General features: G+C 40.7%; 1 protein-coding gene, 1 long non-coding RNA gene and 1 pseudogene across 3 annotated transcripts; 2 read left to right on the plus strand and 1 right to left on the minus strand.

Annotated features, from left to right (window-relative positions):
* Positions 1–1,002: 1,002 nt before the first annotated feature.
* LOC143690738 (putative tetratricopeptide repeat protein 41) lies at positions 1,003–40,279 on the minus strand (annotated as a pseudogene). Its single transcript, XR_013179165.1, has 4 exons — positions 39,766–40,279; positions 18,935–19,095; positions 15,718–16,158; positions 1,003–1,772 (listed from the first exon to the last, which is right to left on the minus strand). The product of XR_013179165.1 is annotated as a putative tetratricopeptide repeat protein 41 (transcript).
* Positions 35,266–37,531, plus strand: LOC143642883 (uncharacterized). Its single transcript, XR_013155965.1, has 3 exons — positions 35,266–35,539; positions 36,347–36,591; positions 37,227–37,531. It is a non-coding gene; the product is annotated as an uncharacterized LOC143642883 (long non-coding RNA).
* On the plus strand, positions 40,167–56,113 carry HSP90B1 (heat shock protein 90 beta family member 1). The gene is made up of 18 exons (XM_077111837.1): positions 40,167–40,326; positions 40,826–40,928; positions 41,639–41,780; positions 42,282–42,398; positions 43,752–44,083; positions 47,271–47,382; positions 47,596–47,715; positions 48,532–48,648; positions 50,655–50,792; positions 50,887–50,964; positions 51,088–51,153; positions 51,775–52,044; positions 52,301–52,546; positions 53,061–53,197; positions 54,611–54,689; positions 54,773–54,928; positions 55,265–55,390; positions 55,825–56,113. The coding sequence occupies exons 1-18, from the start codon at positions 40,278–40,280 to the stop codon at positions 55,852–55,854; spliced, it is 2,418 nt and encodes an 805-aa protein (XP_076967952.1). The 5' UTR covers positions 40,167–40,277; the 3' UTR covers positions 55,855–56,113.
* Positions 56,114–72,089: the final 15,976 nt, after the last annotated feature.

Here is a 72,089-nt window from a genome sequence, read left to right on the forward strand (position 1 = left end):
CTAGATGGAATACTAATTTCAAAGGAAAGAAGCATGATGGATGCATGTAGCTAAAGGAGACCAGCTTGACTCAAATAATTAATAGGACATTTGAAAAAAAACATGTCAAAAGTTAGCCTTTTACAAAAAAATAATAATAATAATCACAATAGCTCAAGGATTATATAGCCCTGGGTTTCTGGACCTTTTATATCATTGTGGGATGGGTTCGTCTCTCATGCCCATGAATTCTTCTATTAGGGTTCCCAGAACTCCTAGCTAAGACTCCTATTTGCAGCCTGATTCTGAAGCATGGAAACCTATTTTCTGATGAGAATACTGTGAGCAGTGCTTCATTTGGGGGCATACAGTGCAGAAAAGGAGTGCAGCAGGTACCCAGGATTTAAAGTCACATCATGACCCTTTATTCCCTGAACCTCGAGAGTGTTATCATTCTCAGGAAAATGGAGAAAGTGAGTGAGTTGCAACAGAGCAAGTGAACAGAAGAGCTGACATTAAATTTAAGAACATCCTCATTCCGAGGTCTGCAGTCCCCCTTCACACCATGTAATTTTAAAACATGGTGGGAATAGAAGAAAACTAGTAAAAAAAGAATTTATCTGCAAAAAAAGAAAGTAAAAAGGAATACAGTAAACTTAAAATGAGATTTGCACATAGCTTAGAATCTCCCCAGAGGCTGTGATTTAAAGATCTTCCAAGTCCTTAGACCCAGAGTTCTCTGTACAAGTAATTGTCATCCAGGGTGCTGCTTCTAGGTCAGCAGGTGTCTGTGATTGCCACAGTTTCCCTAACTCAGATTCAGTCCTTTTTAGAAGGGGAAAAGAATTTGATCTCACAATTGGGGCAGAGACTGGTAGTTCCCACTCAATAGCCATTTTCTCTTTTTGTTAGTGACAGAATCCACCTTTAGTTAAAGCTATATCATTATACAATCATCTTCAAGAAACATGGCTACTGGAACACGGCTCTACATTTTCAGGCAGTTCCCTCCAGCCTCTCCACTACATCTTGAATAACAAGGTGATAAGGAAGCAAAGCACCCAGCTGAAACCTCTATTTCCCAGCCTCCCTTGTATCTAGGTGTGGGTGAGTCACTAAGTTTGGGTTAAAGAGACATAAGAGGAAACGTTCGTGTGAAACTTCTGGAAAAGCTCCTTTTCTTCCATAAAGAATCCCATACCTCCTCCCCCAATATCCTTTCTTCCTCCAGTCTTCCTTCCCATTGCTTAAAATGCAAAGGCTGGTGCTCCAGCAGCCAAGAGCACCAGATGGAGCTGAGCCGCAGATGACTTCATGGAGCCAACAGAGCAGCCCTGGATTACCTGCCTACAGAAGCACATCACATGAGAGAGCAAACCCTGGAGTGTTAAGCCATTTAAGTCAGGTCTCCACACAACTCCTAATTTAATCAACCATTTTCATACATATTTATAGATTCATTTCTACTCAAGAAACCCTACTACAAGCTCTCCATTGCCTGTGACTCTCCCTTCCCATTACTCAGTAGGTATTTGCACAGATCAAAGACTTACTGAGAAGCTTCCACTCCACAGCATTTTGCAGGGACTGGTGCGGGAAGTACAGAAGGCCAGTGGGCTTCTCCTGGATCCACTGCTTGGTGGCACTGCGGAAGGCAGCCCAGTGCAGCGTGGTCACTTTGTAGTGAGTCCTGTAGCCAAGCATGTCCAAAAGCTGCAGTATCTCATCCTCAGCCAAGCCACAATGGGAGATGCTCAACAAGCACAGTGCGTCGGCCACCCAGCCATCCAGCCCTAGGCAGACAACATCACGACGATGATGATAAAAATAATAGCTAACAAGTGCCAGATATCATTCTAAATGTTTTGCATGATTAACCAACTTATGGGTAAATACTAGAACGGCCCCTATCTTGCAAATGAAGCAAGTACCCAGAGTCTTACGGCTATTAAGTGTAGGACTGGGATCTGAACCCAGACAGAGCCCACACCCATAACCATTAAGTTTCATGTGTATTTTCACAACACATCCAGAAATATGGTCACAAACTGACAAGCTTGCCAACTATTACACTAATCATTTCTGCAGAAAACTTTCTGCAGAAAAGGTTTCCAAACACCAAATTTACATTTATGGGTGTGAGAGGTTTTGCCATATGATTGTCCTCCCATCACATGATCAAACACACCACTTGAGCCAACTCATCATTTCTCCTCTGTGCCTTCACCTTTTCTACCGTAGGTGGATTTCTCACGGGCTTTCTCACCAAACAACTCTAAACAGACCCTGAAGACTCCTGAGAGAAGGAACAGCATGGTTTACTCTTCAGAGTTGATTTCCTGTGCTAGGACTGGGGAAGGAGCCCAAAGCACCTGCAACCTTTAAGCAAAGGCAGCTGTTCAACCGCAGCCATACAAGCCTCCTCTGATGCTCACCCGTGGCTGGGCATCCTGAACCTGAGTGGGGTCAGGCGGTCAGTGCTGGGAGGGGGAGTCAGCTGGGAGAAGGAGCTCTGCCTACTCCTAGAGAGGTGGGGTAGCAGAGCCATGGGCCACTTGGTCTGAGTGGTTCTTCCAGGGCAAAGAGACCCTGTTTCCACCTCCTGAGAGGTAGCGGGAAAGACATACTAAATTTGAAGTCAATTTTCTTCGTAAAGATACAAATTTAGGGGACTTCCGGAGAAGATGGCGGCTTAGTAAGACGCACGGATCTTAGTTTCTTCTCCAGGACAGCTACTAGGGGAGTAGAAACGATACAGAACAGCGCCCAAAGCCACAACAGAGATAAAAAAGACAGCGTACCCCATCCTGGAACGGCTGGCTGGCTGAGAGAAGCAGCTCGGGTGAGATCGCGGAGGCGCGCGGGCTTCACCGGGCGGGGCGGCAAGCGGCCGGAGTCACTCCCTTCCCCCTTCCCGGGCCGGCTGGGAGAATTGGACAGGCGGTCCCCTGAAACCGCCGCGGCTGGCGCCCACACCACGCGCGGCCCCCCGGACCAACTGAGAGAATTGGATCAGAAATCCCCAGGTCGCGGAGAACGGTGACGGGTGGGGGAGGCCCCTTCCAAACCCGTGACTCCCTGGGAACGTGCACTCTCCCGGGCGGGCCGCTGCCGCTGGCGCCCTCCCGCCACGCTTGTCACCCGGGCAACTAGGAAATTTGAACGGGCGCTTTCCCAGGCTGCGGCGGCCAGCAACCCTCCCCGTGTTCGGACCCCGGGCCGGCTCGAACTCTTCCAAGATGCTTCGGCTAGCAAACCTCCCGGACGGCGAGAGTTTTCCAAAGTTAAAGGTCCCACAGCACCTTTTACTGGTGGGACCCGCAGACAAACGTGTGCCACGAGCGCCACCTACTGGGCAGGATAAGAAAAACAGAACCCAGAGATTTCACAGAAAAATCTTCCAAACTTTTGGATCCAATACCCAGGGAAATCTGTCTAAATGCGCAGACGCCAACAGAAGATAACGGATCACGCTCAAATAATTGAAAATATGGCCCAGTCAAAGGAACAAACCAATAGTTCAAATGAGATACAGGAGCTGAGACAACTAATGCTGAATATACGAACAGAAATGGAAAACCTCTTCAAAAACGAAATCGATAAATTGAGGGAGGACATGAAGAAGACATGGGCTGAACATAAAGAAGAAATAGAAAAACTGAAAAAACAAATCACAGAACTTATGGAAGTGAAGGACAAAGTAGAAAAGATAGAAAAAACAATGGATACCTACAATGATAGATTCAAAGAGACAGAAGATAGAATTAGTGATTTGGAGGATGGAACATCTGAATTCCAAAAACAAACAGAAACTATCGGGAAAAGAATGGAAAAATTTTAACAGGGTATCAGGGAACTCAAGGACAATATGAACCGCACAAATATACGTGTTGTGGGTGTCCCAGAAGGAGAAGAGAAGGGAAAAGGAGGAGAAAAACTAATGGAAGAAATTTTCACTGAAAATTTCCCAACTCTTATGAAAGACCTAAAATTACAGATCCAAGAAGTGCAGCGCACCCCAAAGAGATTAGACCCAAATAGGCATTCTCCAAGACACTTACTAGTTAGAATGTCAGAGGTCAAAGAGAAAGAGAGGATATTGAAAGCAGCAAGAGAAAAACAATCCATCACATACAAGGGAAACCCAATAAGACTATGTGTAGATTTCTCAGCAGAAACCATGGAGGCTAGAAGACAGTGGGATGATATATTTAAATTACTAAAAGAGAAAAACTGCCGACCAAGACTCCTATATCCAGCAAAATTGTCCTTCAAAAATGAGGGAGAAATTAAAACATTCTCAGACATAAAGTCACTGAGAGAATTTGTGACCAAGAGACCAGCTCTGCAAGAAATACTAAAGGGAGCACTAGAGTCAGAAACAAAAAGACAGAAGAGAGAGGTATGGAGAAGAGTGTAGAAAGAAGGAAAGTCAGATATGATATATATAATACAAAAGGCAAAATGGTAGAGGAAAATATTATCCAAACAATAATAACACTAAATGTTAATGGACTGAATTCCCCAATCAAAAGACATAGAATGGCAGAATGGATTAAAAAACAGGATCCTTCTATATGCTGTCTACAGGAAACACATCTTAGACCCAAAGATAAACATAGGTTGAAAGTGAAAGGCTGGGAAAAGATATTTCATGCAAATAACAACCAGAAAATAGCAGGAGTGGCTATACTAATATCCAACAAGTTAGACTTCAAATGTAAAACAGTTAAAAGAGACAAAGAAGGACACTATATACAAATAAAAGGAACAATTAAACAAGAAGACATAACAATCATAAATATTTATGCACCGAACCAGAATGCCCCAAAATACGTGAGGAATACACTGCAAACACTGAAAAAGGAAATAGACACAAATACCATAATAGTTGGAGACTTCAATTCACCACTCTCATCAATGGACAGAACATCTAGACAGAGGATCAATAAAGAAATAGAGAATCTGAATATTACTATAAAGGAGCTAGACTTAACAGACATTTATAGGACATTAAATCCCAAACAGCAGGATACACCTTTTTCTCAAGTGCTCATGGATCATTCTCAAAGATAGACCATATGCTGGGTCACAAAGCAAGTCTTAACAAATTTAAAAAGATTGAAATCATACACAACACTTTCTCGGATCATAAAGGAATGAAGTTGGAAATCAGTAATAGGCGGAATGCCAGAAAATTCACAAATATGTGGAGGCTCAACAACACACTCTTAAACAACGAGTGGGTCAAAAAAGAAATTGCAAGAGAAATTAGTAAATACCTAGAGGCGAATGAAAACGAAAACACAACATATCAAAACCTATGGGACGCAGCAAAGGCAGTGCTAAGAGGGAAATTTATTGCCCTAAATGCCTATATCAGAAAAGAAGAAAAGGCAAAAATGCAGGAATTAACTGTCCACTTGGAAGAACTGGAGAAAGAACAGCAAACTAATCCCAAAGCAAGCAAAAGGAAAGAAATAACAAAGATCAGAGCAGAAATAAATGAAACTGAAAACATGAAAACAATAGAGAAAATCAATAAGACCAGAAGTTGGTTCTATGAGAAAATCAATAAGATTGATGGGCCCTTATCAAGATTGACAAAAAGAAGAAGAGAGAGGATGCAAATAAATAAAATCAGAAATGGAAGAGGAGACATAACTACTGACCTCACAGAAATAAAGGAGGTAATAACAGGATACTATGAACAACTTTACGCTAATAAATACAACAATTTAGATGAAATGGACGGGTTCCTGGAAAGGCATGAACAACCAATTTTGACTCAAGAAGACATAGATGACCTCAACAAACCAATCACAAGTAAAGAAATTGAATTAGTCATTCAAAAGCTTCCTAAAAAGAAAAGTCCGGGACCAGATGGCTTCACATGTGAATTCTAGCAAACGTTCCAGAAAGAATTAGTACCAATTCTCCTCAAACTCTTCAAAAAAATCGAAGTGGAGGGAAAACTACCTAATTCATTCTATGAAGCCAACATCACCCTCATACCAAAACCAGGCAAAGATATTACAAAAAAAGAAAACTACAGACCAATCTCTCTAATGAATATAGATGCAAAAATCCTCAATAAAATTCCAGCAAATCGAATCCAACAACACATTAAAAGAATTATACATCATGACCAAGTAGGATTCATCCCAGGTATGCAAGGATGGTTCAACATAAGAAAATCAATTAATGTAATACACCATATCAACAAATCAAAGCAGAAAAATCACATGATCATCTCAATTGATGCAGAGAAGGCATTTGACAAGATTCAACATCCTTTCCTGTTGAAAACACTTCAAAAGATAGGAATACAAGGGAACTTACTTAAAATGATAGAGGGAATATATGAAAAACCCACAGCTAATATCATCCTCAATGGGGAAAAATTGAAAACTTTCCCCCTAAGATCAGGAACAAGACAAGGATGTCCACTATCACCACTATTATTCAACATTGTGTTGGAGGTTCTAGCCAGAGCAATTAGACAAGAAAAAGAAATACAAGGCATCAAAATTGGAAAGGAAGAAGTAAAACTATCACTGTTTGCAGACGATATGATACTATACGTCCAAAACCCGGAAAAATCCACAACAAAACTACTAGAGCTAATAAACGAGTACAGCAAAGTAGCAGGTTACAAGATCAACATTCAAAAATCTGTAGCATTTCTCTACACGAGTAATGAACAAGCTGAGGGGGAAATCAAGAAACGAATCCCATTTACAACTGCAACTAAAAGAATAAAATACCTAGGAATAAATTTAACTAAAGAGACAAAAAACCTATACAAAGAAAACTACAAAAAACTGTTAAAAGAAATCACAGAAGACCTAAATAGATGGAAGGGCATACCGTGTTCATGGATTGGAAGACTAAATATAGTTAAGATGTCAATCCTACCTAAATTGATTTAAAGATTCAATGCAATACCAATCAAAATCCCAACAACTTATTTTTCAGAAATAGAAAAACCAATAAGCAAATTTATCTGGAAGGGCAGGGTGCCCCGAATTGCTAAAAACATCTTGAGGGAAAAAAACGAAGCTGGAGGTCTCGCACTGCCTGACTTTAAGGCATATTATGAAGCCACAGTGGTCAAAACAGCATGGTATTGGCATAAAGATAGATATATCGACCAATGGAATCAAATAGAGTGCTCAGATATAGACCCTCTCATCTATGGACATTTGATCTTTGATAAGGCAGTCAAGCCAACTCACCTGGGACAGAACAGTCTCTTCAATAAATGGTGCCTAGAGAACTGGATATCCATATGCAAAAGAATGAAAGAAGACCCATCTCTCACACCCTATACAAAAGTTAACTCAAAGTGGATCAAAGATCTAAACATTAGGTCTAAGACCATAAAACAGTTAGAGGAAAATGTTGGGAGATATCTTATGGATCTTACAACTGGAGGCGGTTTTATGGACCTTAAACCTAAAGCAAGAACACTGAAGAAGGAAATAAATAAATAGTAGCTCCTCAAAATTAAACACTTTTGTGCATCAAAGAACTTCATCAAGAAAGTAGAAAGACAGCCTACACAATGGGAGACAATATTTGGAAATGACATATCAGATAAAGGTCTAGTATCCAGAATTTATAAAGAGATTGTTCATCTCAACAACAAAAAGACAGCCAACCCAATTACAAAATGGGAAAAAGACTTGAACAGACACCTACCAGAAGAGGAAATATGGATGGCCAAGAGGCACATGAAGAGATGCTCAATGTCCCTGGCCATTAGAGAAATGCAAATCAAAACCACAATGAGATATCATCTCACACCCACCAGAATGGCCATTATCAACAAAACAGAAAATGACAAGTGCTGGAGAGGATGCGGAGAAAGAGGCACACTTATCCACTGTTGGTGGGAATGTCAAATGGTGCAACCACTGTGGAAGGCAGTTTGGCGGTTCCTCAAAAAGCTGAATATAGAATTGCCATACGACCCAGCAATACCATTGCTGGGAATATACTCAAAGGACTTAAGGGCAAAGACACAAACGGACATTTGCACACCAATGTTCATAGCAGCGTTATTTACAATTGCAAAGAGATGGAAACAGCCGAAATCTCCATCAACAGAGGAGTGGCTAAACAAACTGTGGTATATACATACGATGGAATACTATGCAACTTTAAGACAGGATAAACTTATGAAGCATGTAATAACATGGATGGACCTAGAGAACATTATGCTGAGTGAGTCTAGCCAAAAACTAAAGGACAAATACTGTATGGTTCCACTGATGTGAACAGACATTCGAGAATAAATTTGGAATATGTCATTGGTAACAGAGTCCAGCAGGAGGTAGAAACAGGGTAAGATAATGGGCAATTGGAGTTGAAGGGATACAGACTGTGCAACAGGACTAGATACAAAAACTCAAAAATGGACAGCACAATAATACCTAATTGTAAAGTAATCTTGTTAAAACACTGAATGAAGCTGCATCTGAGCTATAGGTTTTTGTTTTGTTTTGTTTTGTTTTGTTTTGACTTTACTATTATTACTTTTATTTTTGTCTCTATATTAACATTCTATATCTTTTTCGGTTATGTTGCTAGTTTTTCTAAACCGATGCAAATGTACTAAGAAATGATGATCATGCATCTATGTGATGATGTTAAGAATTACTGATTGCATATGTAGAATGGTATGATTTCTAAATGTTGGGTTAATTTCTTTTTTTCCATTAATTAAAAAAAAAAAAAGAGAGAAGGGGTAATTGGAGCTGAAGGGATACAGACTGTACAACGGGACTGGATATAAAAACTCAGAAATGGACAGCACAATACTACCCAATTGTAATGCAATTATGTTAAAACACTGAATGAAGCTGCATGTGAGGTATAGGTTTTTTGTTTTTTTTTTTTTCTTTCTATTAATGTTTTAATTCTTATTCTGTTGTCTTTTTATTTTTTTATTTCTTTTTCTAAATTGATGCAAATGTACTAAGAAATGATGAATATGCAACTATGTGATGTTATTAAGAATTACTGATTGCACATGTAGAATGGAATGATTTCTAATTGTTTTGTTAATTCTTTTTTTAATTAATAAAAAAAAGATACAAATTTATTAGAGCAAAAACGAGGCAGGGTATAATGTTGAATTACTAATGAATGTGGCTTTCATTCTAAGTATTTTCTGCTTTTCACTTCCCATCTCCACCCACTGCACCCCAGCCCCATTTTAAATTCACCCCCCTTAAGAAAAGGCTGTTATTTCCTTTTCTTCCACAAAAAATTCCATACCCCCTCCCCCAATACCTCCCATCCTTGCTGACATTTAGTTCTGGCATAATACCTTTGTTATATTCAGTGGAAGCATATTATAATGTTACTGTGGACTATAGACCCTAGTTTGCACTGATTGAACTTCTCCCTGTAAGCCAGCCATTTCCAACCCCCTACAATGCTGGCATCATTTGTTCTCCCTCATGCAAAAACATTCTTATATTTGAACATTTAATCACCACCACTGTCCACTTTACACATCCCTAAGTTATTTCAGTCTTTGCTCTATCTTCCCTTCTGGTGTCTTACGTGCCCCCAGCGCTTCTCCCTCAACCGTGCTCACACTCAGCTTCATCCAGTGACTTACTGTGCTACCATCAGGTAGCAATCACGCTATCCACTTCTGAATCTTTACAATCATTCTGGTTGCACATTCTGTACTCATTCAGCACCAAATGCCCAATCTCTACCCTCTTTCTATCTCCAGATAGAATGGAGTGTCTCCAACTTTAACTCTCAAAGTTCACTCATTAATGTTAGCTCGTATTAGTGAGACCATAGAGTATCTATCCTTTTGTTTCTGGCTAGTTTCACTCAGCATAATGTCCTCAAAGCTTATCCGCATTGTTATATGCTTCATGACTTTATTCTGTCTTACAGCTGCATAATACTCCACTGTATGCATATACCACAGCTTGTTTAGCCCAATACCTCCCAGAGTAATTTGGGGAGAGAATAACAAAGTATTTGCAAAGTCCCCTTGGGGGACTGGAGAGAAAGGAGGAAATATTAAACTTCCCCATCTGGGGAATTCCTGATATTCTCACAAGCAGTGGGAACAACCAATTCAATAGGCTGAGCCCTCGATCTTGGGACTTGCCCCTATTAAACTTATTCCCGCAAAGGATAGGCTAAGCCTACTTATAATTATGCCTAAGAATTACGCTCAGAGAGCATTTTTTGTTGTTCAGATGTGGCCTCTCTAAGCCAACTTGGCAGGTGAATCATTGCCTTCCCCATCCTACACGGGACATGACTCCCATGGGTGTAAACCTCCCTGGCAAAGTGGGATTCTTATCCCCCAGGGATGAGCTGAGACCTGACATCATGGGGTTGAGAAAGCCTTTGTGCTGGTTAGAAAATATTACGTACCCCAGAAAAGCCATATTTTAATCCTGATTCACTCCTGTGAGAGCAGCCATTTCTTTTTTTTTATTGAGATCTGTAATTTTTAATTTTTTGAACATTCGTAAGTTTTTATCATTCTGTTCTACATATATAATCAGTAATTCAAAGTATCATCACATAGTTGCATATTCATCATCACGATCATTTCTTGGAACATTTGCATCTCTTCAGAAAAAGAAATAAAAAGAAAACAGAAAAAAAGTCATACATATCAATACCCTCCACCCCTCCCCCTCATCGATCACAAGCATTTCACTCTAAATTTGTTTTAACACTTGTTCCCCCTATTATTCATCTTTATTCCATATCTTTTACTCGTCCGTTGACAAGGTAGGTAGATAAAAGAAGCATCAGACACAAGGTTTTCACAATCAAACAGTCACACCGTGAAAGCTATATCATTATACAATCATCTGTAGCCATTTCTTTTAGTGCTAATTCAATACTGTATGTTGGAAATTTTTTTATTAGGTTATATTCACAGAGATGTGACATACCCAATTGTGAGTGTGACCTTTGATTAGATGGAAATGTGACTCCACCCTCTCCAGGTGGTTCTTGATTAGTTTACTGGAATCCTCTAAAAGAGGAAACATTTTGGAGAGAGCCAGAAACAAAAACTCAAAGCTCACAGAGGGAGAGTCGACAGAGAGAGAGAGTGAGCCAACAGACACTTCAGAGCAGAGCTCACACAAATGCCGACATTTGGAGAACAGAGACAAAGTGTTTGGAGATGCGTGGAGCCCAGCAAATACTGCCATGAGATGGTGAGACAGTCAGAACCTGGGGAGAGCCAAGGGAAGCCAAGCGATGAAAGCCAGCCCCAGAGACGCAAAGTGAGGGACCCCACAGGAACAGAGGCTGGAAGCAACAGAGCCCAGGAGCAAGGGACCAGTGTGCCTTCTCAGCTGAAAGAGATGTTCCAGATGCGTCAGCCTTTCTTGAACTAAGGTCTCTTTTCCTGGATGCCTTAGTTTGGACATTTCCATAGGCTTAGAATTGTCAACTTGTAACTTATTAAATTCCCCTTTTAAAAGCCAGTTCTGGTATGTCACATTCCAGCAGTCTGCAAACTGGCATAGCCTTCTTCACCAAAAAGGAGAGAAAAGAAATGTGACAAAATAAAGTTTCAATGGCTGAGAGAATTCAAACAGCGTCAAGAGGTAATCCTGGAGGTTATTCTTACACATTATACATAAACCCCCTTTTTAGTTTATGGTGTACTGAAGTGCCTGGAGGAAAGTACCTGAAACTGTTGAGCTGTGTTCCAGTAGCCATATTTCCTGAAGATGATTGTTTAATAATATAGCTTTTACAATGTGACTGTGTGATTGTGAAAACCTTGTGTCTGATGCTCCTTTTATCCAGGGTACAGACAGATGAGTAAAAAAAATAAGAAAAAATAAATAAATAAGTAATGGGGGTATTTATTTATATAAATATTTTTTATTTGTATATTTATATAAAAATAAGGGGTAAAAAAATTGGGTAGATTGTAATACTAGTGGACAGTGAGAGGGAGGGGTAACAGGTATGGGATGCATGAGCTTTTTTCTTTTTTCTTTTTATTTCTTTTTCTGGAGTGATGCAAATGTTCTAAAAATGATCATGGCAATGAATATATAACTATGTGATGATATTGTGAGTCACTGATCATATACTTTGGATGGACTATATATGTGTATGAAGATAGCTCAATAAAAAAATTTTAAAAAGGGCCAGGGTGGTTCAGCAGGCAAAGAACATTTGCCTGCCATACCAGAGGACCTGGGTTCGATTCCCGGTGCCTGCCCATGTAAAAAAAAAAAAAGAAAAAAGGGTGTTATAGCAGAAATGCAGAGAGAAAAATCCAAGTTTCGAAATAGACTTTTGAAGAGCAAAGCAGAGACAACAGCTTGAGCAAGCAAATTTTGAGTCTCAAAAGCCTGCCTTGAACCAGGGTGTTTTGCAGAAAATACTTATAAGAAAATGGGAGCCTAGATTGTAAGCCCTTACAGCAACCACACCGAGTCTGCAGTTATAAGTGTATTTCCAGACTCTGGACATGGCGCTATTCTGTATGTCAGCTGGTATTTCCCTGGAACTTTAGTAGCTCTGTGACCCCTAAGACCCACAAAAGGAGGGCTGCAGCCTGAACGTTAGCACAGCTCTCTACGGTAACAGGTAAAGTGACCAGAAAAGAGATCACGCCTCAACCAGAGACAAGAACAAAGCAGTCTGGTGGGACGAAGGTAACGCGAATACAGGGCAGAAGATGATGTGTCTGCTCCAGACCTTCACCTGTAAATGCGAATACAGGGCAGAAGACGATGTGTCTGCTCCAGACCTTCACCTGTAAATGCGAATACAGGGCAGAAGACGATGTGTCTACTCCAGACCTTCACCTGTAAATGCGAATACAGGGCAGAAGACGATGTGTCTACTCCAGACCTTCACCTGTAAATGCGAATACAGGGTCGAAGACGATGTGTCTACTCCAGACCTTCACCTGAGAATGCGAATACAGGGCAGAAGACGATGTGTCTACTCCAGACCTTCACCCGTAAATGCGAATACAGGGCAGAAGACGATGTGTCTGCTCCAGACCTTCACCTGTAAATGCGAATACAGGGCAGAAGACGATGTGTCTGCTCCAGACCTTCACCTGTAAATGCGAATACAGGGCAGAAGACGATGTGTCTGCTCCAGACCTTCACCTGTGAATGCGAATACAGGGTCGAAGACGATGTGTCTACTCCAGACCTTCACCTGTAAATGCGAATACAGGGCAAAAGACGATGAGTCTACTCCAGACCTTCACCCGTAAATGCGAATACAGGGTCGAAGACGATGTGCCTACTCCAGACCTTCACCCGTAAATGCGAATACAGGGCAGAAGACGATGTGTCTACTCCAGACCTTCACCTGTAAATGCGAATACAGGGCAAAAGACGATGAGTCTACTCCAGACCTTCACCTGTAAATGCGAATACAGGGCAGAAGACGATGTGTCTACTCCAGACCTTCACCTGTAAATGCGAATACAGGGTCGAAGACGAAGTGTCTACTCCAGACCTTCACCTGTAAATGTGAATACAGGGTTGAAGACGATGTGTCTACTCCAGACCTTCACCTGTAAATGCGAATACAGGGTCGAAGACGATGTGTCTACTCCAGACCTTCACCCGTAAATGCGAATACAGGGTCGAAGACGATGTGTCTACTCCAGACCTTCACCTACCGTGTGAGTCCAAAGGCAGAGAGGGTTATTATGTCTAGAACCTAAAATTTCTAGAATACATAATTACTAAATCAATGTCTGCATAGCTCAGTTAAACAGCCCAAACGCCTGGAGTCCAGAAAAGGAATGAGGCCTTGTAATTCTGTACAGCTTAATATAATATCAAGATACCACTCAGACTACGGTGGACTGATAATTAAAAACTACTGGTAGAGTCCCTAAGGGTCTGAAGGGAAAAAAAAAAATATATATATATATATATGTATATATATGTATGGAACTATTAAACCTTCCCCTCTAGGAAACCCCAGTACCCTCTCAACCACTGGGGACTCCCAAGAAAACAGGCCAAGCCCTGGATTTTAAGGCTGCCCTTAGGAAACTTATTTCTGCAGTCCAGAAGCTAGGACTACCTATGACATGTCCTAAGAGTTGCTTCCAGGAAACCTCTTTTGTTGCTCAGATGTGGCCTCTCTCTCACTAGGTCCAACTTGGCAAGGGAAATCATTGCCCTCCCCACTACGTGGGGTGACATCCAGGGGTGATAGTCTCCCTGACAACATGGGGTGTGACTCTCAGGGATGAGTCTAGCCTGGCACTATGGGATTGACAATGCATTCCAGACCAAAAGGGGGAAAAGAAGTGTAATAAGGCATCAGTGGCTAAGAGAGATCAAATGGAGTCAAGAGCTATTCTGGAGGCTACTCTCAAGCAAGCTTCAGTTAAATAGTGTTAATTACCATGGTTTGCTAAACCCCAACCAACATCACACCTGTTCGCTCTTAAGAACATATAGGGTTCTAACTGAGAGTCTATACAAGTTTCATGCACTAAGTTTGCTTTCTGGAACCTATAATTTCCAGAGGGTTCCTAGGCCAAATAAATCCTGAAACCCAGAGGGATCAGCATCTCCAAGTGTATCAACTAATTACATCCCCCATCCTTTAGTGTCAACACCCCTTCTCGATATGAAAAAGTCAGAATGGGTATTGCCTAAAGATCCCTATAGAGTGGGAGAAGGACCAACAGAGAAGAAGGAATTAAAAGAGAAAATAGGATTTAACAAACAAGTATAACTGCTGAATCACTATATGATATTTCTTTTAGCCTCCAGTGTTTTGGAGCAGCTAGAAGGAAAAATCTGAATTAGTGGAATGGTAACCCATAACAAACTCTGAAATCTGTTCTGTAACTACTTGTGGAAGTGATCTTTGAAAATTACTGTTTTTCTTTCTTTTCTTTGTATATATGGTATATTTCACAATAAAAAAAGTCCGCCTTGAGGATCAAAAGACAAATTGCTGGGTGGGCCACAGTGGCTCAGTGGCAGAGTTCTCACCTGTCATGCCAGAGACCTGGGTTTGATTCCCGGTACCTGCCTGTGCAGATCAAACAAACCCCAGACAGACAGACACACAGGCATCCTCACAGAGCCCAGAAACAGGGGGTCACCAAGGTCTGAGGCCCATCTGGGGCAAGTCTATCTCGGTGGAGGACAGCAGGAGCAGACGACAACCCAGCCCCAAGGCCCCAGGCTCTTCACTCAACCCTCCATGTCACTGGAGGGACACAAATCCTCAGTGGACCGAAAGAATCCTGAACTGACTGAAAACAAACTAAATAGACAGGATTAACTTGAATTCACTAGATTAGGTTTCGGCCTTCAGGAGGACTTAAGGCTCAAAAGGGAGACTGTGCTGTATTAGAAAATAATAAAGGCCCACTTGTGAAGACCCCCGAGAAATATGACTGAAATTATTTTTAGCATAAATATGTTCCATGCAATATATGGAACAAACTTATACTAAAAAGTATTTGTAGTTGATCTGTAATTCAAATAATCTTAATATAAGTACGCCCCATGGAGTGTTCGGGACATACTGACACTAAAAGATTATTTATCATTTATCTGTTATGCATTGTAAGTGGGAGTCCTGCCTTTTATCCGACAGCCCTACCTCCCGCCCCTCCTGCTGGCCCCAGGCAGGGACCCTGCTAGGTTTTCTCCCCATTCCTCACCCCGTAGACTCACACGCAGCCTGTCGGCTCCAGCCCGGGCCTACCTTCTCCAGAAGCCACTGTGCCTGAAGTTGCCTTTCTTTGTTTAGAAGTTCAGCTATAGTCTTCTATCCAGCGTTTCAGAATCAGTTCCCAGAGCTCCTGAATAGAGACCACCTCCAAGTACTCCTTCATACACTGAAACTCATTTCTGTAGATTCTATGTTCCTTAAATTCATTGGCTAGGATTGTGAGTTTCAAAGGATTCAGGTTTGTCTTCTTCCCCAAAGCTTGTTTGCTTTATTGGAAGGGGTCTTTGCTGGGAATGAAGAGATGCTGTCTGAAGATGTTTAGCTTTGCTTCTTCATCTACTGTGCTAATGAGCTCCACTGTCCTCACGTCTGAGCAGGCAGACAGCGATCTGTAGGACAGGCTGGAAGAGGGGGTGCTCATGAAAATCTGCAGTGAGGAGAGAGTGAGAGCGGCAGCCAGGAAAAATCTTTTGCCTGGTGAAGAGAGTCAAAGATGGTTTTTTTAAAACGTATTGTGGTAACATATATATCTAACACAAAATATCCATTTTAACCAGTTTTAAATGTACGACGCAGCATTACATTCACAATGTTGTGCTGCCACCACACCACCCAGTCCCCAACCTTTTCCATCACCCCAAAGAGAAACTCTGAGCCCACTGAGCACTAAGTCCCCATTCCCAGCCCACCCTGGCCCCTGGTCACCTCTCATCTACTTTCTGTGTCTACGAATTTACTTATCCTAGATACTTCAAGATTCAAAGACTAAAACTTTAAAGACTTTAAAACTACTTTGACAATGGTTCCACAATGGCTCCCCACACATTGGTAGGCGAGACACAGGGAGCAGGTGTACCATAGGTGGGTGTCAGGGTCACTGACAGTAACTTCTGAGACCGAGCAACATGGTGAAAAGAAACCACCAAGGGACGCTCGATGGAGCCCTACCCGAGTGCCTCCCCACCCTTTATAAACGCAATGGTACAGTGTGGACACCACAGAGAGTCCTCCAGACAAGTCATTTAATGAAGCCCACACTCTGAAGAATGTACTGCAAGTGACAGCCAAGGGAAACCTGAGCGTAACACTGAGCAATTCCACAGAAAAAGAAGACTTTCTACACTGAAGAGCTGTCACTTGGAGAAGCACTATCATAAGGTAAACGGGTGCACGCTGGAATAAGGTGGCCAATGCCTATAAAAGCACTGAAACAGCCTCTGCAGCTCTCTGCCTGGCCGCTTACCCTGCCATGCTGCTGAGCACATCTTCCCTCTCCGTTATCCACCCTCTAGAAAGGCAGAGGCCCAAAGCTTCGCCCCTCTCATCCCAACAGGCCGCCCGACCGCGGGCCAGCCCCTCCAGCCCCTCCAGCCCCTCCAGCCCCTCCAGCCCCTCCCTCCAGCCCTCCAGCCCCTCCCTCCAGCCCCTCCAGCCCCTCCCTCCAGCCCCTCCAGCCCCTCCCTCCGCCCCTCCAGCCCCTCCAGCCCCTCCCTCCAGCCCTCCAGCCCCTCCCTCCAGCCCCTCCAGCCCCTCCCTCCAGCCCCTCCAGCCCCTCCCTCCGCCCCTCCAGCCCCTCCAGCCCCTCCCTCCAGCCCCTCCAGCCCCTCCCTCCAGCCCTCCAGCCCCTCCCTCCAGCCCCTCCAGCCCCTCCTTCCAGCTCCTCCAGCCCTTCCGGCCCCTCCCTCCAGCCCCTCCTTCCAGCCCCTCCAGCCCCTCCACCCTCCGGCCCCTCCCTCCAGCCCCTCCAGCCCCTCCCTCCAGCCCCTCCAGCCCCTCCTTCCAGCTCCTCCAGCCCTTCCGGCCCCTCCCTCCAGCCCCTCCTTCCAGCCCCTCCAGCCCCTCCACCCTCCGGCCCCTCCCTCCAGCCCCTCCAGCCCCTCCCTCCAGCCCCTCCCTCCAGCCCCTCCAGCCCCTCCAGCCCCTCCCTCCAGCCCCTCCAGCCCCTCCAGCCCCTCCAGCCCCTCCCTCCAGCCCCTCCAGCCCCTCCCTCCAGCCCCTCCAGCCCCTCCAGCCCCTCCCTCCAGCCCCTCCAGCCCCTCCAGCCCCTCCCTCCAGCCCCTCCAGCCCCTCCAGCCCCTCCCTCCAGCCCTCCAGCCCCTCCCTCCAGCCCCTCCAGCCCCTCCAGCCCCTCCAGCCCCTCCCTCCGGCCCCTCCACCCTCCAGCCCCTCCCTCCAGCCCCTCCAGCCCATAGGGCTCCACCCAGCCCTTCCTCCGGGAGGCCCTGCAGGTCACAGCCCGGCAGCAGAGGGTCTCGTGACACCAGGCTATCCTTGACAGCACCCACCGTGACTGCAATTTTATACTTACTTGTGTGATGGTTTCATTAATATCTGGTTAGTAGCTAGTCTAAAAGCTCCATGTTTTTGTTGGGACCATGTCTGTCTTTGCTCACAGGCCTCAGCCATAAATAGTTGTTTGACCATACAATGGTTGCCATATATTAAATTAGAAAGCAGGTTACAAAAAACAATATGGTTTATAACCTTATTTACATAAATACATTAATATAAAGAGACACCTAAAGGAAAAAGAGGGCTCTTCACCAAGATTTTTACAGTGGTGAGACTACAAGTGATATTTACGTTTTTCTATCTTCTTTATCATATTTTCTATAAAGACCAAGTATTGGTTACACAATTTGTTGTTAACTATATTTTAACTTTTGGGGGAAATGCTCCACTAAGCAGTGGCTGATGCTGAGAAGTAGTAGAGTCCCACGGAGCCAGTATCACCTCAAACCGGAGAACGAGACCCAGCCAGCGAGTGGGAGTTGGAACTGTCAGAGCAGCGGGGTGACGCAGACCAAACTACACAACATGAAGAGTAGGGCAGGGGCTCAATAAAGGCCCAATCAAAATAGAAAACAGAGGCGGAACTGGGCAGAGGTAAAGGGCACAGTTTCTGGAATGTCTGAATTCCAACGCCACCGCTTTCTACCTTCAGGCCTGAGACACGTTACCTGTTAGCTGCGTGTAAGTAACGGTGACGATGGCAGTCTCTCCCTCAGAGGGCTGTGGTGAGGATTAAATGGGTTCACATTTTCTTTAAGTTTCTACGATCGCACCTGGCCCATAGTAATTGCTATATAAATATTTGTTCAATGAAATGTAAAGCGATACCTATAAGCAGCGTTGGCTGTAACCAGAATTATGCAATGCAATGGAAAAGTGTTGTACGCATCTCAAACTATGGGCTTTTCGTTTTATAACATGGCAGTTTTACTTAGGCATTACTTTCAAGTGATATTACCTTCTGTCCTGAAATCCCATAGATGCCAGTCAAGTCTTCAATTCCATCTAGCACAAGTATACACGGCTTTAAGCTGACAGAAGCAATGAACACCTCGACAAGAAACGAGAAGACTAAGACACTGGAGTCTTCACTAAGAACATCAGTTTCGAACTGAGTACCTACAGCATAGAAATTTGTTCAAATTGAGTGAAAATGTTTCCATCATTGCTAAAACACATAAAAAGACTAGACTGGGAACAGCAAGCTATATGGAGGAAGACGCATTTGTGTGTGATTATCATCCTCATAACAGTCAACCCCAAAAGGGGTAGTGATATTTACCACCAGATGTCTCCAATACATTTTTAGGGTTTTGTACAAAAGACATTTTTGTACAGTCTAAAGCATGACTGTTACTTTCCACAAGGCAAAAGAGGTCTTATTACGGAGTTGGGCAACAAGGACGAGAAGTCAGGTCCTGTGATGTTTGAAGTTCCTGCAGCTCCATAACCCCTGGTGCCTGTCCAGAGGCCAGAGCCGCTGGGGTCCTGCGTTTCCCCCAGTCTGCACACCCACAGCCTCTCCCTTCCCACCGCCATGTCCCCTTGCTCTCTGCTCACCTTAAGCCTAACATAATTCTCTACCCAAAATATTGGGCCCCAGATCTTGGATTCTGGGAATTACCAGGGAAAACCAAGTTAAGACCCAAAGGATTTGAGAGGACCAACTTTCAGACTGAGTGACCTTACAGCAGCCATCCAAAGTCGCTATCAACCACAAAACAGCCTAAAAACTCTCTACTGCCTACAACTCTCTTGTTTTATCTTCATAAAAGAAATATTTTCCATAGAAATTTAGGCATATTAGGCTCTAGGAAGGCACGTGGTGAATAATTTTAAAGGTTGAAGGCTCCAATACATGAGGATTCTATTAGAGTCACTGGAGAGTTATTATATTCAACAAATGTTATTGGGTACCCATGACGTGCAAGGGTCTCTGCTAACTACTGAGAACAGATGTCATGACGTGTAAAATAAAGTCAAGGACCTTAGGGAAGCCACGTGAGTTCTGTACACAAATAATCACATTCTAAGGCAGAATATAGGTCTGAAGGCTCCCTACAGCAGAAATTTGTGATGAGCCTTGGAGAATGCAAAGGTAGAGAGGAGGGCATGGGTACATCAGAAGAGGAAAAGCATAATGAAAAGACATGGAAGGAGGAAAGAACAGTGAATATTCAAGCAGAAGTTGTGTGGAGCAGGGCTCCTCCCAGGGGCCCGGGACTCTAGACATCTTACAGCACAGACAGTCACACACATTCAGGCTTTGCCCCACCTACCTGACAACCACATAAGGGAAAAGGAAAGACTTTATAATTACAGAGCCTTAGAAACCAATTCCATTTACATATAAGTGCCACACAATTTTTGCATGGTTTTAAAATACATTGAATTTTCTAGGGATAAAATTATCATGAGATTGATTCAAAACTGATATAGTGTCTAGTCTAAAACGATACCAAGATTTGTTCACTGTTTCATAAAATCTCAACCCAGACAGCTATACTGTTCATGACATTCAGTCTTCAATATAAAACACCCACGTCGGTCTATGCTTATGCTGTTACTTCCGTTGTGATTCCCCATACGGAGGTGGGCACTCCATTCCATGTCAAAATACACTGATCTATAATACATTACTTTGTTTTCATCTTTTATTTTACACCAGAAAATGTTACTGATTTTTAAAGAGAATTTTTTATAACAGGAAATGACCATAAAATCAGTAGGACTTCAAATTTATATGGGAATATGGGAATAAAGAACACCAAAAAAAGATAGAGTTTGAACCTGTGTCACACAATGAAAAATATTTTTCAAGACTAGAAGAGAAGAAATTCTTTGGGTTTTTAAAAAATATATATTTGCAAGTGTGGACAAGGGTGAGGTCTCCCATCTTAAATGACAGAACTTGAGTGCAGAAGAGGGTCTTGGCGCTCCCTCGTCCACAGGCACTCATCTGGCAGGGGGGCCCAGGAGGCCACGGCACTCTGGCACACAGTTATTCCTGAGCTTTGAGAACACTTATTTTCCTAGTAGCTTTTCTTCAAATGAGAGCAAATAACCCTTTGAAGACTAATTTTCTGGGGGTAGATGGTTAGAACTCCCCAAGTGTGCACTGCCAGTTACTCTGGGGACCCCACAGAGGCTTGTCCATCTCCTTCACAGAGCTGCTGCAGAGGCACAGTAGCAGAGAAGACGTGAAGGAACCTCATAAATTACACCCCGCCTAGCAATCCCAAAGCACGATATCACTAACAATAACTAGCAAAACTCTATTACTAATTCTAGGCAAAAAGAAAAACACTCTAGGATGATATTTATGGGTTCATATCTTCATATGAGGAGGGAGGCACATGGGCAGTGTTTTAAAAATCACATTTTGGGTGATTCTAATTTGTTATCCTCAAAATTATGAAGACAATGTCAACATTGCTGATGTTGGAAAATTATTTGAACATTTCTCTTTATTCTGGCAGGACCAAACTGTCTCTACTAAGGGACAATGAACCGTTACTTAATTTAAATGAAAGCATCTCGAGTTGTTTAAAGACTGAGTCAGCATAGGTAAATTTATGGGAAAAGAAAAAAATCAACCGATAAAACTCTATGAGATTCTGTAACAAAATGATTTAGCGATTGACTAACCTTCTCATTTTTCAGTGTTTGCTCCTGCTGTGCGATACGGATTTACAGAGAACCTCCTGTGTTGGGGTCTGAGCCAGGCACTGCCTATGACAGCGTCCAGTACGACAGCCAGGCCCTCAAGCTCAGGGGACTTATCGGGGAGGCAGCAATGATACGTGTAGCTTTTGGGCCATCATAGGCTGCCTGAGAGTTTGAGGAAGGCCCACAATTAAAATACCACGACTGGGACCACACTTGCTGCTGGAGGGGAGGGGAGGGGAGAGAGCGGCTCCCATCAGCCTCTCACAGAGGAGCTGACCTCTCAACTGGGCCGGAAGGTTGAGTAGGCTTTCACCCACCAGAAGGGAACAGAACGGGCCCAGACACGGAGGGGTGGAAGTGACTGGCCTGTTCCAGGGAGGCCCAGCCCATGGGGCAAAGGGTGAGAGATGAGGCTGGAGAAGCCAGGGAGGCCCAGCCCATGGGGCAATGGGTGAGAGATGAGGCTGGAGAAGCCAGGGAGGCCAGCACCAGGCCCTGCCCAGGACAGGAAGGACAGAAAAACCGAAGCCAAGAATTCCCACCAGTCCCGATGACCATGAAATTGGAAATTCACCTAAATGACCAAAACTGTTAGTGACTCGCTGAGAAGCAGCTTGCGCCACTACCAAGGCATTTTACCTTGTAAAATTGTTGTTGTAGTGCTGTAGAATCATGATTTATTTTTTTGAACTGGCTTGAGCATGATATAATTTGGCCTGTTGCTTTAATCTTTTTGAGTAAAAAGCTTCTAGATGTGCAGATATTCACCCAGCCTGTGAATATCTCTGCACAGACTCTAGCTATGTGTTTCCCCAATTGTCATTCCATAAACAAGTGTCTGTTGTTTTTTCATGGCTATACACACCAGGAGGGCATTTACTGGGTTTATCTTGCTTACTTTTGGATCTTCAGTGGTTAGCAGAATTTCTACTCATAAATTGTTGAGTGAGGGGGCCAAGATGGCGGCTAAGTAAGGTACACGCGTCTTAGTTCCTCCACCAGAGTAACTACTAGGTGACCAGAAACAGTGCAGAACAGCTCCCGGGGCCACGGCAGGGACCGGACACACAGCGTACCCCAGTCTGGACTGACTACACTGACTGCGAGACTCTGCTGCGGTGAGGTCCCCGAGCAGCGCGCGCTTCCCCGGACAGCGGTGGCTGGCAGCCAGAGCTCCTCCCTCCCTCCTTCCTGGTCCGGCAGCGAGTTTCGGATCAGCGAGTTCCTCAAGCCACGGCACCCGGCGGCCAGCACCCCTCCCCCACAGGCAGCTACCCAGAGGGAGAGGAGGGAGTTTCCGAAACTGGCAGGGACTGGGTCCAACCAAACACCAAGAGTGGCATTAATAAAGGAGCCACAACAACTTTTGCTGGTGGGACCCGCAGACAGACAAGCGCCACATACTGGGCAGGATAAAAAAAACAGAGCCCAGAGACTTCACAGGAAAATCTTTCAACCTGCTGGGTCTCACATTCAGGGAAATCTGATTAAATGTCCAGACGCCAGCAATAAATAACAAATCACACCAGGAAAATTGAAGATGTGGCCCAGTCAAAGGAACAAACCAATAGTTCAAGTGAGATACAGGAGCTGAGACAACAATTCTGAACATACGAACAGAAATGGAAAACCTCTTCAAAAACCAAATCAATAAATTGAGGGAGGACATGAAGAAGGCAAGGGATGAACAAAAACAAGAAATGGAAAGTCTGAAAAAACAAATCACAGAACTTATGGGAATGAAAGATACAGTAGAAGAGATGAAAAAAACAATGGATACCTACAATGGTAGATTTCAAGAGACTGAGGTTAGAATTAGTGAACTGGAGGATGGAACATCTGAAATCCAAAAAGAAACAGAAACTATAAGGAAAAGAATGGAAAAATTTGAGCAGGGGCTCAGGGAATTGAATGATAATATGAACCGCACAAATATACGTGTTGTGGGTGTCCCAGAAGGAGAAGAGAAGGGAAAAGGAGGAGAAAAACTAATGGAAGAAATTATCACTGAAAATTTCCCAACTCTTATGAAAGACCTAAAATTACAGATCCAAGAAGTGCAGCACACCCCAAAGAGATTAGACCCAAATAGGCATTCTCCAAGACACTTACTAGTTAGAATGTCAGAGGTCAAAGAGAAAGAGAGGATATTGAAAGCAGCAAGAGAAAAACAATCCATCACATACAAGGGAAACCCAATAAGACTATGTGTACATTTCTCAGCAGAAACCATGGAGGCAAGAAGACAGTGGGATGATATATTTAAATCACTAAAAGAGAAAAACTGCCAACCAAGAATTCTATATCCAGCAAAACTGTCCTTCAAAAGTGAGGGAGAAATTAAAACATTTTCAGACAAAAAGTCACTGAGAGAATTTGTGACCAAGAGACCAGCTCTGCAAGAAATACTAAAGGGAGCACTAGAGTCAGATATGAAAAGACAGAAGAGAGAGGTGTGGAGAAGAGTGTAGAAAGAAGGAAAATTAGATATGACATATAAAATACAAAAGGCAAAATGGTAGAAGAAAGTATTACCCAAACAGTAATAACACTAAATGTTAATGGACTGAATTCCCCAATCAAAAGACATAGACTGGCGGAATGGATTAAAAAACAGGATCCTTCTATATGCTGTCTACAGGAAACACATCTTAGACCCAAAGATAAACATAGGTTGAAACTGAAAGGTTGGGAAAAGATATTTCATGCAAATAACAACCAGAAAAGAGCAGGAGTAGCTATACTAATATCCAACAAATTAGACTTCAAATGTAAAACAGTTAAAAGAGACAAAGAAGGATACTATCTACTAATAAAAGGAACAATTAAACAAGAAGACATAATAATCATAAATATTTATGCACCGAATCAGAATGCCCCAAAATACGTGAGGAATACACTGCAATCACTAAAAAGGGAAATAGACACATATACCATAATAGTTGGAGACTTCAATTCACCACTCTCATCAATGGACAGAACATCTAGACAGAGGATCAATAAAGAAACAGAGAATCTGAATATTACTATAAATGAGCTAGACTTAACAGACATTTATAGGACATTACACCCCACAACAGCAGGATACACCTATTTCTGAAGTGCTCATGGATCATTCTCAAAGATAGACCATATGCTGGGTCACAAAGCAAGTCTTAACAAATTTAAAAAGATTGAAATCATACACAACACTTTCTCAGATCATAAAGGAATGAAGTTGGAAATCAATAACAGGCGGAGTGCCAGAAAATTCACAAATACGTGGAGGCTCAACAACACATTCTTAAACAACCAGTGGGTCAAGGAAGAAATTACAAGAGAAATTAGTAAATATCTCGAGGGAAATGAAAATGAAAACACAACATATCAAAACCTATGGGACGCAACAAAGGCAGTTCTAAGAGGGAAATTTATTGTCCTAAATGCCTATATCAAAAAAGAAGAAAGGGCAAAAATTCGGGAATTAACTGTCCACTTGGAAGAACTGGAGAAAGAACAGCAAACTAACCCCAAAGCAAGCAAAAGGAAAGAAATAACAAAGATTAGAGCAGAAATAAATGAAATTCAGAACATGAAAACAATAGAGAAAATCAATAAGACCAGAAGTTGGTTCTATGAGAAAATCAATAAGATTGATGGGTCCTTAGCAAGATTGACAAAAAGAAGAAGAGAGAGGATGCAAATAAATAAGATCAGAAATGGAAGAGGAGACATAACCACTGACCTCACAGAAATAAAGGAGGTAATAACAGGATACTATGAACAACTTTATGCTAATAAATAACAACAATGTAGATGAAATGGACAACTTCCTAGAAAGGCATGAACAACCAACTTTGACTCAAGAAGAAATAGATGAACTCAACAAACCAATCACAAGTAAAGAAATTGAATCAGTCATTCAAAAGCTTCCCAAAAAGAAAAGTCCAGGACCAGACGGTTTCACATGTGAATTCTACCAAACATTTCAGAAAGAATTAGTACCAACTTTGCTCAAACTCTTCAAAAAAATCGAAGTGGAGGGAAAACTACCTAATTCATTCTATGAAGCCAACATCACCCTCATACCAAAACCAGGCAAAGATATTACAAAAAAAGAAAACTACAGGCCAATCTCTCTAATGAATATAGATGCAAAAATCCTCAATAAAATTCCAGCAAATCGAATCCAACAACACATTAAAAGAATTATACATCATGACCAAGTAGGATTCATCCCAGGTATGCAAGGATGGTTCAACATAAGAAAATCAATTAATGTAATACACCATATCAACAAATCAAAGCAGAAAAATCACATGATCATCTCAATTGATGCAGAGAAGGCATTTGACAAGATTCAACATCCTTTCCTGTTGAAAACACTTCAAAAGATAGGAATACAAGGGAACTTACTTAAAATGATAGAGGGAATATATGAAAAACCCACAGCTAATATCATCCTCAATGGGGAAAAATTGAAAACTTTCCCCCTAAGATCAGGAACAAGACAAGGATGTCCACTATCACCACTATTATTCAACATTGTGTTGGAGGTTCTAGCCAGAGCAATTAGACAAGAAAAAGAAATACAAGGCATCAAAATTGGAAAGGAAGAAGTAAAACTATCACTGTTTGCAGATGATATGATACTATACGTCCAAAACCCGGAAAAATCCACAACAAAACTACTAGAGCTAATAAATGAGTACAGCAAAGTAGCAGGTTACAAGATCAACATTCAAAAATCTGTAGCATTTCTATACACGAGCAATGAACAAGCTGAGGGGGAAATCAAGAAACAAATTCCATTTACAATTGCAACTAAAAGAATAAAATACTTAAGAATAAATTTAACTAAAGAGACAAAAAAAACCTATACAAAGAAAACTACAAAAAACTGCTAAAAGCAATCACAGAAGACCTAAATAGATGGAAGGGCATACCGTGTTCATGGATTGGAAGACTAAATATAGTTAAGATGTCAATCCTACCTAAATTGATTTACAGATTCAATGCAATACCAATCAAAATCCCAACAACTTATTTTATGGAAATAGAAAAACCAATAAGCAAATTTATCTGGACGGGCAGGATGCCCCAAATTGCTTAAAGTATCTTGAGGAAAAAAAACGAAGCTAGAGGTCTCACGCTGCTGGACTTTAAGGCATATTATGAAGCCACAGTGGTCAAAACAGCATGGTATTGGCATAAAGATAGATATATCGACCAATGGAATCGAATAGAGTGCTCAGATATAGACCCTCTCATCTATGGACATTTGATCTTTGATAAGGCAGTCAAGCCAACTCACCTGGGACAGAACAGTCTCTTCAATAAATGGTGCCTAGAGAACTGGATATCCATATGCAAAAGAATGAAAGAGGACCCGTATCTCACACCCTATACAAAAGTTAACTCAAAATGGATCAAAGATCTAAACATTAGGTCTAAGACCATAAAACAGTTAGAGGAAAATGTAGGGAGATATCTTATTAAACTTACAATTGGAGGCGGTTTTATGAACCTTAAACCTAAAGCAAGAGCACTGAAGAAATAAATAAATAAATGGGAGCTCCTCAAAATTAAACACTTTTGTGCATCAAAGAACTTCATCAAGAAAGTAGAAAGACAGCCTACACAATGGGAGACAATATTTGGAAACGACATATCAGATAAAGGTCTAGCATCCAGAATATATAAAGACATTGTTCACCTCAACAACAAAAAGACAGCCAACCCAATTACAAAATGGGAAAAAGACTTGAACAGACACCTCTCAGAAGAGGAAATACAAATGGCCAAAAGGCACATGAAGAGATGTTCAATGTCCCTGGCCATTAGAGAAATGCAAATCAAAACCACAATGAGATATCATCTCACACCCACCAGAATGGCCATTGTCAACAAAACAGAAAATGATAAGTGCTGGAGAGGATGAGGAGAAAGAGGCACACTTATCCACTGTTGGTGGGAATGTCAAATGGTGCAACCACTGTGGAAGGCAGTTTGGCGGTTCCTCAAAAAACTGAATATAGAATTGCCATACGACCCAGCAATACCATTGCTAGGCATCTACTCAAAGGACTTCAGGGCAAAGACACAAACGGACATTTGCACACCAACGTTTATAGCAGCGTTATTTACAATTGAAAGAGATGGAAACAGCCAAAATGTCCATCAACAGAAGAGTGGCTAAACAAACTGTGGTATATACATACGATGGAACATTATGCAGCTTTAAGACAGGATAAACTTATGAAGCATGTAATAACATGGATGGACCTAGAGAACATTATGCTGAGTGAGTCTAGCCAAAAACTAAAGGGCAAATACTCTATGGTCCCACTGATGTGAACCGACATTCAAGAATAAACTTGGAATATGTCATTGGTAACAGAGACCAGCAGGAGTTAGAAAAAGGGTAAGATAATGGGTAATTGGAGCTGAAGGGATACAGACTGTGCAACAGGACTAGATACAAAAACTCAAAAATGGACAGCACAATAATACCTAATTGTAATGTAATTATGTTAAAACACTGAAGGAAGCTGCATCTGAGCTATAGTTTTTTTTGTTTCTTTGTTTGTTTGTGTCTTTTGTTTTTTTTCTTTTTCCGTTTTTATATATATATTTTTTTATTTTTTATTATTATTTTTTTCTCTATATTAACATTCTATATCTTTTTCTGTTGTTTTGCTAGTTCTTTTCCTAAATCGATGCAAATGTACTAAGAAATGATGATCATACATCTATGTGATGATATTAAAAATTACTGATTGCATATGTAGAATGGAATGATTTCTAAATGTTGTGTTAATTTCTTTTTTTAATTAATAAAAAATAAAAAATAAAAAAAAAGAAGAAACAGCAAAACTGGAGGACTTAAGGGCTCACATGGGCAAATCAGAGAAAGGACAATAAACTAACCCCAAGGCAAATAGAAGAGAAATAACAAAGATTAAAGCAGAAATAAACAAAATGGAGAATAAAAAAAAAAAGGAAAGAATCAACAAAATCAAAAGTTGGTTCTTTGATAAAATCAGTGGACCCCCTAGCCAAAAAGACAAAGAAAAAAAGAGAGAAAATGCAAATAAACAAAATCAGAAATCAGAGTGGGGTCATTACCATGGACCCTGAAGAAATAAAAAAAAAAATCATAAGCGGACACCATGAACCACTACACGCCAGCAAACTAGACAACTTAGATGAAATGGAGAAATTCCTGGAAACACAAGAACAAGCTACAGTGACTCAGGAAGTAATAGAAAATCTCAGCAAACTAATCACAACTAAAGACATTCAATCAGTCATCAAAAATCTTCCTACAAAGGAAGCCAGATGGCTTCACAAGGGAATTTTCTCAAACATCCGAAAAAGAACTAACACCAACCCTGCTCAAACGCCTCCAAAAAGGTGAGGAAAAAGGAATATTATCTTAATTCATTTAATGAAGCTAACATTAGTCTAATACCAAAACCTGGTAAAGATGCTTAAAAAAAAAAGGAAAACTACAGGCCAATTGCCCTAATGAACATAGATGCAAAATTTTTCAACAAAATGCTCACACATCGAATCCAACGATGCATTAGGAGAATTACACACCACAACCAAGTGAGGATTGTTCCAGAAATGCAGGGGTAGTTCAACACAAGAAAATCAATGTAATAAGCACATTAACAAATTGAAAGGGGAAAATCACACAATCATCTCGATTGATGCTGAAAAGACGTGCAACAAAATTCAGCGTCCTTTTCTGATAAAAACACTTCAAAAGGTAGGGATCAAAGGAAACTTCCTCAATATGATAAAGGGCACATATGAAAAACCCATAGCCAGCGTTGTACTCAATGGAGAGAGACTGAAAGCCTTCCCCCTAAGATCAGGAATGAGACAAGGATGCTCACTGTCACCACTATTATTCAACATTGTGCTAGAAGTTCTAGCTGGAGGAATCTGGCAGGATAAAGAAATAAAGCGCATTCAAATCAAAAAGGAAGTAGTAAAGCTTTCATTATTTGCAGATGACATGATACTATACTTGTAAAATCTTGAGAAATCTAGGACAAAGCTTCTTGGGCTAATAAACATATTCAGCAAGGTGGCAGGATATAAGATCAATGTGCAAAAATCAGTAATGTTTCTATAAACAAGAAATTACCTAACTGAGGAGACAATTAAAGAAAAAATTCCATTCAAAATCATCAAGTATCTGGAAATAAACTTAACAAAGGATGCAAAGGACCTGTACACAGAAAACTATATCACATTGTGAAAAGAAATCAGAGATTTAAATAGGCAGAAAGACATTCCCTGCTCAGAGAGAGGAAGACCAAATGTAGTAAAGATGTCAATTCTACCCAAACTGATCTACAGATTCAATGCAATACCAATCAAAATTCCAACAACCTACTTTAAAGACTTGGAAAAGCTAGTTCTCAAATTCATTTTAAAGTGAAAGAGACCACAAATGGCTAAACTATGCTAAAAGAGAAAAATGAAATGGGAGGATTAACACTTCCTGATTTTAAAGCTTATTAAAAAGCCACAGTGGGGTGGTGCAATGGTGGCTCAGTGGCAGAATTCTCAACTGCCATGCCAGAGACCCAGGTTCAATTCCCAAAGTCTGTCATGCAAAAAAAAAAAAAAAGCCACAGTGATCTAAACATCATGGTACTGGCACAAATATAGAAATATTAACCAGTGGAATCAAATCCAGAGGGTAGTAATAAACCACCAAATCTATGGTCAATTGATCTTCGACAAAATCTCCAAATCCACTGAACTGGGACAGAATAGTTTTTTCAATAAATGAGCAAGGGAGAACTGTGTGTCAATATCCAAAAGAATGAAACAGGACCCTTTCCTTACACCCTATACAAAAATAACTCAAAGTGGATCAAAGACCTAAATGTAAGAGCCAATACCATAAAACTCCTAGAAGAAAATATGGGGAATCATCTTCAAGACCTAGTAATAGGAGGTAGCTTCCTAAACTTTATTCCCAAAGCACAAGCAATGAAAGAAAAGACAGACAAATGGGAACTCCTCAAAATCAAATGCTCTGTGCATCAAAAGACTTTATCAAAAAGGTGAAGATGCAGCCAACTCAATGGGAGAAAATATTTGGAAATCATATGTTGGATAAAGGTTTGTTATGCTGTATACATAAAGAAATCATGCAACACAACAAAAAAGAACAAAATAGCCATTATAAAATGGGCTAAAGACAGGAATAGACATTTTTCCAAAGAGCAAATACAGATGACTAGAAAGCACATGAAGAGATGCTCATTTTCATTAGCTATAAGGGAAAAGCAGATCTGTATACCACCTCACACCTGTAAGAATGGCTGCTATTAAACAAACAGGAAACTACAAAATGTTGGAAAGGATGTGTAGAAAAGGAACTAACTTATGCACTGCTGGTAGGAATGCATACTGGCACAGTCGCTGTGGAAGACAGTTTGGCGGTTCGTTAGAAAATTAACATCAAGTTGCCCTGTGCCCTGGCACTCTCACTACTTGGTGTATACACAGAAGAGCTGAAAGCAATGACACAGACAGACTTGGACGGAAACAATCCAAGTGTCCATCAACAGATGCGTGGATAAACAAAACGTGGTATATACATATGATGGAATATTAAGCATCAGTAACATGAAATGAGGTCGTACTAATGAGTTTGTTAAGTTGCCAGGATGTAACATGCCAGACATAGAATGGCTTTTAAAAGGGAATTTAATAAATTACAAGTTTACAGTTCTACAGAACATCTCTTTCAGCCGGGAAGGCACATAGCTTGCATCTGCTGGTCCCTTGCTTTTGGGCTCTGTGGCTTTCAGCCTCTGTTTCCTGCGGTTTCCTCTCTAAGCATCTGTGGGCCTTCACTTAGCTCCTTTGGAACACAACTCTAGGTTCGTACTTGCTTAGCGCCTCACGGGAAGGCACATGGCACCATCTGCTGGGCTAACCCTCACGGGAAGGCACATGGCACCATCTGCTGGGCTCTGCATTTCCAAACATCTAGGTCTCATGTCGGCTCTGCTCTCAAGTGCCAGAATCTGATTCAGCTCTGAGTGCTGTACAAAATGTTTCCTCTTTTAAAGGACTCCAGTAAACTGATCAAGACCAACTGGAATGGGTCACATCGCCTTCTAATCAAAAGGACACACCCACAATTGGGCATGCTGCATCTCCTCAGAGATAATCTAATGAAGTTTACATCCTACAATATTGAATCAGGATTAAAAGAAACAGCTGCCCCCACAAGACTGGTTCAGGATTAAAACATGCTTTTCTGGGTGTGTTAGTTAGATTCAGTTGTCAGCTTGGCCAGGTGAGCATACCTATTCTTGTTGCTGCGGACATAAGCCAACAGTACATGAACCTCATCTGTTGCCAATTACATCTGCAATCGGCTAGGGGGCGTGTCTGCTGCAATGAGTGACGTTGGACTTAATTGGCTGGTGCTTAAATGAGAGAATGCAATGTAGCACAGCTAAGCAGCTCGGCATTCCTCATCTCAGCACTTGCAGCTCAGCCCAGGCCTTTGGAGATGCAGAAAGAAGTCACCCCGGGGAAAGTTGTTGGAACCCAGGGGCCTGGAGAGAAGACCAGCAGAGACCATCCTGTGCCTTCCCACATAAGAAAGAACCTCAGTGGAAAGTTACCTGCCTTTCCTCTGAAGAACCAACAAAATAAATCCCCTTTTATTAAAAGCCAATCCATCTCTGGTGTGTTGCATTCCGGCAGCTAGCAAACCAGAACACTGGGTATATAATAAATTCAAACCAGCACATCATTCCTGAAGCACATGACAATATGGATGAGCCTTGAGGACATAATGCTGAGCAAAACAAGCCAGACACAAAAGGACAGATATTGTATGATTGCCCTACTATGACTTTGGTAGAGGTAAATTAAGAGGCCTATAATATAAAATATAGGGGACCTAGAGATACACAGAAGCTAGAGATGGGTGATCAGTTAGCTAATGAGGTTGAACTTAAATGTAAGAGAATGGACAGAAGTGAGGCAGTTCACTAATGGGTCCATAAGTAATATTACCATATTGAAGGTGAACATGATCGAAAGAGGTTGTATAGAGCCACGGATCCCACCGATTAACACTACAAATATAAATAAGTTCTTGCATGAACTACTTCAAAGGTATGAATCTTATACAAAGAATAAATAATAGAGGGGTATAGGGGGAGAACCACTACTGCATGCTATGGTCTATATTTAACAGGAAGCCATCACCAGTACCACAGCAACACCAGGGGTAAATAATTGGGAGGGAAGGCCAAGAGTTAAGGGGAGGTTTGGATTTTCTATTTGGTGTGGGTGTTGTTTACCAGTTATTTTTCTCTTTGGAGCAATGAAAATTATCTAAAATTGAGAGTGTTGATGATAGTACAACTAAGTGAGGATAATGTGAGAAGTGGGTGGTTGACTGTGGACATCACACCTGATGCCCAGCCAATGGAGGTGACTGAAGGATACACTGAGAAGCAGAATGGTGAACTGTATCACATACATATGATGGAATACTGTGCTGCTACAGAAAGGAACAAAGTCATGAGACACGTGACCAGGTAAATGAATCTTGAGGACATTATGTGGTACAGAATAAGCCAGAAAGAAAAGAACAAATACTGTATGGTCTCTTTTAGAAAATATTTATGAGAAAACTGGAGCCTAGATTGTAAGCTCTTAAAGCAGATCCATTTAGTCTAGAGCCCTAAATGTTATTTCTAGATTTTGAGGTGCTATGCTATATACATATAACCTGGTATGTGCCTGGAACTCTGGCTACCTGTGTGACACCTAAGACTCAGAGTTGGAGATGTACAGCTCTGAAAGTCAGCTATGCAACATATAACTGTTAAAGAAACCTTAAAAGAGATCAGGCTTCAGTTAGAGATAAGAACTAAGTCAATCAGGTCGGGATTAGGTAAATTACAATACAAGATAAGATTGACATTATCGGTATTTTAGGACTTCACCTATGAGACCAAAGGAGGAGAGGTTTAGGTTGTCCAAAATCTAAATTTTCTGTAGTACATAATTTAACTCAACTTGTCCGTATAGCTCAGTTAAACAACCCAAACTCACGTAGCTCAGAATAGGAATGGCATGTAATTCTGTATAGGTTAATGTAATACCTGGATACATCCCAGAGTATGTTAAGCAGGTAATTAAAAAGCAGTATCAACATCCCTTGAGGGATGGGAGAAAAAATATGGAACTATTAAACTTCACCACAAACCCCTGGTACTGTCTCAAACATTAGGGACTCCCACGTCAACAAGTCAAGCCTCTGATCATGAGGCTTGCTCTTGGAAAGCCTGTATCTGTGGTGGAGAAGCTAAGCCTACTTACAGTTTTGCCTAAGAGTTACTTCCAGAAAACCTCTTTTGTTGCTCAGATGTGATCTCTTTCTCTCTCTAAGCCAACTCTGCAAGTAAAATCATTACCTTCCCCCTATATTGGACATGACAGCCAGAGGCAAAAGGCTCCCTGGCAAAGTGAGACATGACTCCCTGGGATGAGCCTCACCCTGGCAAAACCATGGGATCGACAATACCTTCCTGACCAAAAGGAAGAAAAGAAATGCAACAGAATAAGGTATCAATGGCTAGGTGACTTCAAATAGGGTTGAGAGGCTATTCTAGAGGCTACTTTTATGCTAGCTTTGGTCAGATATTGCTAATTACCAGGTCGGATACTGCCAAACACCAACCAAAAACATTCTTGTCAACCCTAAGGAACACCCAGGGCTTTATATGAGATTCTACAAAAGTTTTCACACACTCTAATTACTTTCCATAAACCGCCAGATAGGTTCCTAGGTAAGTCCTGAAATTCAAAGGATAAGAACATCAATGAGTTCCATCCCCTTATCCTACATTATCAACACTCCTTTCCAAGATGAAAAAGTTAGAATATAAGGATTAGGAGAAGGATCAAAGGAGAAGGAGTTATAACAGGGAAGATAGGATTTAACAAACGAGTATGACTGCTGAATTATATTGATATTTCTTTCAGTCGCCAGTGTCTTAAAGCAGCTAGAAGGAAAAGCTTAAAAATGTGGAACTGTAACCCATGTCAAACTCTGAAATCTGTTCTATAAGTACTTGTTACAATACACTTTGAAATTTATTCCTTTTCTGTATATATTTTATATTTCAGAATAAAAAATGCTTTAAAAAGGTAAACTAGAGGATCTGTATTATTATTAGGAAAAGTAGACTCAGGACAACAAATATAGCTAAGAATGGAGACTAACAGTATATAATGATAAAGGGGTCAATTCTCCAAGAAAACATAACAATTCTGAAGGTGTATGAGTCTCACAACAGTTTCAAAATACATGAAACAAAGCTGACAGGAATGAAAGGAGAAATAAAGACATCCATAATGTTAGAAATTTCAAATTCTTCTTTCCATACTCAACAGGACAAATAAACAGAAAACCAGCAAGAACAGAGAAGACCTGAAAAATACTTCCTAACAACTTGCCCTAATTGACAGCGGGGAACTCTGCATCCAACCACAGCAGAAGTGGGGCTCTCTGGTTGCACAAGATCAAGCACCAACACAGAGCGTGTTCTGGACCAGGAAGTGGAACCGCCGTGGCCCTCCCCCACGGCTGGGTTCAGAGGACAAGCCTTGGAGCCGCAGGAACTCTGCTTCAGCACCTGACTCTCACACTGTTTTATGCGGCTACCATGCAGACCTGCATCTATATTCAGCTGTGATGGACAATAGGAAGCAGACTAACCCTCCTGCCAGAACCACGAGAGAAACTGGGTAAGTTCTCTGATCATCACCTGAAGGCGTCAGATGGCTATTAACACAACCAGGATTTGAGAAGCCAAGATCCAAGACAGAAGGGAAGCTCAGCAAAGTAAGCCATACATTTCCTTTTGCTTTTCCCTTCAAAGTATTTGCTGATTCTTATAGCACATAGAGGAAAAATTCTTAGACGGAAAGAAGGCACCAGACTGATAAACCAAGCTAAGTTTGGCAGCCTCATAGAAAAACAAAAAACAGAGTTCGTGGCCCACCAAGGGAGAAGAGCCCTGGTACGCAGCCTAGGCTTTCAGTTTTATTTCTGGGATGCTCAAACTTGGTTAAAAAAAAAAGTCTTCCCCCTTCCTAGTTTGCATTGGCAGGCCTTCTCATTTTCCTCTAGAGTTTAGTTTTTATACCAGTCCAGCTTTATTTGCTTGAGGTGGATAACCAAGCAAGGTCGGCATCATATATATAAAATACATAAATTATGTTTCCCCTTTGAATGGTCACTTTTGTAATGTATTAAACAATCTATTTCTGGGTTCTCGCCTTGTTGCATTGATCTGTTAGTTTATTCAAATATGTAATGGATATTTATCATTCTTGATGACCAAACAGCATCTGAATGCCCTGCCTAAATTTGAGGAAATCCCTACCTTATGATTCTGAGCCCATGTTTCACAAAAGAAGATGAAAATGGCAGATACAACCCTTCCCAGCTCCCTTGAAGCTAGGAAAGTGGCAGCCAGCTTCCACGATGGCCCCAGTGATCGCACCTGCTGGTGTTTGCATCCTATGCCATCCCGTCCTCGTGGAGTAGGGCTGACCTGTGTAACCACTGGGACATTGTGGAAATGGTGGTCAGTGATTTCTGAGGTCGGTGATAAGTCACTGTGGCTCCCACCCTGCTCTCTCTCAGATCACTCACTCTGAGGAAAGTCAGCGGCTGTGCCAGGACATCCAAGCAGTCTTCCAGAGGGGTCCATGTGGCAAGAACAGAAGCCCCTGCCTACAGCCAGAGAGGAACTGAGACCTCCTGCCACCAGCTGAGTGACTGAACCATCCTAGAAGCAGCCCTTTCAGCCAGTCCAGCCTTATGTGGCGGCAGCCCAGGCTGACATAGTGACCACAGCTCCCTAAGAGACCCTGAGCAGAACCACCCAGGTCAGCCTCCTCGACTTCTGACCTCTCAACACCGTGGGAGAGAATAAATGTGCATCACTTTAAGGACCATTTGTTACCCAACAATAGATAATGCATAGCGCATGGGCATTTAACCTCAAGTTCTTCATTTAATATGATTTTATCAAATTGTAATCATAATCACAGCAGCAAATACTGTTGAGATCCTAATTAGCTTTCTAGTTAAAACTCTGATCACCATATTTAAAATTACAACCTACACTGTCAAATCCCTTCAACACGTCTGATCTGTTTACCATGTCCTAAGTTTTTTTCCATAGCACTTATCACCTTCTACCATACATATAATTCACTTATTTATTATTGTCTGCCCCCCTAGAAAGTAAGCTCCACAAGCTTTGTCTATCTGGTTCATAAATGTGTCCCTAGTCCTCAACAGTACTGGCAGACAATTTTCTCTCAATAACTGTGTTGCATTAATTTATTGAATTTCTATATTAATTTAAGAAAACTGACATTTAATGATTTATTGATAAATCTTCCCAGCCATTTCTATGTTTACTGCAAGATTAAGGTAAGGCCATTGATTTTTGTATGTTTATCTTATAGTCAATAATTTGTTAAGTTCTCATATTCATTCTCTCTTTTTTAATCAGATTCTCTTGGGTTTCCTGGACCTACACTCACATCACCAGCGAAGAGGGATTTCAAAGTAAAGGATATCAACTTCCCTAAAGTTTGTGTCAATTATAGCATTTTCTTCTTCTTATTAGACCCTCCGACTAAACAGCATGGGGCAATACTGGCAAAAGCAGGCATCTCTGCCTGATTGTCTGATTCCTATTGAAAAGTTCTGTTGTTCAGAATGATAGCTGTTCTTAGTTTTTTTTTTTTTTAATTGAAGCACAATTTACATATAATAAAATTCAATCTTTTTAAGTATATAGTTTGATGGGTTTTAGCTACCACCATAATCAAGATCAAGAATATTACAATGAATCCAAAAAGTTCCCTTGGTCTTATTTGCATTCATTCTTTTTTTTTTGGTAGCAATTTAAATAAGATACATTCAGATATGGTGCAACTCCACTGTTAATTTTTATGCAGGTGTGGACAGAGACCTAACTGTATTGCTCACCTCTGTAATTCCAGCACCTAGCATAATACTTTACACATACCCGGTCCTGAACACTTGCTTACTTAATAAGTGAATAAATGAATGAGCCAACTAACCAGTTAACCAATTCACCTTGGTACTTGGCCTCATCCCTTAACCCATTCTGATGCCAACTGCTTTACTGCCTTGGTCTCCTCAGTCTGCATTCTCTCTAGGTGACTATATTTACCTATGAGAGAGCTAGCCACTGCTCCTAAATGAATACCTTTGCCTATGAGGTTTTCTTTTCAAGTTCAACTACAAAGTAGGGTGCTATCTAGTGGTGTTAGCTAGGCTCAAGAAGAAACTTAACAACAAAGGTGGCTCTTTCTAGTAGTGTCCATGGAAATATAGTGTCAAAAGGGGAAAACTGAAATCAGGAAACAAGGGAATCAGATTTAAAAATGAGAGGCTGTTGAAAAAAAAAAGTGAGGAGCTGTCAAAACCATTTGGATTATCAGTCCTGGAAGGGCTAGGCCAACATGGTAAGTGGGGATCAGTAATGGGTCAAAAGTCAGAAGAGGGAGAGAAACAGAAAAGGCTGGGACTGAGAAAGCTTCAACCAAGGATCCTGTCTTAAAGGGGCAGAGCTGGACTAGCCAACGGCCAGGGGTCTTCTGCCAGCCTACTGTCTTGTGTTGTCTGCCACCATCTGCAGAAAGGTCTACCCACAAGCAAGGGCTCTATTTTAGACAAATATCTCATTCTCAGTTCTCTGCAGGTGCAGCACAAATTATCCACTCTGACCCGTTGCAATGGAATTTGCAGTTTCATAACCTGGTACTTATACACTCCGAACTAGAGAAAAAGGTAAAAAAAAAAAAAAATTGAACTGTGAAATGCAGAAAAGAAACTCTTCTTTTTGTAAAAACAACAAATAAACAAAAATTAAATTATGTCAAATTGCAATTGAGATTTCGGCATTTAACGCACACTGGGGTACAGACACAAAAAGAGAGCTGCTAGCACAGAAGCATGAAACATGCTTTGTAAGCATTTGCTTACTAATAACAAAGGTAGGTAATTTGGGCAGATGTAAATAAGGCACCCCATAATGTGTAAACAGCAACCACAGAATCAAGATTGTCAAACCTAAATAGCGGAAGTTGTAAAAGTTTAGGACAGACTGTCACTGAAAAGCTTGTTTTCAGGAATTCACATAATGATTATCTGAAAAATCCTGAAGTTCAATTTTCCTGGAGGGAGAAATCAAGGCAGGTGTGTATGTTAGGGACCGGGTAGGGTAAGAGTTAACTCCAAATGGGGCCAAGGGGAGGGACATAGAAAATATCGCCAAAGGCGTGGGTCCAGGGTAAGGGACTTCCCTCACAGGAAAGACACCTGGTTCATGTCTTTCTGAACGCTGTCAGGGTATTTCGGTGAAGTTAGAAAGCTGCATTTCCTCTCTCATTTGCAGCACCACAGGTTTTGCTTTCACTTCTCCGCAGGTGTGTACTCCTGCACGGGTCAAAGCAAGGTTCTTCCTTTTCTGTGCGAGGCTGGACCTGACGACCACGACCGCCTTACGGCGGTCACTGCATTCGCACTATACCACGGAGTGGGGGAATCAAACTGGTTCACGATTTCCCTCGAATGGGGGAAAACCCTTCATACTCTTCAGTAAACCGAATCGGCGATGCCTCGGGATAGCCGCCGCGAAGGCTCGGGCTGCCCGCGCGACTCCCGAAAGCCAGCTGGGAAACGCGCGCCCACGGCTGCGGCCATGCGTGGCTGCTCCCGCAGCCCAGAGCAGAGACTGCGCCCAGGAGGTTCCTGGAAGACGCGCAGATCTCCTACACAACCGCACGAGCTGTGCACGCTGAAACGGGCAGCGCGGGACTCCGCAAACCTGCTGGACAGTGGGGCGAGAGGGCCAGACTCCGCAGCCGGCCCCCGTGCTGCCTCCAAGGTGCTGAGTGCGGGGCGCGCGGGCAACCGCAGCTCCTCACCGCCCCACCCCGAAGCGCTGGGGCCGAGTTTTAACCTCTCATGCGTCCGTCCCTTCCGAGCAGCTAAGGACACAGCGGGTCGCGAAGCACCTAGCCCGAACGCCCCAGAGGCCAGGGACGCGTTGCCATGGACACCGCTCCTCCCGCCGCGGAAGAGAGGCGCGCCGGGATCCGGAAGTGGTTCCGCTACGACTCCGGAAAAGGACGGCTGCTTCCTGCGCTTACGTTCATTGGACGGTTTCCCGCAGAGGCCAAAGCTCCCAGGCAAAGGGGCGGTCCCCCTGCGAAGGCGCTCGGAGCCATTTGATTGGACAAAGGGGGCGACCGACGGCCAATCAGGAGGAGCCACGCTTCGGGCGCCGGGCCCCGCACCTGGACCGCTCCGATTGGCGGATCGCGGTCCCCCCTCGATTCCCCATTGGGTCCAGGGGGTGCGTGGTGCGGCCCGATTGGCGGGTTCGTGTTTCCCGTGCCCCGCCCCCGCGGACCAGGTGAAAAGCGCTTGACGGCTCCGGCTCCGGGTGGACTGCGCGGCCGGGGCTGAGGGCGGAGAGGCTGCTCCTACGACTCTCGGACGAGCGACCTCTGGCCGGCCGCGCGCCATGAGGGCCCTGTGGGTGCTGGGGCTGTGCTGCGTCCTGCTGACCTTCGGTGAGTGGGCCCCAGGACGCCCCGCGGCACTGCCGCTTCTCGAAAGTTCTCGGGGCGATGAGGCGGGAGGGGGCGCGGGCCGGGCGTCGGGCCGGGACGCGTCGGTCTGCCTCGAGGGAGCCGCGGGTCCCGACCGCCCTTCCCTTCCTCGGAGGAGAGCGGAACGCTCCCGAGGCCCCCGGGGTCGGGCCGCCGCTGGGTACGCGGTCCCCGGTGGCCCTCGTGGTGCCGGCCTGCCCGTGGGCGCGGCCCGCCCCCTTCCCTCGGCGCGCACACCCGCCTCCCGGAGGTCCGAGTGAGGTTCGCGGGATCGGGGCGTGCGCCGGCCGCTGCCCGACGTCGCTGGGGGAGCGCAGGGCCGGTGGGGGTGGGCTCGGGCCTGCACCAGGCCTGCGCCGGCCCGGGGCGCGGTGGGGATTGAAGCCCCTGGCGTCCGTCCTCCACGCCACCCCCCACCTTTGCCCTCCTGGAGCCTGTGTGTTGTGAACTCTCCCTTCAGGGTCCGTGCGGGCGGACGACACTGTGGACGTGGACGGCACCGTGGAGGAGGACCTCGGGAAAAGCAGGGAAGGCTCTCGGACGGACGACGAAGTCGTTCAGAGGTTGGTGTCCGCTTAGGAGCGTGCACATCCCCCTCCGTGAGTGCAGCCGGGCACACCAGCTGTTTCTGGATCTTTTCTCTCCAGGTGCTAGGTAAAGCAGCACCCCATACCCAGCGGTCGGGGCGCATTCTAGGGGCGGAGGTATGTGCCTACAGGAGGACCTCCTGGCTCCCAGGATGTCCTGTGCCCTCCGCTAGAAATGGCTCAGGACTGAGTGGATTCCTTTGAAAACCATTTTGATAACGTTATTGTAGAATTCTGGCCCTACCAGTATCCTGAAACCTTAGAAAGGACTTTCCGTTGGTTTTGTACTGAACACGTTTCGTTTTTGTGCTTAGTAATTTAAAATAGAGGATTTCTGTCATTTAAGCACGGTTTTTAAATTTGGCCTCGTCACACTTAATCGACGATTTTGTAGACCTTACCATGGAGCATAAATGAATATGTCTTCGCTTTTTAGTAAAGGAAAGATGGGTTTATTTTTCTGACAATTTTAAGAATTGAGTCTTTACAGTACAATGTAAGAGGTAACCTATTGTGGTAAAATAATAATGAGAAAGAAGTCTTGTAATATTTTATAAAGGTTTTTATTTTGCCCTTTTTACCCTTAAGACAATCTTCAGAGGCCATTTAAGCTCTCATCACAGATTCTGTGTTTTTTTAAGGAAACTAAGCAATACGGTATTGGCTTATCTAACTTATTTCCTTAGAGAGGAAGAAGCTATTCAGTTGGATGGATTAAATGCATCCCAAATAAGAGAACTTAGAGAAAAATCTGAAAAGTTTGCCTTCCAAGCCGAAGTTAACAGAATGATGAAACTTATCATCAATTCATTGTATAAAAACAAAGAGGTAAGCAACAATTAGTTGATGAGGTATTATTTCATTTGTGTATAGTCACATACTTGTTTGCTTTCATAATAACTCCAGGTAAGTACTTCTAAGAATTGCAATTGCTGATAGGTGTCTGCCTGTTTGGGAAAGTAGTGTGGGTAGTGTTAAACATTTACCCTCTTCTCTTTCCTTTACCCCTCATGCTGCCCCCTCTCCCACCACCACTTTACTTGTACTAAAGTAGTCATGAATTTTAAAGGTAGTCAAGTAAACTAAGCTTCATATGTTGCATACATGAAAATCACTGGTCAGGGAATACTATTTTACCACTCTTACCTATACTGGTATCCCTTTTGGTAAGGAGCTACTTCTGTTTACCATGAGAGTATAGCCATCCTTGTAGCATAAGAAGTTTTGAAAGAGTGCTTTTTCAGAGTGCAAAGGGTAAATAAAATAGATTTGGCATTAAATTCAATATCTTAGGTGTCTAAGTGTATATTAAATCTTGCTTCCATTTAGATTTTCCTGAGAGAACTCATCTCAAATGCTTCTGATGCTTTAGATAAGATAAGGCTAATATCACTGACTGATGAAAATGCTCTTTCTGGAAATGAGGAACTAACAGTCAAAATTAAAGTAAGTTTCAAATAATATTTTTCTATTTTGAGCTAAATTGGAGGGAATCCATTTGGTTAGGACAGGATAGGTTGTGCTGCAGTAACAAATAACCCCCAAATCTCAGTGGTTTAAATCAGAGTTAGCAAACTATCTCAAATGCTTCTGATGCTTTAGATAAGATAAGGCTAATATCACTGACTGATGAACATGCTCTTTCTGGAAATGAGGAACTAACAGTCAAAATTAAAGTAAGTTTCAAATAATATTTTTCTATTTTGAGCTAAATTGGAGGGAATCCATTTGGTTAGGACAGGATAGGTTGTGCTGCAGTAACAAATAACCCCCAAATCTCAGTGGTTTAAATCAGAGTTAGCAAACTATGGCCTGTGGGATAAGTCCATCCTGTTGCCTGTTTTTTGTAAATAAAGTTTTATTGGAACACAGTATTCCCATTTGTTTATGTTATCTGTGACTACATTTGTGCTCCAGTTGTAGAGTTGAGCATTTGCAACAGAGACCATGTGGGTCACAAAACCTAAAATCTTTACCATCTAGATCTTTAAGGAAAAATTTGCCCCTACCCTCCCCCTCCCCCCCCCCCCCCCCCCCCCCCCCCGGCTTAAATCATAAATCAAAAGCTGTCTGTGGCCTTCGATTTTACGTCATCCTCACTCCAGGACACAAGCTGATTGAGCCCCACCTGGAATTTAGCTGATTGCCAGAACTCCAAGGGTCTCCCGCCAATTAAAGGCTGCATCCTGACAAGAGAGCTCAGGACCGTGGGCCAGAACTAGCCACATGGCCATGCCCAAGTAGAAGTCTGAAAAGGCAGATGACCAGAATACTTAGTGAAGAGCAGTAAATGTATAGGAAACATTCAAGTTTTTAAATCCTTTTATTTTCTAGCAAAGAAACCGGCGAAATATGAAATTCAGTTTCCCTTTAATTTTTTTCTTCCAAAATAACTTGTTTTGGTCAATCTATCCTTTCTAAATTATGCCATCTCATGGCAAAGTGCTGAACAACAAAGCTTTTTTTAATCACTGGACTTAAGTTTACCAACACAGCTTAGATTGATTGCCTAAAAAGAATTTCTGGTTTAATAGTAAATTTAATAGAGGATTTGTACATTTACATTTAGCTTTGGGAAGATCAAGCTACTACTAAATTTAAAAATAACGTGAGTTTTAAAATAATTTCTCAGAAGATGAGTGCAATTTCTATACTATATAGAAGGAAATGTCTGTTTAGTTTTCTCTCGGAATTGATGTGGCCCAAACTTGGTAGTTTCTTAGTGTTGAGCCCAGCATTTACTCAGCATTCCTGTGGTATGAAGGAGGTTAAATTATCTTGTTCTTGTCTTGGTTTTAGTGTGACAAGGAGAAGAACCTGCTACATGTTACAGACACTGGTGTAGGAATGACCAGAGAAGAGTTGGTTAAAAACCTTGGTACCATAGCTAAATCTGGGACAAGCGAATTTTTAAACAAAATGACTGAGGCGCAAGAAGATGGCCAGTCAACTTCTGAATTGATTGGCCAGTTTGGTGTTGGTTTCTATTCTGCCTTCCTTGTAGCAGATAAGGTTATTGTCACATCTAAACACAACAACGATACCCAGCACATCTGGGAGTCTGACTCCAGTGAGTTTTCTGTCATTGCCGACCCAAGAGGAAACACTCTGGGACGGGGAACCACAATTACGTAAGTATTACCAAGTCCTACTGAGAGTTAACAGGTGTAACAAGGAGCTCGACTCTCAGCTCTGGTTCTCTAAGCCAGTGGCTTTCTCCGGGTCTTAATTTTCTTGCCTATAAAGTGAGGAAATTCAACTGTTCTCATCACAACTTGAAGAACTATTTGAAGACCTGGTAAGGGCCAGACAGAAAGTTGCAATTGTCGCTATAAATGGAAGGTATAGAGTAAGGGGTGTGTTTGGTGCCTCTGGAGGAAGGAGGATTGGAGGCCTCCCAGAGGGAAAGCGTGGCTGAACTCGTGGGCAGAGGCATGGAGGCACAACGTGCTCACGGGCTTGACACCACTCTCTGTGGGTTTCGGTTACTAATAGAAGTTTTAATTAACTTTCTGTAAAGTTACCCGAGAGTGGGGTAGACGGTGGCAGAAACGAAAGAGAGGAGATTTGGTGACCACTGGATTGTTAAGGAAATGGGCTGGGGAGAACAAGTAGCAGAGATGGGGGCATTTGAAGACAGTTAATGAAGACAATTCTGTGGGGAAGATGTCTTTGAGGATGACTGAATTTGAATGGGGATACCTTTTAAACCCGTAACTGTTTGTGTAGATAAGACGAATCTTGGGGCTTATGACTTTGTGAAGCAGACAGGGCAGCTTTTTGCCTTTTTTTTTTCTTTTTAATTTTATATTCTTAAAAATGAAATTCTATCAGGCAACTTGCCCAATCCTGCCAAGTAAGTAAAGGAATGTCTACAGCCCCAAAACTTTTTTCTTAACTCATAGTTTGAGTTTTTCCAACATTAAGGGTTTGCGAATCTTCACATAGGAAAGGAGCCTGTATCTGTTATTTTAACCAGTTTTCTTCACCCCAATAGGTAACGATTCTTGTCTCCATTGTCACAAATGTTCCTTTAATAAAGACTAAATAGAGGACTTCATTTTAGTACTTTTGCTAATTTATTCTCCCCAGTTCTTTCCCTGTCTCTGTTATTAGCATTCCTATCTCCAGGACTCTTTAGGAGGGATCGCTGATAGTCCTATTCCAGGGCCCTCTGGGTTTAGGACACTGTGCTAGGTGTTAGAAGAGCATTGGTAAATCAGATTTCTAACTAGAAGGAGAGAGAATGGTGTGTCCCAGGAGAAGTCTATGTCTTATAGTGCTCACAGCAAGGAAAGATAGAAGCCTTATGAGAGCAGGCATTTTGTTCACTGCTCCTTTCCCAGAGCTCGGTGCTTGACTGGCAGATATTTATATAAGGGTAATCAGGACAGTTTCATATTGGAAGCATGGGTGGTTAATCAGTAAATGAAACAGGTTCTGCTTTCCCTGGAAATTTTCTCTTTCTCTTAAAGTTTTCTTATGCCCCACCATTCACTCAGTAAATATCCATTTGAGTCCCTATTATGTGTTTAAGGCTGCAGAGGAGAGTAAGATGTTTCATAATGCTCACGTAGTGAGGAGAAAGATGCTCAAACAATTTCAGAGTGACTAGTGCCAGCTTAGAGTGAGATCTTGGAGGAAAAGGAAAGGGAAGCCCAGAAAATATATTCTAGGTACCAAGAACAGCATGCTTGACATTTCTGAGGCACGAGGGCAAGGCACATTTGAGGAGGTGACAGGCCAGGGTATTCTGCCCCATGAACACGGCTTCATATTTGACCAAAAGATGGCCTTCACACAACTCAGTGTCTTGCCAGCTCCTTCTCTTCCCACCTCTAAATTAGCTGCTGTTATTCCCTTAGGATTTTGTAAGAATTACAAGATTATAAAAAGTGCTTAGTATCCAACAAATGTTAACTAATACAGTTGTTTTGTCCTTATTTTCCTTACGTTGCTTCCTCCCTTTCTCCCCCCATTTTTTATAGTCAGCTTTTCTCTCACCTACTTCCCATCAGTGTGGAAACATGCTCAGGTCCCTCTGTGTTGGTGAGGGCACAGGTAGTGCCAGGTCCGCTTGTATCTACGGTGTTCCCTTGCCTTCCCTTCCCCCCTTACGTTGCACTTCTTGAAAAGGCACACTTGCTTTGCTGCTGCTTCGCCTTCTGCTCATGCCTCTGCCCAGTCTTGGCTATCATCACCACTTTCCATTGAAGTAAGTAATCATTTATACGTGTTGTTAAGCTCAGTTTTTAACAGGCATTTTAAAAAAATGGAAAAGTATATAGAAAATAATGGGTACCCAGCAGTGGATCTTTTTTCTGTTGTTTTCTACAGTGTTTGCTTTTTATTTGCCTATTCTTTGATGTTTGAAACATCCACACAGCACCAAGTTCTATGACCCTGTATGTCTTTTCTCTTACCTTCTTCCATTATCCTGTGTTCCTCTTGCCAATCTTATATCCACTGCCATGTCTCTCTGTTCCATCTCTGTTTCTGAGGGCTCTCAAATGCTCCAGCACCAGAGACCTAGTTGCCTTACTACACTCACCAACTGCCGACTTGCTCGCATTTACCACTAATTCTTGAGAGCAGAGAGGGACCCATGGATGCACTATTCCCCACATTTGCAGGGGTACAAATACCAAAATAGAAGCTACCTGCTGTATTTACTATTTGTAGGTATGGAGTAAGCAATGCTATGGTTCTTGGTATTGGTGTTATCTAAACTGTTATTGCCCCACACAGGTTTTCATGGTGATGGAAATGTTCTCTGTGCTGTCCATGTGACAGCCACTAAGCCACGCATGACCATGGAGCACTTGAACTACGAGAAGCTGAACCTTAACTTTTTATTTAATTTTAAATTTAAATGTGGGTAGCCACATGTGACTGGCTACTGTTCTAGATGTTGCAGATTTAAACAGTAATTCCAGTTCATTAGAATCCTTTCTAGTATACCAGGGTAATGCTATTAGAGTATATACGAACACAGGTTTTCTCCAGAATGTTTCAGTGCTTTCTCAAGTTGAATTATCTTAAATTTTGACTTCTCAAATGGAAAAAAAAAATGTATTCAGGTCGGAAACCTTTTCACTTTCTACTTAAAACTAAGAATAGTCTCCACTTGAGGAAATGCAAAAAGATTCTTCCCTTTTTGAATACCCATTTTGGTATATTTAGTTCACATACCACACTGGAGCACCTTGAATTACATAGAAACGCCAACTATTAGCATTGTCATAGAAGCATTTAGACAAATTTGTAATCTAGACTTGTTAACCATGGGTGTCTCTAAACTTCTTATTTTCTTTGCAGCCTTGTTTTAAAAGAAGAAGCATCTGATTACCTTGAATTGGATACAATCAAAAATCTTGTCAAAAAGTATTCACAGTTCATAAACTTTCCTATTTATGTATGGAGCAGCAAGGTAAATCTGCATTGCTAAAATGTATATGTATTTGGCATATTTATCACTTAAAGAATAAAGGTTAAATGTGATTCTTTCAATTCAGGTTACTCAAGATTTTCTTATTAAAGTTCTGTTGTTTTAAAGGGTATCTCTTAAGACTAATTTAGTCTGTAGACTAAAAAATCAAAATTATTAAAGCAATTTATTTAATTTTACTTCCTGCTTCAACAGACCGAAACTGTTGAGGAACCTATAGATGAAGAAGAATCAGCAAAAGAGGAAAAAGAAGAATCTGATGATGAAGCTGCAGTAGAAGAAGAAGATGAAGAAAAGAAACCTAAAACTAAAAAAGTAAGTCTGGTTTATCTTCCTGTAGTTTAGGGCGTGTTAGAAAACATGAAAAACCCAAGAATACACAGATGAATTTGAGGTAAGTGTCAATTCATCAAAATTAGAAAAGGTGTGCGTTTCCCAGGTGGATAGAGCATAGGGCCCAGCCTTAAAACAAGGCCTTAGTTGATTATTAATAGGTTTTGATTTTTAAATCTAAAAAGCTTCTGACTCTTTAATGTCACTTTAAAGATTTAAAGATGTCACTTTGGGAGATTAACTATGAAAACCATTCTCTCACCTGCTGAGGTGGAAGTATTAGTGGTGATTTTTGAGGAATATTTGTCAAAAGTTGGATTTCTTTAGTCAAGAAATAGGAATTCATACCATACATGTCTTTTTTTTTTTTTTAACTTTTTTATTGTATAGTGTAACATATAAACAAAGCAAAGAAACAGAAAAGCTATAGGTTTCAAAGCATGTCTCAATATACCATACATGTCTTCAATCTCAAAACGTTTTTTTAAAATAACATTTTAGCTAACTAAAAATTACAGCAAAGGAATAAGACTCATTTTACCAGTTATAATGTTAAACAGGTTTCTATCTTTGCATTAAATATCAAATTTTGTATTAAATTTGTATTAAATCTCAAAGTCTTAACTGTTGAGAGAAAACTCTTTGCTTTTAAAATTTTGATCCGTTTGGCACCATGTTAGATTAGTAGTCACCTTTGGTGCTTTACATATTCTTTTGGAATGTGCTGAAACTCTATTGCTTCTGGTATAACTGTTAATGAGTGCTAAAGGAAACTGAATTCAAATGCTATAACTTCAGGTTGAAAAAACTGTCTGGGATTGGGAGCTTATGAATGATATCAAACCAATATGGCAGAGACCGTCAAAGGAAGTAGATGATGATGAATACAAAGCTTTCTACAAATCGTTTTCAAAGGTAAATATTTTAGAATATTCTAATTTGGGGGGTTATTGATGAGTAGACAAAATATTACCCTGTGATATTGACTATGGCATGTGACCAAGGGTGAGGTGGTATTAAATTGTGATGAAAGTCACATTTATGTCAAATAGTATGTTTAGAAAGTTTGTTCTTTCTCACCATAACAAACTTTTGTGAACTTCATGTGAACTTTTGAGGTTAGTGTCTCGCTCAGAGTCATTGAGAATAATGGGTTTCCAGAGAACATCATTTTAAATTTAAATTGTTTATTATGCTCACCAGTACTTCAGAATTACAGTGCTTATTAGAATCAATGCTAGCTCTTAAGGTGATAATGAAATGTATAACTATATCAAAAATGTTTTTAAACCAGTTTTATAACGATATTTCCATATATTGGTTTCCTCTAAGATCCTGAGTGTTTTATATATTTTTAAAAATTTTACTCTGAGAAGTCCGTAAGTTTCACTTGATTACATGTGGGTACAAAAAAGATCAAGAACAAGCTGCATAGGTAGATGACTGGTGTCCACCATAAAACCGATACCATGTTACTGAATGCTTTTAACATGGACTTTAAAGGCTTGTGTCCAGCAGCATCAAAGGCCGTGAGGTCATACACCCGGGAATAATTACTAAGTTCATGTTTCCTTGTCTCTTCCTAACTTAAAAATTCAAACCTAGTAGTAAGGTTGTTTCAAGTTAATATTTTCCCAAACAGCATTTTATACAAAGTAGAGTAATTTAATGGATTAGCTTGATTATATGAAATGTTACATTCAGTGGTTGCATTTGTTCTTTACTTTTTATCCTAGCTGTTGATTTGTTACTTAATCTCATTTGTTTTCCTTATGCTAACATCCAACCATCCTTTCTGTAGGCTTTACCTCTTAAAACTTGACCATCGTACTGCATCCACTTTTATTCTTATGAAGTCCAAGTATATAAATTTATTCTCATCTAGGGCAGGTCAGTTAGAAATACAGTGTGACTGATTTTTTTTTTTTATCTTCAAAGTTTGGTGTCTCAATTCAGACAAGTCACATTTCAAATGCTCAATACCACATGTGGTTACAGTGATGGATAATGCAGATCTAGGGAATTTCTACATTTATTATTTATAAAATATTATATACTTTTTTTTTAAGAAAACAAACAATATACTTAGAACCACCAACAGTTGATATCTTAATTAGCTTAACCATAGGCATATTTAAGTAAAGTATCCATATAATCATTGTAAACTGTGTTTGTGCAGTAAGTTCATAAACCAATTTAAAATTAAGGCAACAAGGAAAAAAGACCTACATATTCAGATAGCAGAGTTCTTAAATTCTAAGTATTGAACACCAACTTATATACCATTTGATCACTGCCAAACTGTGAATGTTCTCAAAATATCAAGTAGAAAGTTCTTACAAATATCTGCATTGCTATAATAATGACCTGTGTTATAATTAACATGGAAATCTTAACCGCCTACAATGAATATCTTAGCTTAGCCATAGGCATATAAAAAAAAATCCAAGTTATCATAGGAAAGCCTGTTTGTACAATATATTTCATAAACCAATTTAACATTAAAGCAAGGAAGGAAAAAATCTATAAATACAGATAACAGGGTTAACTTGAATTCTAAATATTAAACAGAATCTTAAATACCATTTGATTAACTCTCAAAACTGTATGTGTGCACCTTTTTATATTCACTGTTAACCATATTTCGTGAAAGGACTCTGAGTACTGTTTGTAGTTCAGCATTCTTTTGTCATTTAGACAAGGTGGTATGCTCCTATCCTGCTCTCTCACACCCAGAACAGCTGTATCTATCCAGTTTTAATTGCAGCATGTTCTTTCTTTCATATCCCCCTCTCTTTCTTTTGCTAAGAGAACTTTGTTAGTTGTATGCTAGACTGAGTGTGTCGCTTACACGAATTGCCCAGCGTGACACTGCTCCTTTCCTCTGCCTCTTGAATGACTCAGTTACCAACTTCCCACAGGAAAGTGATGACCCCATGGCTTATATCCACTTCACTGCGGAAGGGGAAGTTACCTTCAAGTCTATTTTATTTGTGCCCACCTCTGCACCACGGGGTCTATTTGATGAATATGGATCTAAAAAGAGCGATTATATTAAGGTAGGTTGTTAGTTTCCAAGTTTAAAATTTCATATCCAAGTTTAAAATTTGAAAGTAAACTTTTCAGGAAGTGACTGTTTTTGTCTCTTTTTAGCTGTATGTGCGCCGAGTATTCATCACAGACGATTTCCATGATATGATGCCTAAGTATCTTAATTTTGTCAAGGGTGTTGTAAGTATCTGGAAATTTCACAGAGGGAGTGGGGGTGGTCTGGGAGTGCCGTTTTTTTGTGGTTGTTTTGCTTATTATTTTCCAGTTGTTACTGCTCACTGAATTTCCTTTTGCCGTCTAAAGGTGGACTCCGATGATCTCCCCTTGAATGTTTCCCGCGAGACTCTCCAGCAGCATAAACTGCTTAAGGTAAGTGTCTCTGGGAAGGGACTGGCCACCTTATCTTGGGTTCAGAGGACAAGGCCACAGCAGTGGAGCCAGCAGGTGCTGAGTCTAGTTCTTGGCACTTAGATGAAGAACGGCATTTCACTCTGGTCTTCTCAGACCCAGAGAAACCAGTTCTGTTTCTCCCAGCATTTGTTCAGACTTACGGAAAAGTAGAAAGAAGGTCACAGTCAGCACCCATACACACCCACCACTGGTCGCTGGTGAACACTTTGCCAAATAACATGCAGGCTTTATTCATCTCCTTAGTCATTTTTTTCCCGAAACCTCCAAAATCAGAAGGCTCTTTTTTCTAACTTAAAGACCTTAAAGGTGGCCTATTTATTGGCTTCTTTAGGCCCTAGAAAGTGGTTGGCGGCGAGCTCTAAGGTTGGAATGTAAATGCCAGTGACTTGGCTCAGGCTGGCGCAGAGCGGACCGCCATCCCCTGCCCGTGGTGGAGAGCAGCGGCACTGTCCTGCCTGTGCGTCTTGTCTCGCCTCGCCTCTACTCACTCCCCACTACTTGGCATGCTATAGGCGCTCAGGGAAAGTTTTGAGATGAAATTATCTGATGGCTTATTTTTTGTGTTTTTTATTTTTTTAGGTGATTCGAAAGAAGCTCGTCCGTAAAACTCTGGACATGATCAAGAAGATTGCTGACGAAAAATACAATGATACTTTTTGGAAGGAATTTGGAACCAACATCAAGCTTGGTGTGATTGAAGACCACTCAAATCGAACACGCCTTGCTAAACTTCTTAGATTCCAGTCCTCTCATCACCCAACTGAGATCACAAGTCTAGACCAGTATGTGGAGAGAATGAAGGAAAAGCAGGACAAAATCTATTTCATGGCTGGGTCCAGCAGAAAAGAGGTGAGATGAATTCTAAATGTTAAGGATCCTGATGTGTAGCTGGAAATTAAATGCCAGCTTTTGAGGGAAAACTGACTGTGTACCTAGAGTAATTATGCATGCTGGTCAGTCACTAACAGCCAAGTCATTTGTGTTCTCTGCACTCTTAGTTCTCTGAAAAAGAGTTGTTACTACTAAACAAGCACAGCTCCTATGATCAAATAAATATGCCAGAGCCAGACGTGGGAAACTTTGCCTGCTTCCCTTAATTTTGTAGGCCGAATCATCTCCATTTGTTGAGCGGCTTCTGAAAAAGGGCTATGAAGTGATTTATCTCACGGAACCTGTGGACGAGTACTGCATTCAGGCACTCCCTGAGTTCGATGGGAAGAGGTTCCAAAATGTTGCCAAGGAAGGAGTGAAGTTTGATGAAAGTGAGAAGACTAAGGAGAGTCGAGAAGCTGTTGAGAAGGAATTTGAGCCTCTGCTCACCTGGATGAAAGATAAAGCTCTCAAGGAAAAGGTATTCTTCTGGGAAACAGATCGTGACACTTTCAGCACCTAGATTTAAAAATACATTGTTGGCTACAAACTTTGCTTTGCTACAGTGTGATATTATGCAACCAATAAATTATAAAGAACAATATTTAATAATCTGGATAAATTATCGGAGAAGGAGTTTAAAACATTAAAAAGCTATAGCAGTAGTTTCTATGTCTGGCTACTGTTTTTTTTTCTTTGTAACTTTGAAAACGTCCCTGTGGCTCACATAAATTCCTTTTGTAATAACTTAATTTTTAGAGGTTAAGTTTTATATATTTTTTAAAATTGGTGTTAAATTATTTATATTTCTTGACCAAAAAATTCAGGTTACTAAATGACAGTGTCTCCTAAATTCCTAAACCTGAATGAAAGGCACATTTATGACCTGCCTCTTTGTTTGTGCTCTTAAGAGGTGGATTCTTAAAAAACTGAAATGCAATTCCTGAATGACCGTAATTGTTGATGTTTGCTAACTTTTGGTTTCTCGTCCAAAGATTGAGAAGGCCGTGGTATCTCAGCGCCTGACAGAGTCTCCATGCGCTCTTGTGGCAAGCCAGTACGGCTGGTCTGGCAACATGGAGAGGATTATGAAGGCTCAAGCATACCAAACCGGGAAGGACATCTCTACAAAGTAAGCATCCTCGGGTAGGCCCTGCTAGGACGTTAGTTCTTCAGGACAAAATGCCACCTTCTAAACAGAGACCACTTTTATGTTTTAACTGTGCACCACACACACACATGTATATGTCTGTACAGCGCATATAAAACAAACAAGCTTTCAAGATTCCTGCTACGTTGAATTCATAAAAGAAAAGGTCTTGGATGCATGACTTAATTTCTTTTAGTATTTTATATACAAATGATAATCTGTTATGCAGACATTGTTTTTACTTTTGCATTAGAGTTAGGTACACTTTATATACTCTATTTATGGCCTGGTATCTGGATTCGGCAGTTTTTGATAGTGTTAATAGTGACAGATGAGGTTAGCTACAGCATTTCTCAAATGAGTTAAGTCCTTTTAAAATTTTTCTTTCTGGTGTATTAGATTACAGGTGCCCAAGCAGTATGCCCCATTAGGTAAAGAAAGTCAGGGGCTAGCAGGCTAATAGTATTTAAGCTCAGGGGCTAAGTAGTGGAGGTACAGTGAGTCTTCAATACCTTTTATTTTAATGTTATGGCGATGGCCTCAAAATGACTTCTTTCCTGCTTTTATTACTTCTTCTACCTGAAACATCTTCTTTCCTACTTGCTACCTAATCATACTTTTTCAAAACCTAGGAGTAGCTTAAGGATTCTTCTTTTATTTTTTTTACATGGGCAGGCACTGGGAATCGAACCCGGGTCCTCTGGCATGGCAGGCAAGCACTCTGCCTGCTGAGCCACTGTGGCCCGCCCTTAAGGACTCTTCTTGAAGTTCTCCCAAGCATAGTCTCCATTGTCATGATTCCAAAATTCACACCCACACCCACACGATGTATTTTGAAGTGCTAAAAGACTGTCTTGTTTATATGTTTGTTTCTTCACTAGTTTGTAAATTGCAGGTAGAGGGAAACACTGTCCTGTTTTTCTTATCCCATTGCAGCAGTGTAGTAGCCATTCAATAAATGTCCATCAAATAGTATTTTCAATAAAAATTAACAGAAAGTCCTCTTCCATTCAAACATTTGAGTACCCACTGTGTCAGTACCCAGAGGTCAAAAGTGGCCATGGCTGCATACATAGACTTTTGAGTACTCTGCAGGAGACGAAGCAGCAGTTAGGCAGTAAAAATAAATTAAGGGGACAGATTAGATGTTAAGTCGGTTTGTCCACTCAACCAATCTTTCCTAGTACCTGGGGTTCATCGAGCCACTCCGCCGTGTACCACCCATGCCATCACCCTTAAACGGAAAGTGTGATGTTGCAACATAAGTACATCTTGATTTCTTTCAAGAGACTTTATTCTCTGTAAATATGAAGGGTAGTAATAGAATAAGGGAAATGAATGAACCCTAGAAACTGGTGATATATTTTGTTGATGTTCATTTTTATCCTTTAACAGTTATTATGCCAGTCAGAAGAAAACATTTGAAATTAATCCTAGACATCCACTGATCAGAGACATGCTTCGGCGGGTGAAGGTAATACTACCGCCATCCTCCTGTTTGTCTCTCAATACTCTGTATCTTTTAATATTAATCAAGTGTGATTTCTACCACCTCAGGAGGATGAAGATGACAAAACAGTTTTGGACCTTGCTGTGGTTTTGTTTGAAACGGCAACACTGCGGTCGGGATATGTTTTACCAGACACCAAAGCATATGGAGATAGAATAGAAAGAATGCTTCGCCTCAGCTTAAACATTGATCCTGATGCAAAGGTTTGTATCCCCAACCTCGTCCCAAAGAGTTAACCTTTTCTTTCTTTAAAAATAGGCTTCTCATGATTAAAGGATATAGCGTCAAGAAATTAGGCTTCTGGTTTTTTAAAATAATTTATTATTTCACTGTCCCTACAGTATTAAGCACTGTGCTTGAAATTAATTACATTTTTTATCCTTTTTGCCCATTTCCCTCTGTTAGCTTGACTGTTAATTCTAATTTGAGTGTTTACTATACACTTCTGAGTAAAGACTGAAAATTAGGGCCTAGCCCATTTTAAATGAGTGAAATGAAGATAGATCCAAGGTCTGAATGGGCTCGTAAATGTTTTCAAGGTGGAGGAAGAACCTGAGGAAGAGCTGGAAGATACAACAGAGGATACGACAGAAGACACCGAGCAAGATGAAGAAGAGGAAGAAGAAATGGATGTAGGAACAGATGAAGAACAAGAAGCAACAAAGGTATATATCAGATCAAGAGTGGAACTAAAGCTTTGAGCTCTTGAGTTCCATTGACCAAGCTAGCATGGTGTGACTGAGTCTTACAGAACAGGCATCTGTGGGTTTTAATATGTACAGGATGATTCTTTCCATTTCCAAAATAAAGCTAAGAACTCAAGATTTTTCCTCAGCTCACAGTGTATATTCCTTATCATATGCATCTTTATTAGGCAGCAACATTAGGCTCTTTTAAATCTTTAATTGCTAATTTTCAAGGGCCGTGATCTTATTGGTGGATTCTAAAGTATTTTGTACATACAGTGAAGTTCTGGACTTAAGCTGAAACATCCAAAAATAAACGGCCCATTTGGATTATTTTCCTAAATGAACCTCATGTAAGCTAGGGGTTTTTTCTTGCTAGCTTTTAACATCTTCCTGTTTTTGTGTTTTCACAGAAATCTACAGCTGAAAAAGATGAATTGTAAATTGAACACTCACCATTTGGATCCTGTGTGAAGAGGGAATGTGAACCTCAGTCATTTATTTTGGGAGAGACTTGTTTTTGGAAGCTCCCCCTGCCCCTTTTGCCCCTGCACTGTAAATTGTCAGGATTGTGGGTCACAGGAAGTGGGTTTTTTTAGTTGAATTTTTTTTAACATTCCTCATGAATGTAAATTTGTACTATTTAACTGACTATTCTTGGTGTAAAATCTTGTCGTGTATAAAAATAAAAAAGTTCCCAAATATCCAGTGTTTTTTTTCCCCCATGTTTTCATAATCCACTGCCTAGAATTATATGATAGTCAGCAGATTTAAAGGAAAAGAAGTCTTGGATTTTTTTCCTGATTACTAAAGTAGTTAATGATTGTTGAAGAAAAATTTTTTGAAAATGAAATATTAAAAAAATCTATAGAAGAGACGATCTTCTTTACAGAAGGATTCCGAATTATATATGTAGATGGTCTACTCCCTTCCAGGAGGAAGAACTTAAGTCCATCTCCTTTTTGAGTGTAAGCTGGACTTAGTGTCTCACAAAGAGTATGGGAAAGAGTTAACTGTACAGTGGAGAAACTGGCACCTTAACGCGTGATCGAGGTCAGGTCACCAGTGAGGTCATGCACCCCAGGAGGCCCTCCAATCTGTGGCATTCTTTCCAAAAACCCGTAACCCCAACATAATGAAAACCTCAGACAAACCCAATTTGAAGGAATTCTGCAAAATACCTGACCAATAGAGGTTGTAAAACACAGTCGCAGACAGGTGAAATGGCGAGTAAATGTAACGCACCCTGATTTGGGTCCTGGAACTGGGGGACAGATGGACGCACGTGGTCAGGTGCAGATGAAGTATGGAGCAGTTATCGATGTTGGTTTCCTGGTTTTGATAAAGACACCGTAGTAATGTAAGATAACATCAATGGGTTTTCCTGTAAGTGAAATTACTGAAAAAAACCACCCATCCTCCCAGCCAGAGAACTGTAGGTATTAAGTGATGATCCATCTTGGGCTATTTTTATTCTAAAATAGATTCATGTTTAAGGGAGGAAAAAGTTCTTGAATTTCATTAACTTTGTAGCTATCCCAAATAAAGTAGTTGCTTTTTTGTTTTAACTGGGGTAGGGGAAATATAAGGTACCTTTTTCAATTGCTTATTCAAAGATCATCAGTGTAGTTAGGAGAGTGTGGAATCTAATTTTCAGTACTAGAAAGCTTTGTTACTTCACAATTTGCCCATAATCCGTGTAGCCTTTGGGCTTCCCGTATTTCTGTTCATTGCTTTTTGTTTTCTTTTCCTGCTTTAAGATATTTTTCTAGGGTTAATTAGCAGTAATCACTTTGAAATTGGCAGTTTCCCTACTTACGTATTTTTAAAAACCTAAAAAAATTTTTTTTAATCTGTCCTGCTTCTTTTCCCCTTATAAGAAATATAATGTCAGCTCTATCATGCTGTAATTAAGGTACAACTTCTTTCGCAATGTTACATTAGCTGTTAATTGTAATGTTTCTTTCCAATTTTGGGGTGAAACCAATATGAATTACTATTTTTAATGAAGATTAAGGTTTAGACATTAAAGCCATCAGTTTACACTAAATTATTGGCATTGGAAACTTTTGTCCCTCACTTCCCCGATTACATTTTAAATTTCTATTGCTTACAGCAGGAAGAAGAAAAAGCATTGCACGCCCTCAGGTTTTAGTAAAAACAAAGTTATGTTAAATCTGCCTTGCAGAAAAACTGTTTTAACTGGCCTAATTTAATTACCAAACAGGTTGCAACTAGTCCATTTTGAATTTTTTTTTAAGTATTGTTAAGGTATAATCTTGTACTGCTTTTAATTTGGTTTACGCACGTCAGAGGTTTGGTTCTCCAAGATGCATCCTAGCTGGAGCCAAGTATTCCAGGTATTGATGAAGGAATGCCCTAGTGATCAATACCTGCAGAAGGAAAGGAGATGGAATGGGGCAGAGGCAGTGCAGGAGCTGCACTGCAGGCCCCAAGTCAGCCTCAGGCAACCCCAACCCCCCATGGGCTCTGGAATGAAAACAACGCAGAGAAAGCCAGGGCTTCCCACAGCCACTCCAGCCATCTATGCAGGAAGGCCCGGCTTTGGGCAGGGCGCTCCCTGCAGCGAGGCAGTCCCTGGCGGACACAGAGACAGTGCTCCTAACCAACAAGCCTTTCTCAAGGGTGATGGAGGTGGCACGTTTCCATGTCCACCACAACGAACATTTTCCACATTGGATCAGCGTCAAAAAAGAAAAAATACAGATTTTAGAGAAAGAGTCACCGCTGCAATAAGATGACTCTCTCTCAGTAGCCAGTAAGAGAAAGGTATGCGGTGCTTGTCAAGTGGGCCTGCTGCCACTCATCCTCGTTAGGAAGGGTACGTGCTACCACTGCTCACAAAGCACAGGTCTTCTGCGCATGCAAAGGGGAAGCAGTGCCCTGGCCCTTCCTTCTGGACCTGATGAGGGAGGGGCCCCTCACTGGTTCCTACAAACCGTGTTACCCAAGCTCAAACGTAGTGGGCATCCACTAACCTTACTGATACCTAAAAATTTGAAAGTGTCAGTTTAGCAATGAGAAATCCATCTAGCAATTCAATTGATTTAACTAATTCATAATTCAAAAACAATTTCATTCTTGATTGATACCAAAGCAAGTTAACCCATAAAGTATACATCCTTGAACTAGGGAATTCAAACTCTTTGAGGAAAGAAAGTTAGGTACCTGGATTTGACGTTCTATTAGTGTTTGGGAATGCATTTTCTAATTTCTTTAATTAAAAAAAATATTTTACGTTGTCATGCTTCCAGTTCTACACAAAACCCATACAACTGGCAGCTGTGACAAGCATCACCATTTGTGAAGTATGCAATATTCTTTTTTTCCCAAAAGTTTTCTACATAGCAGCTATGAAATTGGACCTAGAGAAGGTAAATCTTATAAACAAGGTCAGTGACTAAAAGACCAGCACACAGCAAGCAAACACTCAAAACGCCTTCCTCTTCCTCGGAGTCCCAGGCCCTTCCACCACCTCTCATCTTTGCCAAGGACAGACTCAGAAAGCCGCCATGTGGGAAGCATGTTTGACAAGGCGCCAGATAACACGGCAGCAGGGGACAGAACAAGGGCCATGCATGGCAGGCTGGAAATAAGCCACTCTATTCTATTTATGTTGTTAAACTGAAAAGGGCATTGATTATGGAGAATAAAACAAAGGGTTTTACTGGCATTTAGGGCTTTGATACTTAAGTTTCAACATTGACCCAAGAAATCCATGTCATGTAGCCAATTGGCTATAAGCTTAGATATTATCTTAAAGTATGCAGAACTCTGGATAAATCTTTTGGAAAAATAGCCCTGAACCGAAAACTGCTCTATAATTACTTCTTTGTCCTGTAGTTATAGACCCACAAAAGCCAAAATATCATTTCAGGTTTTCAAAAATTTTTATCTAGAAAAATTAAATACCAATTTACTCATTAATTTTAATAAATTTTCCCACATTTGGAAGTTCACTCTTACTTTTTACTGACAGTCTGCCATGTGCCTGGCACAGGAAACAGATATTAGAAATTCAAACTTGGTTTCTCAAATTTGGAGATTTAGAACTTAGTCCAAGGAAGTTTTGGGGGGGTTTGTGTGTGTGTGTATGTGTGTGTGTTTTTACACGGTTAAGTTTATTTTTAATTATTTTAATGCAAATATATTTTCCAGTAGAAACAGTTCAAAAAAATTTTTCCTTGAATTTAAATATACAACTCTGAATAGTTTCTATCACCATCAAGCCAAGTCTTATACTCAAGCCTCACATTTTAAATTCTGCATATAACAGTAGGCATGTTAATCAAAGACATTCATGTATGAAATGCATTTAACTCAAACACTGGAATTAAAGCCCATGACAAATATTAACATTTTAAATTTAAAAAGTACTAAAGGACTTAATTCAAGTAAAATATTATTCAAACAAGTGTTCCTAATGTACCAAAATGAAAGATAGTTTATTTTCATGCCTCCTTATTCCTAATAACATATATTATGCCGAACTGCTGTTATCCCAATGTTAAATGTATTCTGTATTTATTTGCTGTCATTTTCCTATTAAGAGGAAAGCTGTAAATTTTACCTTGAAATTAGATCTTGGATGTGCTTGGTTTGTTAGCCTCACTGAATCCCAAAGTTTTGGGAAAAAGCTTTTCTCAAACTTCCTCTAAAAATCCTACACGAATTTTAAATGTTTATCTGTTGGCTTGGAAAAGATTTAATCACTAGCTAAATTTAACACTGGTTTTGCACTCAAGTCCACAAACACTGCAGTTTTCTCAGACTTCCAAGCTGCACTTTGATTGCTTGGCAGTGCTGTGACAGGTGGCAGAGTAAGCCGTCGTGGAAGATAAGGACGAGCTGCACTGGAGAGAGCAGCTCCGCTGGTTTCAAAGGTGACACGCAGGGAACTCGAGCTGTGTCTTTAATGGCCTCGATATTGACAGCATGTCCGTGACAGGACACTAGGGAATTCGCAGAAAAGCCTAGCAATGGCATCTGCCGTGAGCGATACCAACATCTTACCACCCCACAGAAAGGGCAGAGGCAAAATAAACTTGAGAGTCTCTGACTATTCTGCAGCAAAGTATTACTGGAGAATTTTTCAAAAACACATTTTCTCTAACTTATTAAAATTTCTTATTAGAATTACTTCTTGGGAATCAATTGCAGTATACAAAACCACTAGGCGGCTCTTTCTCCGCCGGCGGCGCTCCCGCCATGAGCCAGCCCTCCTCTTCGCCCTTCTCTGACGGCGGCGCTCCCGCCGCCATCTTGCCCTTCTCTTTCCCCTTCTGCTCCGGCGGCGCTCCATCCGCCATCTTATCCTTCCCTTTCTCTTCCTGCTCCGGCGGCTCTCCAACCACCACCGTGCCCTCTTCCGCCTTCACCGGCTCCTCCGCCACCGGCCTCGACAGCCTTGCCACCCTCACCTTTCCTCCTCCAGAACAGCTACTGGGGGAGTGGAGACGATACAGAGCAGCTCCCGGAGCCACGACGGAAATCAAAGGGACAGCGTACCCCATCCTGGAACGGCTGACTGTCTGGGAGAACCAGCTCTGGTGAGATCGCCAAGGGGCGCGGGCTTTCCCGGGTGGGACGGTAAGTGGCCGGAGTCCCTCCCTTCCTCCTTCCCAGGCCAGCTGGCAGAATTGGGCAGGCGGTCCCCTCGGGCCGCAGCGTCTGGCGCCCCCACCACGCGAGGCCCCCCGGACCAACTGAGAGAGTTGGGTCGGAAATCCCCAGACCACAGAGAACGGTGACCGGGGGATCCCTTCCAAACACGTGACTCCCCGGTCTGGCTGGGAAAGGTGCACTCTCCCGGGCTGTGGCGGCTGGCGCCCTCCCGCCACGCTTGGTGCCCCGGGCCAACTAGGAAATTCGGTTGGGTGCTCTCCCGGGCTGCGGTGGCCGGCGACCCTCCCCACGTTCAGACCCCGGCAGGCACTCTTCCAAGCCGCTTCGGCTGGCGAACCTCCCCCACGGCGAGAGTTTTCCAAAGTTAAAGGACCCACAGCACCTTTTACTGGTGGAACCCACAGACAAACGTGTGCCACGAGCGCCACCTACTGGGAAGGATAAGAAAAACAGAACCCAGAGATTTCACAGCAAAATCTTTCAACCTGTGGGGTCCAACACCCAGGGAAATCTGACTAAATGCCCAGACGCCAGCAGGAGATAATGGATCACGCTCAGAAAATTGAAAATATGGCCCAGTCAAAGGAACAAACCAATAGCTCAAATGAGACACAAGAGCTGAGACAACTAATGCTGAATATACGAACAGAAATGGAAAACCTCTTCAAAAATGAAATCGATAAATTGAGGGAGGACATGAAGAGGATATGGGCTGAACATAAAGAAGAAATAGAAAAACTGAAAAAACAAATCGCAGAACTTATGGAAGTGAAGGATAAAGTAGCAAACATAGAAAAAATAATGGATAGCTACAATGATAGATTTAAAGAGACAGAAGATAGAATTAGTGATTTGGAGGATGGAACATCTGAATTCCAAAAAGAAACAGAAACTATAGGGAAAAGAATGGAAAAATTTGAACAGGGTATCAGGGAACTCAAGGACAATATGAACCGCACAAATATACGTGTTGTGGGTGTCCCAGAAGGAGAAGAGAAGGGAAAAGGAGGAGAAAAACTAATGGAAGAAATTATCACTGAAAATTTCCCAACTCTTATGAAAGACCTAAAATTACAGATCCAAGAAGTGCAGCGCACCCCAAAGAGATTAGACCCAAATAGGCGTTCTCCAAGACACTTACTAGTTAGAATGTCAGAGGTCAAAGAGAAAGAGAAGATCTTGAAAGCAGCAAGAGAAAAACAATCCATTACATACAAGGGAAACCCAATAAGACTTTGTGTAGATTTCTCAGCAGAAACCATGGAAGCTAGAAGACAGTGGGATGATATATTTAAAATACTAAAAGAGAAAAACTGCCAACCAAGACTCCTATATCCAGCAAAATTATCCTTCAAAAATGAGGGAGAAATTAAAACTTTCTCAGACAAAAAGTCACTGAAAGAATTTGTGACCAAGAGACCAGCTCTGCAAGAAATACTAAAGGGAGCACTAGAGTCAGATACAAAAAGACAGAAGAGAGAGATATGGAAAAGAGTGTAGAAAGAAGGAAAATCAGATATGATGTATATAATACAAAAGGCAAAATGTTAGAGGAAAATATTATCCAAACAGTAATAACACTGAATGTCAATGGACTGGATTCCCCAATCAAAAGACATAGATTGGCAGAATGGATTGAAAAACAGGATCCTTCTATATGCTGTCTACAGGAAACACATCTTAGACCCAAAGATAAACATAGGTTGAAAGTGAAAGGTTGGGAAAAGATATTTCATGCAAATAACAACCAGAAAAGAGCAGGAGTGGCTATACTAATATCCAACAAATTAGACTTCAAATGTAAAACAGTTAAAAGAGACAAAGAAGGACACTATATACTAATAAAAGGAACAATTAAACAAGAAGACATAACAATCATAAATATTTACGCACCGAATCAGAATGCCCCAAAATACGTGAGGAATATACTGCAAACACTGAAAAGGGAAATAGACTCATATACCATAATAGTTGGAGACTTCAACTCACCACTCTCATCAAGGGACAGAACATCTAGACAGAGGATCAACAAAGAAATAGAGAATCTGAATATTACTATAAATGAACTAGACTTAATAGACATTTATAGGACATTACATCCCACAACAGCAGGATACACCTTTTTCTCAAGTGCTCATGGATCATTCTCAAAGATAGACCATATGCTGGGTCACAAAGCAAGTCTTCACAAATTTAAAAAGATTTAAATCTTACACAACACTTTCTCGGACCATAAAGGAATGATGTTGGAAATCAATAATAGGCAGAGTGCCAGAAAATTCACAAATACGTGGAGGCTCAACAACACACTCCTAAACAACGACTGGGTCAAAGAAGAAATTGCAAGAGAAATTAGTAAATACCTCGAGGCGAATGAAAATGAAAACACAACATATCAAAACTTATGGGACGCAGCAAAGGCAGTGCTAAGAGGGAAATTTATTGCTCTAAATGCCTATATCAGAAAAGAAGAAAAGGCAAAAATTCAGGAATTAACTATCCATTTGGAAGAAGTGGAGAAAGAACAGCAAGCTAACCCCAAAGCAAGCAAAAGGAAAGAAATAACAAAGATTAGAGCACAAATAAATGAAATTGAAAACATGAAAACAATAGAGAAAATCAATAAGGCCAGAAGTTGGTTCTATGAGAAAATCAATAAGATTGATGGGCCCTTAGCAAGATTGACAAAAAGAAGAAGAGAGAGGATGCAAATAAATAAGATCAGAAATGGAAGAGGAGACATAACTACTGACCTCACAGAAATAAAGGAGGTAATAACAGGATACTATGAACAACTTTACGCTAATAAATACAACAATTTAGAGGAAATGGACGGGTTCCTGGAAAGACATGAACAACCAACTTTGACTCAAGAAGACATAGATGACCTCAACAAACCAATCACAAGCAAAGAAATTGAATTAGTCATTCAAAAGCTTCCTAAAAAGAAAAGTCCAGGACCAGATGGCTTCACATGTGAATTCTACCAAACGTTCCAGAAAGAATTAGTACCAATTCTCTTCAAACTCTTCAAAAAAATCGAAGTGGAGGGAAAACTACCTAATTCATTCTATGAAGCCAACATCACCCTCATACCAAAACCAGGCAAAGATATTACAAAATAAGAAAACTACAGACCAATCTCTCTAATGAATACAGATGCAAAAATCCTCAATAAAATTCTAGCAAATCGTATCCAACAACACATTAAAAGAATTATACATCATGACCAAGTAGGATTCATCCCAGGTATGCAAGGATGGTTCAACATAAGAAAATCAATTAATGTAATACACCATATCAACAAATCAAAGCAGAAAAATCACATGATCATCTCAATTGATGCAGAGAAGGCATTCGACAAGATTCAACATCCTTTCCTGTTGAAAACACTTCAAAAGATAGGAATACAAGGGAACTTCCTTAAAATGATAGAGGGAATATATGAAAAACCCACAGCTAATATCATCCTCAATGGGGAAAAATTGAAAACTTTCCCCCTAAGATCAGGAACAAGACAAGGATGTCCACTATCACCACTATTATTCAACATTGTGTTGGAGGTTCTAGCCAGAGCAATTAGACAAGAAAAAGAAATACAAGGCATCAAAATTGGAAAGGAAGAAGTAAAACTATCACTGTTTGCAGACGATATGATACTATACGTCGAAAACCCGGAAAAATCCACAACAAAACTACTAGAGCTAATAAATGAGTACAGCAAAGTAGCAGGTTACAAGATCAACATTCAAAAATCTGTAGCATTTCTATACACTAGTAATGAACAAGCTGAGGGGGAAATCAAGAAACGAATCCCATTTACAATTGCAACTAAAAGAATAAAATACCTAGGAATAAATTTAACTAAAGAGACAAAAAACCTATATAAAGAAAACTACAAAAAACTGCTAAAAGAAATCACAGAAGACCTAAATAGATGGAAGGGCATACCGTGTTCATGGATTGGAAGACTAAATATAGTTAAGATGTCAATCCTACCTAAATTGATTTACAGATTCAATGCAATACCAATCAAAATCCCAACAACTTATTTTTCAGAAATAGAAAAACCAATAAGCAAATTTATCTGGAAGGGCAGGGTGCCCCGAATTGCTAAAAACATCTTGAGGAAAAAAAACGAAGCTGGAGGTCTCGCGCTGCCTGACTTTAAGGCATATTATGAAGCCACAGTGGTCAAAACAGCATGGTATTGGCATAAAGATAGATATATCGACCAATGGAATCGAATAGAGTGCTCAGATATAGACCCTCTCATCTATGGACATTTGATCTTTGATAAGGCAGTCAAGCCAACTCACCTGGGACAGAGCAGTCTCTTCAATAAATGGTGCCTAGAGAACTGGATATCCATATGCAAAAGAATGAAAGAAGACCCATCTCTCACACCCTATACAAAAGTTAACTCAAAATGGGTCAAAGATCTAAACATTAGGTCTAAGACCATAAAACAGTTAGAGGAAAATGTTGGGAGATATCTTATGGATCTTACAACTGGAGGCGGTTTTATGGACCTTAAACCTAAAGCAAGAGCACTGAAGAAGGAAATAAATAAATGGGAACTCCTCAAAATTAAACACTTTTGTGCATCAAAGAACTTCATCAAGAAAGTAGAAAGACAGCCTTCACAATGGGAGACAATATTTGGAAATGATATATCAGATAAAGGTCTAGTATCCAGAATTTATAAAGAGATTGTTCATCTCAACAACAAAAAGACAGCCAACCCAATTACAAAATGGGAAAAAGACTTGAACAGACACCTCTCAGAAGAGGAAATACGGATGGCCAAGAGGCACATGAAGAGATGCTCAATGTCCCTGGCCATTAGAGAAATGCAAATCAAAACCACAATGAGATATCATCTCACACCCACCAGAATGGCCATTATCAACAAAACAGAAAATGACAAGTGCTGGAGAGGATGCGGAGAAAGAGGCACACTTATCCACTGTTGGTGGGAATGTCAAAGGGTGCAACCACTGTGGAAGGCAGTTTGGCGGTTCCTCAAAAAGCTGAATATAGAATTGCCATACGACCCAGCAATACCATTGCTAGGCATCTACTCAAAGGACTTAAGGGCAAAGACACAAACGGACATTTGCACACCAATGTTTATAGCAGCATTATTTACAATTGCAAAGAGATGGAAACAGCCAAAATCTCCATCAACAGAAGAGTGGCTAAACAAACTGTGGTATATACATACGATGGAATATTATGCAGCTTTAAGACAAGATAAACTTATGAACCATGTAATAACATGGATGGACCTAGAGAATATTATGCTGAGTGAATCCAGCCAAAAACTAAAGGACAAATACTGTATGGTCCCACTGATGTAAACGGACATTCGAGAATAAACTTGAAATATGTCATTGGTAACAGAGTTCAGCAGGAGTTAGAAACAGGGTAAGACAATGGGTAATTGAAGCTGAAGGGATACAGACTGTGCAACAGGACTAGATACAAAAACTCAAAAATGGACAGCACAATAATACCTAATTGTAAAGTAATCATGTTAAAACACTGAATGAAGCTGCATCTGAGCTATAGGTTTTGTTTTGTTTTGTGTTGTTTTGTTTTGATTTTACTATTATTACTTTTATTTTTTTCTCTATATTAACATTCTATATCTTTTTCAGTTATGTTGCTAGTTCTTCTAAACCAATGCAAATGTACTAAGAAATGATGATCATGCATCTATGTGATGATGTTAAGAATTAATGATTGCATGTGTAGAATGGTATGATCTCTAAATGTTGGGTTAATTTCTTTTTTTCCATTAATTAAAAAAAAAAAAAAAAAGAGAAGGGATAATTGGAGATGAAGGGATACAGACTGTACAACGGGACTGAATATAAAAACTCAGAAATGGACAGCACAATACTACCCAATTGTAATGCAATTATGTTAAAACACTGAATGAAGCTGCATGTGAGGTATAGGTTTTTTGTTTTTGTTTTTTTTGTTTTTTTTTCTTCTTTCTATTATTGTTTTAATTCTTATTCTGTTGTCTTTTTATTTCTTTTTCTAAATCGATGCAAATGTACTAAGAAATGATGAATATGCAACTATGTGATGTTATTAAGAATTACTGATTGTACATGTAGATTGGAATGATTTCTAATTGTTTTGTTAATTCTTTTTTTAATTAATAAAAATAAAAAATTAAAAAAAAAAATGAGGAAGAAATTAAAACATTCTCAGACAAAAAGTCATTGAGAGAATTTGTGACCAAGAGACCAGCTCTGCAAGAAATACTAAAGGGAGCACTAGAGTCAGAACCGAAAAGACAGAAGAGAGAGGTATGGAGAAGAGTGTAGAAAGAAGGAAAATCAGATATGATATATATAATACAAAAGGCAAAATGGTAGAGGAAAATATTATCCAAACAGTAATAACACTAAATGTTAATGGACTGAATTCCCCAATCAAAAGACATAGACTGGCAGAATGGATTAAAAAACAGGATCCTTCTATATGCTGTCTACAGGAAACACATCTTAGACCCAAAGATAAACATAGGTTGAAAGTGAAAGGTTGGGAAAAGATATTTCATGCAAACAACAAGAAGAAAAGAGCAGGAGTAGCTATACTAATATCCAGCAACTTAGACTTCAAATGTAAAACAGTTAAAAGAGACAAAGAAGGACACTATCTACTAATAAAAGGAACAATTAAACAAGAAGACATAACAATCATAAATATTTATGCACCAAATCAGAATGCCCCAAAATACGTGAGGAATACACTGCAATCACTGAAAAGAGAAATAGACACATACACCATAATAGTTGGAGACTTCAATTCACCATTCTCATCAATGGACAGAACATCTAAACAGAGGATCAATAAAGAAATAGAGAATTTGAATATTACAATAAATGAGCTAGACTTAACAGACATTTATAGGACATTACATCCCACAACAGCAGGATACACCTTTTTCTCAAGTGCTCATGGATCATTCTCAAAGATAGACCATATGCTGGGTCACAAAGCAAGTCTTAACAAATTTAAAAAGATTGAAATCATACACAACACTTTCTCGGATCATAAAGGAATGAAGTTGCAAATCAATAATAGGCAGAGTGCCAGAAAATTCACAAATACGTGGAGGCTCAACAACACACTCTTAAACAACAAGAGGGTCAAAGAAGAAATTGCAAGAGAAATTAGTAAATACCTCGAGGTGAATGAAAATGAAAACACAACATACCAAAACTTATGGGACGCAGCAAAGGCTGTGCTAAGAGGGAAATTTATTGCCCTAAATGCCTATATCAGAAAAGAAGAAAATGCAAAAATGCAGGAATTAACTGTCCACTTGGAAGAACTGGAGAAAGAACAGCAAACTAATCCCAAAGCAAGCAAAGGAAAGAAATAACAAAGATTAGAGCAGAAATAAATGAAATTGAAAACATGAAAACAATAGAGAAAATCAATAAGACCAGAAGTTGGTTCTATGAGAAAATCAATAAGATTGATGGGCCCTTAGCAAGATTGACAAAAAGAAGAAGAGAGGGGACACAAATAAATAAGATCAGAAATGGAAGAGGAGACATAACTACTGACCTCACAGAAATAAAGGAGGTAATAACACGATACTATGAACAACTTTACGCTAATAAATACAACAATTTAGATGAAATGGACGGGTTCCTGGAAAGACATGAACAATCAACTTTGACTCAAGAAGAAATAGATGACCTCAACAAACCAATCACAAGTAAAGAAATTGAATTAGTCATTCAAAAGCTTCCTGAAAAGAAAAGTCCAGGACCAGACGGCTTCACATGTGAATTCTATCAAACATTCCAGAAAGAATTAGTACCAACTGTGCTCAAACTCTTCAACATAATCGAAGTGGAGGGAAAACTACCTAATTCATTCTATGAAGCCAACATCACCCTCATACCAAAACCAGGCAAAGATATTACAAAATAAGAAAACTACAGACCAATCTCTCTAATGAATACAGATGCAAAAATCCTCAATAAAATTCTAGCCAATCGAATCCAACAACACATTAAAAGAATTATACATCATGACCAAGTAGGATTCATCCCAGGTATGCAAGGATGGTTCAACATAAGAAAATCAATTAATGTAATACACCATATCAACAAATCAAAGCAGAAAAATCACATGATCATCTCAATTGATACAGAGAAGGCATTTGACAAGATTCAACATTCTTTCCTGTTGAAAACACTTCAAAAGATAGGAATACAAGGGAACTTCCTTAAAATGATAGAGGGAATATATGAGAAACCCACAGCTAATATCATCCTCAATGGGGAAAAATTGAAAACTTTCCCCCTAAGATCAGGAAAAAGACAAGGATGTCCACTATCACCACTATTATTCAACATCGTGTTGGAGGTTCTAGCCAGAGCAATTAGACAAGAAAAAGAAATACAAGGCATCAAAATTGGAAAGGAAGAAGTAAAACTATCACTGTTTGCAGACGATATGATACTATACGTCCAAAACCCGGAAAAATCCACAACAAAACTACTAGAGCTAATAAATGAGTACAGCAAAGTAGCAGGTTACAAGATCAACATTCAAAAATCTGTAGCATTTCTATACACTAGTAATGAACAAGCTGAGGGAGAAATCAAGAAATGAATTCCATTTACAATCGCAACTAAAAGAATAAAACACCTAGGAATAAATTTAACTAAAGAGACAAAAAACCTATACAAAGAAAACTACAAAAAACTGCTAAAAGAAATCACAGAAGACCTAAATAGATGGAAGGGCATACCGTGTTCATGGATTGGAAGACTAAATATAATTAAGATGTCAATCCTACCTAAATTGATTTACAGATTCAATGCAATACCAATCAAAATCCCAACAACTTATTTTTCAGAATTAGAAAAACCAATAAGCAAATTTATCTGGAAGGGCAGGGTGCCCCGAATTGCTAAAAACATCTTGAGGAAAAAAAACGAAGCTGGAGGTCTCACAATGCTGGACTTTAAGGCATATTATGAAGCCACAGTGGTCAAAACAGCATGGTATTGGCATAAAGATAGATATATCGACCAATGGAATTGAATAACATGCTCAGATATAGACCCTCTCATCTATGGACATTTGATCTTTGATAAGGCAGTCAAGCCATGTCACCTGGGACAGAACAGTCTCTTCAATAAACGGTGCCTAGAGAACTGGATATCCATATGCAAAAGAATGAAAGAAGACCCATATCTCACAGCTTATACAAAAGTTAACTCAAAATGGATCAAAGATCTGAACATTAGGTCTAAGACCATAAAACAGTTAGAGGAAAATGTAGGGAGATATCTTATGAAACTTACAATTGGAGGTGGTTTTATGGACCTTAAACCTAAAGCAAGAGCACTGAAGAAATAAATAAATAAATGGGAGCTCCTCAAAATTAAACACTTTTGTGCATCAAATAACTTCATCAAGAAAGTAGAAAGACAGCCTACACAATGGGAGATAATATTTGGAAATGACATATCAGATAAAGGTCTAGTATCCAGAATTTATAAAGAGATTGTTCAACTCAACAACAAAAAGACAGCCAACCCAATTACAAAATGGGAAAAAGACTTGAACAGACACCTACCAGAAGAGGAAATACGGATGGCCAAGAGGCACATGAAGAGATGCTCAATGTCCCTGGCCATTAGAGAAATGCAAATCAAAACCACAATGAGATATCATCTCACACCCACCAGAATGGCCATTATCAACAAAACAGAAAATGACAAGTGCTGGAGAGGATGCGGAGAAAGAGGCACACTTATCCACTGTTGGTGGGAATGTCAAATGGTGCAACCACTGTGGAAGGCAGTTTGGCGGTTCCTCAAAAAGCTGAATATAGAATTGCCATATGACCCAGCAATACCATTGCTGGGTATCTACTCAAAGGACTTAAGGGCAAAGACACAAACAGACATTTGCACACCAATGTTTATAGCAGCATTATTTACAATTGCAAAGAGATGGAAACATCCAAAATGTCCATCAACAGACGAGTGGCTAAACAAACTGTGGTATATACATACGATGGAATATTATGCAGCTTTAAGACAAGATAAACTTATGAACCATGTAATAACATGGATGGACTTAGAGAACATTATGCTGAGTGAGTCCAGCCAAAAACTAAAGGACAAATACTGTATGGTCCCACTGATGTGAATGGACATTCGAGAATAAACTTGGAATATGTCATTGGTAACAGAGTCCAGCAGGAGTTAGAAACAGGGTAAGATAATGGGTAATTGGAGTTGAAGGGATACAGACTGTGCAACAGGACTAGATACAAAAACTCAGAAATGGACAGCACAATAATACCTAATTGTAAAGTAATCATATTAAAACACTGAATGAAGCTGCATCTGAGCTATAGGTTTTTTGTTTTGTTTTGTTTTGTTTTTACTATTATTATTATTTTTATTTCTTTTCTCTATATTAACATTCTATATCTTTTCTGTTGTGTTGCTAGTTCCTCTAAACCGATGCAAATGTACTAAGAAACAATGATCATGCATCTATGTGATGATGTTAAGAATTACTGATTGCATATGTAGAATGGTACGATTTCTAAATGTTGGGTTAATTTCTTTTTTTCTGTTAATTAATAAAAAAAAAAACCACTAGGAGTAAAGTATGCATCTAGTGAAGAGCTTCTGGGTTAAGCTTTCTTTAAGATAAAATGAACCCAGATATGACAGCACCAGCCATAAAAATCAAAGCAAATTTTTTAATTGGCAATGATCTTGATAAACATGGTGGGGAAAATTACAAAAAGCACCAAGTAGATTACCGATTGGTTAGATTTTAAAGCAAAGACAAGTTATAAACATCACTTTTACATAAGCCTGAGGGTTTGAGGTTTTGAGTTAGGCTGATTTGGTCACAGTTTCTAAGAAATCTCGGAAACACAAAACGCCAAGGCTTTTCAATGCGTGGGTTATTTGGAGGTCATATGTACACCTGGCAAACACAACAGGCCAGCTTTTCA

The sequence above is a fragment of the Tamandua tetradactyla genome, chromosome 7 (genome assembly GCF_023851605.1).
Source record: "Tamandua tetradactyla isolate mTamTet1 chromosome 7, mTamTet1.pri, whole genome shotgun sequence".
In the NCBI taxonomy this organism is placed as follows: Eukaryota; Metazoa; Chordata; class Mammalia; order Pilosa; family Myrmecophagidae; genus Tamandua; species Tamandua tetradactyla.

Excerpts from the sequence above, each read along its gene's own strand:
- HSP90B1 (XM_077111837.1), top strand. The coding sequence starts at position 40,278 with ATGAGGGCCCTGTGGGTGCTGGGGCTGTGCTGCGTCCTGCTGACCTTC. Across the intron at positions 41,781-42,281 it reads CATTGTATAAAAACAAAGAG|ATTTTCCTGAGAGAACTCAT; the intron begins GTAAGCAACAAT and ends GCTTCCATTTAG. Across the intron at positions 50,965-51,087 it reads TTAATTTTGTCAAGGGTGTT|GTGGACTCCGATGATCTCCC; the intron begins GTAAGTATCTGG and ends TGCCGTCTAAAG.